The following is a 57,995-nucleotide window of genomic DNA, read 5'->3' as shown; positions in this document are numbered from 1 at the left end:
TTTTGTCTCAGGAGCATTCATATATTGCTTGTAGATGTTACTACAGTTCGAGTGAAGTTAACCTGTGGCAAATTAAATTAAATGGGTATGATTTGGAAAGGCAACCATGTCTTCTTAAAAGGTCTAACAACTGATAATTCATATCAGAGCAAAAAAACTATCCCTGAGGTCAAAAATCTGCTTGTAGAACTCAGAAACTGTTTTGTGTCAATTCACACATCTGAAGAAGAATTCAGAAAAAAATTCCATGATGTTTGAAACAACCAGTACTCTTCCTAGAGATGGCCTCCTGGTTTAACTGTCCAATTGATGGAGACGGCCCTTTTCTAGACTTGTGACCAAGAAGCTGAAGGTCACTCTAGCTGAGCTCCATGATCATATGTGGAGGTAGGAGATACCTACAGAAGGACAAACCTCACTGAAACACTTCACCGATCTGGGCTTTATGGCTGTGTGGCCAAATTCAATCCTCTCTTCAGTGAAGACACATTAAAACACACATATGAAATTTGCAAAAAAGCACCTAAAGGACACTTAGACTGTGAGAAAAAAGATTCTCTGGTCTGATGAACCTCGATTCTAAGCATCTTGTTTGAAGAATAATATTGAAATAGCCTTATTGAAAACCCAGTCCCAAGACTTGAAACTGTAAAGGTGCTTCAGCTAAATGATTAGTTAAATTAATACTTATGCAATGTAATTATTTCAGTTTTGTTTTATTTTTAATACATTTACAAAGTTGTGAAAATTATGTTTTTGCTTTGTCAATATGGTGAATGGAGCGTAGATTGATGTGGGGAAAAAAAGTAATTTAAAGCAGTTTAACATAAAGCAGCAACATAACAAAAAGGGGTATGAATACTTCCGCATGGCACTGTATATGAATAATCAAATAAATATTCCAATATCTTAGTAAGCGAATAGTTGGCACTTCCCAATTAAAACCAATCTGTGTGAGTGTGGTCACATGTGACATCACTCAGTACAGTCTGACACATGACAAATAATTCAAAGTCATATGGGAGGAGTTTGAGGAGTGGATGTAAAGTTTATTTTCTGTTTCAGATCTTTTAAACAACATAAATATATCTGTCTCTCGAGAGCATTGTTTCTCACACTGGACTGAATCATGGTGGAGACTCAAGAGCGCTTTCCTTTTGGTTTTTTATTGAAATACCTGTTTACTTTGGTGGGACTGTTATTGTTTCTGTTGGATATAGCGCTGGACATTAAGACTGTTGTGTCATTTTATAAGGATGGTGCCTATGTGTATATGGCAGTGCTGATTTTTCTGCTGCTGGGCTCTTCAGTGTTGTTACAGGTGTTCAGCTGGCTCTGGTACTCTGATTATCTGGATAATTTTGAGACTAAGGTGGAGACATTTGCAAAGAGCCATTCATTGATCAAACCATTTCACTTCCTGCAGCTCGGAGTCCATCTCAGGTCTGTGACAGATTTATTTTTCAATTTTGAGTTCACTTTAGGGTACTTTTAAAAAGAGTCCTTATTACTGAAATAAGATACTTCCTATAATAAGAAGTATCCAAACTGGCATCACTGTTGGCTGTTGTAAAGTTTTGTTTTATTAAGTGTTGGTAAAGTAAATGCAAGTATGTGTTCACAGGTATGCTGGGGTAATAGAGACGTCCACAATGGATTTTCTTCACCACATTAACAATTTCAGAAATAATGTGCGGCATAATAACAGAGAGGGTGTGGATGTGAAGCTGAAACATGATTTTCTGATGCTTCGTATATTTGAGGCGTTTTCTGAAAACACCCCACAGCTCACACTCATTTTGTCTAGAATCCTACAAAGAGGAGAGCTGGAGCTTTTTACAGGTCTGTCTCAAATCCAGAACACTTTCTTACTTTTAAGAATTTTTATTATCATGCATCTCTGAACCATTTAAGGGAGTAATTCATAGTATTCATTCATGTGACTGAACTTCAGTCTCCCATTTTGTGCACTTATGCACTTTTCTATGCCATTTTCAGTATAATTTGTTTGACTATCTATGTATGATTATTGAGATGTATTATGATTAGTGTGTTCACATTGAAAATTCCAAAAAGAAAAATGGTGATATTGTAACAAGTCGTCATGAGTGAGTCACTAGTTTATTCACTTAATCAATTTATTCCAAACATTGATTCATTCAGCAACACCACTACCGGTTTGTTCAGAACCTTAGCATCACCATGACTGTAAATATATATTTCACTCGCATATTTCCTGTGAAATTGTTAAATGCATGCACTGTTTTTTTTTTTTTTTCAGGTTTAAAACTCCTCACAGCAGCTTCTGCAATTGCCATTAATGTTGCCTTGTACCACCGGGGCATGCATGTCTATGGTTCTAAAGGACGCAAGATGAGCTTGATCTCCACTGGCATCTACTTCCTGTGGAACTTGTTGGTGATTATTCCCCGTGTGACTGCTCTGGCACTCTTCTGCAGTGTATTACCATGCTTCATCATTGCTCACTTCCTGTCCCTGTGGATGCTGCTGGTTTTAGTGGCCTGGAGCCAGAAAACAGATCACATGAAAAGTCCTGGTTGGGAATGGCTCTACAGAGCTACTGTTGGACTCATCTGGTACTTCAGTTGGCTTAACGTATCAAAAAAAGGAAACATCAAAGTAAAGATGGCTCTGTATTATAGTTTCATGGGTTTGGACACAGTGATGCTGCTGGGCTTCTGGTACAGGAAGGTGTTTGAGTACGAAGGCTGCTGGAGCTCTTTAAATCCTTATATGGTGATCCCGACACTACTAGGTTTGTATGTCATTGGAATACTAGTGAAAATTATATATTACACATGGTTTCATCCCAGAATGGTTGAACCCAGTCAAGGGCCGTTTAGACAAGCTGCAACATGTGATGCAGACTCGACAGACTCAATTAACTTGACCCTGGAAGATACAGCTGCAGCTCCTGCACAGCCTCTCACTGGAGTCCTCAAGAGGAGCAGGAACATGGTTGCTAATTTCTACTTCTAGTACTTCTAGTTCGTATTATAATGTATTTACTTCTAGTTTGTATTTATAATGTATTTAAATGAACAGAAAACCAAAGTGTGGAACCATAGAACTTACAGTAAAATAGTTATTTTATTAACTGACATGATGTTCATATATTTTTATGTATGCTAATGTATATTGTATTTTTGATTTGGAAGACTACTGCAGCAATACACAACACAGTAGTACTATTATCAGCAGTATTATTATCAGCAGTTAATAGTTAATAAGGTTATTATTATTAGTCATCTCAAACTGTTTTGTGATGACATTTTCATACTACTTTTGCACAGATTTCTAAAACATGGTATTGTCATGATACAATGTCCAGAACCAAGAGACCTCATTTTCACTGATTTCCTAATGCTTGTGTTGCTCTGTTTAAGTGACACTACTAGATTGTTTCATTTAGGCAGTACGACATATAAATGTTGATTAAAAAGATAGTTCACTCAAAAATGGAAACTGTGTCATTATTTACTCACCTAAAAGATGTTGGTAACCAGACATAAAGTTTCCGTTTTGGTTCCTTTTATTTTATGGGCAAATATACAATTGAAATCAAAAGGGGAACTGTTTAATTACTAGCTTTCTTCCTCTTTTATGTTTCACAGAAGAAAAATTCATACAGGTTTAGAATAGCATGAGGGTGATTAAATGAGGAAACAATTTAATAATGTTAGGGTGGACTTGAATGAACCTTTTAAATCTGATTGTTTTTAAATACTGTATTCTATTTGGTGTGCCGTTCCGAAATCCCATGACTTTTGGCCAAACCAGTTAGCAGTTATAAGCTGTGCTGAAACTACTCAGGTCATAATGTTTGTTATCAAACATATCAAGTTTGGTCAGAATCTGGATAAAGCTTTCCAGAGATAAAGCCTCATGTCCATTTCATGACAATGCTTTTTACGAATATAGTATGCTCTGAAGATGATCTGAGACAATTCTGGTGAAAATTAGACAAAGAGTCTGGAATGAGTGAGAAAAAATTAATACTTGAGACAAAATAAAAACATTATACAAAAAATACAAGTAATAATAATTCTGACCTGTAGAAATTCATTTATTTGTATGTATTTGTTTCTGATTATCCCAAGCAATCAGAGGGAAAAAAATTATATTGCTTTTAGAAATAATAGTTAAAAAGTTTGGCCTATTGTTAGCACAAGTAGGGTGGCCATACAGTATGTGCCATTTATACGGGACACATAAGTATTTTTATGTTGCCTTAAACATCCAAAGTAGTTTGACCAATAACATGCAGGTATTGAACATAATCGACCAATCATGGCATGTGAGAAGATGAGATCTACAGAGAACGGTCAAAGCAATGCAAATACATGCACGTGTTTGTTCTACTTGAATCGGCGCTGCACAGACTGATCATTGTATGACACCAAAAGTACAGTGAGAGCGAATCGAAAGCATAAGGAGCCGTCTGCTCTGTTCTCTATAGCTCTCACGAATGTCATACAACTATCGACCTGCAAAGTGCAAACAGCCAAAACCTGGATATTTAAGGCTATATCTAAATACTGGCAAGGGCGCTTCCCATAAAAATGGCCCGTCAAGTCAAGTCAAGTCTGCTTTATTGTCAATTCTTCCATGGATATACATACAAAGATATGTAAAAAAAACACGCCAAAAGAAAATTAATTTGTCACATTCTGAATTAAAGAGTTTGAATGAACTAGAAAAGAGATTAGATATTCTTATTCGCCCTGCTGATAAAGGGGGTTCGATTGTTGTAATGAGTACCGATAAGTATAACTTGAGTATCATGTCCCAACTTAATGACAAAGATTGTTATACTCCATTAAGTCAAAATCCCCTAAATCAGCATAAAGTGGAGATTGATCAATTATTGGAGAAGGCATTACCATAGGGGTTGGATTACTGAAAAAGAAAACAATTTTTTTAACTGTAAAACATCCTGTATGCCCCGTGTTTTATGGACTTCCCAAAATACATAAATCCCTTATTGAGCCACCACTCAGGCCCATTGTGTGTAGTATTGGCTGTCTAACTGAACCGTTGTCACAGTATCTCGACTTCTTTTTGAAAAAATATGTATGTGAATTACCATCTTTTTTAGGGGATACATCTGACATATTGAGACTTTTTGGATTCGTTTGAATGTGATCATGATTTCATGTTGGTAACTTGTGATGTGCAAAGCTTGTATACATGCATTCCTCACGAAGCAGGGACTGAGGCGTTACTACATGTAATTATCAATGAAGATTCGGGAGGAGCGCGTCAGATACTTAGCCTAATCATCACAGGTGGACCACAATCAAGTAATCAATCCCACAGTATAAATATCGCTGACTTACCTCTATTCATTGACGGTTTATCAGCATCCCTCCTCCACCCCATCTCCTCACTTCAAGTTCACTTTACAATATACGGGGAAGGGGGGGTACTCTAGGTTCGGGCAATTCCCGAGCTCGGAGCCCTTCCCCGGACAGCACGCCAAATACGCATACCATACCTCAGCTAATTATATGTAAGCGTGAACTAGTGAAACTTCTTTGAGAGACAGGACATGGATATAGTTCCTCCCAACGTATTCTTACTGACATTGTCGGAAGTAATTTTAACAATGAACTATTTCCAATATGCGGGCCATTATTATCTACAAAAGCGTGGGGTCAGTATGGGGAGTTGCTTTGCACCGTCGTATGCATGCCTAGTAATGGGTTTTTGGGAAGCTAAATTCATTGGTAATCCTGTTAACAACTTATTTCTTCCCAAAATCCCTTTGTGGAAGAGATACATCGATGATGTTTTCTTCATCTGGACAGGGACCTTGTCGGAATTGGAGATTTTCATGGCCTATATTAATTCTACCTCATCCTTTCTGAGATTCACTGTAAAACACTCTACAGATAATATTATCTTTTTAAATTTGACTATTCAGGAGGTTTAGGAACATCGATCTATCGTAAACCTAGCCATCATCCTAAACAACTTATAAAAAATATTCCTATTGGCCAATTTTTACGGCTTAGAAGAAACTGTAGTAATGATGCCGAGTTTGAGCGCGGAGCAGTAGAAATGGTAGAACGTTTTCGTAATAGGGGCTATAGTGAAAACGACATCTCCGCAGCTTATGAACGAGTTAGATCGACGCAACGATCACATCTCTTGATTAAAACCAAACACGTCTCTAGACAAAGACTTTGCTTCTCCACAGAGTTCTCTCATATTGGCGGAGAAATATAGCATGCGATTACGAAACATTGGCATATCTTGCAGAGCGATCCAGCTCTTAAAGATATATGTGCAGAATCGCCGCGCATTACTTTTAAGCGTCCGTGCTCACTGGGAGATAGGTTGGTTTACACGATCATGAGCCCTTCACTAAAATCTATGTCTGTGGATCTAAAATCTAAAATCTCCTGTGGGTTTTTATAGATGTGGACATTGTACCCATTGCTCTGACTCAAATGATACTAAGCAATTTTTTCATCCTCAGTCAGGTAAAAAATACAAGATTAACTTCTTTATCAATTGTAATACCACCCATGTGATTTATATGTTGAAATGTCCATGTGGTTTAATGTATGTAGGTCAGACGAAACGCCCCCTTAAGTTACGCATTGCAGAACATAAAGCAGCAATCCGGAACCGTAATATGGACTATGCAATTGCGAGACATTATGTACAAGCTAATCACGGCTCTAATGCATTTTTAAAATTTTGGGGGATTGAAAGAATTCTTCCCTCCCAACGAGGCGGCGATATAGTCAAGTACCTACTACAAAGAGAGGCGTTCTGGATTTTCGCTCTTAACAAAGTGGAACATAATGGTCTGAATGAGGAACTGGGCCTCTCATGCTTTTTGTAATTCACACTGGTGTACCCCTGAGTGCCTAATTATGATTAATTAATTGATGTTCCACACCCATCCAGGCTTGTGGCCAATGATTTAAATTTCAATGCTATAAAATCTGTATGTTGCCTTTCATTGTTTGACTCTGAAGAAGACGCATGAGCGTCGAAACGTTAGTCGGTTTTTATTAAATAATTATTAAAACGTTGTGTGCTCCGGTTCTGTTTCCTTGGTCCGAGCTAGACCTTGATTTTCCTCTCTTGCAAAAAAAAAAAAAGAAGCTTATTAAGTGTGATTAAAGTGAAAAAGTGCTCAAGAGCAGTTATTTTATTTAACTGACTGATGAGGTAGTAGAATGACGTCAGTTCCATGCTGACTGAGGTAGTGAGCAGACCAATGCTGCACAAAGTGACTGGTGCATGTCATCGTATATTAGTCGGGGGTGGGGGTTCATGGTTCAGTGGTGCCTGGGGCAGATAGGGGAGGGGGGGCAAGTTTGGGAGGGAGTTCAGCTTCCTGACAGCCTGGTGGATGAAGCTGTCCTTCAGTCTGCTGGTCCTGGCCTGGAGACTCTGCAGTCTCCTCCCTGATGACAGCAGGCTGAAGAAGCTGTGTGACGGGTGGGTGGGATCACCTGCAATGCAGAGGGCTTTGCGAGTGAGACGGGTTCGGTAAATGTGCTGGAGAGAGGGAGAGAGACACAGTGATGCAGCTCGACAGGATGCTCTCGATGGTGCCTCTGTAAAAGGTGTTTATGATGGGGGGTGGGGCTCTGGCTCTCCTCAGTTTGTGGAGGACGTAGAGAGACTGTTGTGATTTCTTGGCCAGTGCTGCTGTGTTTTCAGTCCAGGAGAGGTCCTCTGTGATGTGCACACCCAGGAACTTGGTGTTGTCACTGCACCACTCGGCCAGGCGGTTCACCTCACTTCTGTAGTTTGTCTCATCTTTGTTGCTAATGAGACCCACCATAATCGTGTCATCCACAAACTTAATGAAGAGGTAGGAGTTGTGTGACGGTGTGCAGTCGTGGGTCAACATAGTGAAGAGGAGGGGGCTCAGCACACATCCTTTGGGGGCCCCAGTGTTCAGTGTGTTGGTGCTGGAGGTGTTGCTGCTGACCCGTACTGCCTGAGGTCTTCCAGTCAGAAAGTCCAACAGCCAGTTGCACAGCGAAGTGTTGAGCCCCAGCTGGATCAGTTTGTAAATGAGCTGTTGAGGGATGATTGTGTTGAATGCTGAACTTTGTTTAATTCGGTATGCCACTTCAAATCTAAGAGGATTAATCGTATGATTTTTGGTCAAACTGTTTAGTTACAAACTAAAGCTAAAAAAAAAAAAAAAAAAAAAAAAAAAACGTACATTTTGACCAGTAGGTGGTGCTGTGCCAAAACTACTCAGGTCATGCTTGGTATAAAACGTACAACATTTGGTCACAATCCACTAAAACTTTGCGAAGATATAGTCTCATGGCCATTTTTGAATGAATTATATCAAATTCATTAACAAGCTTTATGAGAACAGTTTGGACATCAGAAATGACTTGTAGAAGTGTATGTATTAAAGTGCAATGAGCCTACTGGTGACACTAGAGGGTTTAAGATAGATACTATCTATAGAAACTCTGCAGGGCTGTGGCTCTTCAGGACCGATGTTCCCCACCCCTGCCATAGACTTTCAGAGTGGAGGAAGAAGAAAATGAACAGAGACAATATGTTCCTTTGCCTCTAATAACAATAATGCTCTGATTTTATCACAGTAACAGATCGTTTGATTTAAGACATTGTGCTATAGAAAGACTAATTAGAAGGATTGATTATGATTATTTACTCAACAAAAGTTTTTTTTTAAGAATATTGGTAACCAAACAGTTTCGGTTCCCATTACTGGAAGTCAGAATATTTTGCAGAAGGAAGAAATTCACTTAAATGGACCTTTAATATCTCAATGTGTTCAATTGTAACATCTCAAATAATCATGTGTAATAACAATGTGTTTTTTTTTCTTTTTTTTTTAGGTAGTAGTTCAGCACTTTTTTGTGTGTATGTGTGTGTGTGGGTTTAGTTTTACTTGATGCTGTATGTGCACAGTTTTGTAATATGTTTTGGATTTAATGCAAGTACTCCTGTTAAAAAAAATAAATAATAATAAGTTAAAATAAAACAGCCTAAGCTTGTTGAGTGTGGTTGAATCTGGAATTTCAGCTGGTTTAATGTGGCTGAAGGAGTCTGCTGTAACACACATTTATGATCACAATATTTGAATTTTACACAATTATCCTTAAAATAAAAGATCCATCTGCTCTGCTCTCTATAGCTCTCACGAATGCAATACAATCGACCTGCAAAGGAATACTAGTGAAAATTATATATTACAAATGGTGATAAAGAGAAAAGAGCTGCAACATAAGACATGGACTCAGACTCATCCCTGGAAGATACAGCTGCAGCTCCTGCGCAGCCTCTCACTGGAGTCCTCAAGAGGAGCAGGAACATGACTGCTAATTTCTTCTTCTAGCTCTTGGTTGAACTTTCAAAGTTCAAGTTTATTCATAAAAGTGTATTATTGTAGTAATATTTTTATTTTATTTTATACAGAGAATACCTGGTTTTGGTGGAAATAACTTTGACAAAAAGAGAAAAAAATATACAGTATTTTCTACTGTTATGTTCGTATATCTGATGGTGTTTTGATGATGTTACATTCACACAAATTTCACAGGTCGGTTTCGGTGGCTTTAAGAAAGCACAGACAAATGTATTCCAGTTGTTCTGTTTGTTCCAACTCTTTGCAAATACAATTTTGTCAAAAGGGATAAAAAGTCCACATTACAACTGAAATAAAAGGATTTGGGGTTTAAATGTGTCCTGTGTATGTTTTCATTCAAACAATTATGAGTCAGAGATTAAGCCAAGCAGGTAGACCAGCCTCAAAGTATTTAATGAACGTCACTTACACAAACCCATAAACAGTGTAGGTACAGATATTTGCTTCTTCAGCCAGTTTCAATAAGCCAGAAGTTCTCCAAATGATCTAAAAGCTCGAGCTCAGGGCGAGATAGAGCTTTTATTCTCTGGCTAAAAAAGCCGTTACATCCCTTGATTGTCTATGCATTAGTAACAAATCCCAATATCTCACAATGATAGTGTCATGTATCTTCAGTTAGTGTAGATAATAGACAGGATACAGTGACAAAAAAAAAATTTCCTGAAGAAAGCAGGGAAACATAGTAGGACGTTGAGGACATTTTTTTATTCAAGTTAAAGAACAGCAGCATTTGATTGGCTGAGCTATGGAGAATGACATTTCTGCAGAAAAGAAGCCAGAGCATATCAAAAGTAACAAAATAAAAGGAAAACTAAATAACAGCACAGGCCTATGAGTCAAAGGTAATACTTCACCAGAAAAAAAAAAAACAATACAGACATAATGTTTGTCATATTTCAGTAATTCCCTTTTAAGATAATACACTTACTGAATGTTGCTTATATTAAAAAGGCATAGCATAAATATATACAGAAAAAATGAAAAAAATAAATAAATAAACACACACACACACACACACACATAGACATACTGTACATCTATGCAAACAAATGAAGATTACACATTCTTGTCAAAGCTGCTTGAGTAAAAATGATATTTCTTCACTCAGTAATGTTCAGTCAAAATCTCACAGCGGTAAGGAATATTACACCCAAGCCAGCTCGTAAAACCACCTTCAACCAAAACTGAAAATCAATTATCACTGACCAGAAATGTATTGCACACTATTACACAGTTCTTCTCCCAAACATGTACAGAGGAATGAAAATGGTCACAGGCTGGGGTCTTGAAGCTTCTAATCCATGGGGAATTTGGGCTATATGCAACAGGTAATTTTACAAAATCCCACTCAGCCATGTGACTTTCCTCAGGGGACGAGAATTCAGTTAGTTCATGTGGCTCAAAATTGCATTATTGATATTTAACAGGGGACAGTATCAATCCAGGAGCCTATGTTCCCCTCAAAACATCACAGTGACTTGGATTTTTAATCATCAAATCACTAATAACGCAGTTAGACTTTAGAGGTAAACAAATGACAAGACAGTTAGTAAATCATTTAAATTTAAGCCTGTACTCATTATGACTATTATTTTTTTTATTGTATGGAACAGAGCAGTGTGGACATTGGAACAAAAGTAACAAATAATTTGAATTCTCATTTTTGGCCGATTTATTCTTTCAAAAAAAAAAAAAAAGAGGGACAAACTGTACAAAAACAAATGGTTTCCATTAGGCACTCTGTATTTCGTCACATTGCCTAATTTAAAGCTGAAACTTTGAAGTGTGTATGAAGAGTAAACAAAAGTAGATCCCAGAAACTGAGGAACATTTAGAAAAAAATCAATAGATATAGTAAAAATGAAGTGGGATCTATGCTAGACCTTACTGGTACCATCTGTACACAGATATCACACAGGCTAAAATTCTACAATTCATTTTAAGAACTAAAACATTTGCATAATTTCTTGGAGGCTTCTAAAGCATGTAACCTGCCTTCTCATAAAAATCTGACCTTTGGAATGAGTGCAAATCAAAATGACTCCAACTTACTTTTCGGCCCTCAAAAGAATGCAGAAAAATATTTTTTATCCTAGGTTTCTGCACAAGTTTAGACCTTTGGTCATGAGTTGTTCCTTTGGTAAATCCAGTTATGGTTAGATGGTAAAGTACATCCTTTTTCCAAGAGAAAGATGCAGTGAGACAGTTTTAACTCCAGTCTTAACTCCAGCTACATCTATAAGAAGTCCATTTCCAGATCTTGGTGAACGGAAATCGTAGCTCTGTGTAGCTTTGTTTTTCTGTAGAATCTTACTATCACTCTCTGTTGTTTAAAGTGATAAAATATAACTTAATTCCCACCATATTTATGATATTGTCTATCAATCTAATCTGATTAATTTGATCGTTCACTTTTATTTTAAATCCATAAGTGCAGTGCACCTGCATCGCGTTAGCACTCGTAGGCTTGTTATTAGCGTTTCCATTCGTGTATATTGCTGTTTTCTTTCTTTCTTCTCTTCTCTCTCTCGCTACTCTCTCTCCCCGGTTTTTCACAAGTTCATCGAACAACTGTGGTAAGAATCTTTCATCAAGCACGGTGAGTAATGGCTTCTCCTTCTACTGTTATTTGCACCATTAGCCACATGTACAGTTTATCTATCTCTATCGGTGATGAGGTATTCACATGTGATAAATGCAGGGAAATACTTAGGCTGACAGGTAGTTTGGATGCATCTAGCTCAGGGAGTCCTGTACATTGCTCGGTTCCTGTAACAGTGCCTCTGCAGCAGGGCAACTGGGTGACAGTGAGGCAGAATAGTCGCGGGTCAAAACACCACTCTTCTGTTCCAATAAAAACATTAAACAGGTTCTCCCCACTCAGTGATGAACTGAGAAACCTGATGAAGTGCTCTAGTTATTGGTGATTCTATTGTATGGAACGTGAATATAGAGACACCAGCCATCATAGTCAAATGTTTACCGGGAGCCAGAGTGCCTGACAGCTTGGCAAATTTAAAAGTGCTGGCTAATGCTAAACGCAAATACAGTAAGATTGTTATTCATCCTGATTGATTCATCAATTCTGATGATTTTCGACTTCGCCAGTCAGAGATCACTAAAAATAATATTAAAGAGGTGTGTGAACTTGCAAGCACAATGTCAGACACTGTAATATGCTCTGGTCCCCTCCCTGCTTACTGTGGTGATGAAATGCATAGCAGATTGTCATCACTCAATGGCTGGATGTCTAAGTGGTGCCCACAGAATAACATAGGTTTCATAGACAATTGGGCAAGCTTTTGGGGTAAACCTGATCTGCTGAAAAGTCATGGTCTTCATCCCTCCTGGGTTTGTGCCGTTTTTCTCTCTAGAAATATGGCACATAGTCTTTGCACCTGACTAACTGGCTAAACCGACCGTCTGCTAGCCGCCTCATGTCACATAAGTCAGTTAATTCTCAGCACACAGAGACTTTTTCCTCTAGATATCACACTATAGAGATTGTCTGTTCCCTGAACTCGAAAATACAAAAAAAGTCCAAACTAATTTAAGAGTAAAAATTTAATTGAAGTTCAACAAATAAAAAAACAGATGCAATACGGATAAACAAATGATAAAGCTTGGCTTATTTAATATCAGGTCCCTTTTTATGAAAGCACTTTTTATAAATAATATGACTGATCATAAACTAGATGTGCTCTGTTTGACGGAAACCTGGCTAAAACCTGATGATTACATTAATTTAAATGAGTCCACCCCCCAAGACTACTGTTATAATCATGAGCCACTTCAAAAAGGTAAAGGGGGAGGTGTTGCTTCTTTTTTAACAATGTTTTCAGGATTTCCCAGAGGGCAGGCTTCAAGTATAATTCGTTTGAAGTAATGGTGCTTCATATGACATTATGCAGAGAAACAAATGTTAATGATAAATCCCCTGTAACGTTTGTACTTGCTACTGTATACAGGCCACCAGGGCATCATACAGATTTTATTAAAGAGTTTGGTGATTTTACATCCGAGTTAGTGCTGGCTATACTCTAGATTTAATACTGTCACATGGAATTGATGTTGATGGTGTTGCAATTATGCAGCCAAGTGATGATATCTCAGATCATTATTTAGTTTGTGCAAACTTCATTCAAGATCTTCCTGAGCCTAGTAGTGCGAGAGCGAAGGCACCTGTAAACGCCTGCCTGATGGAAGGAGAGTGAAAAGTCCATGGTTAGGGTGAGATGCATCCTTGATGATGTTTCTTGCCCTACCCAGACAGCGCTTGTGATAAATGTTCTCTATGGAAGTTAACTGGGTGCCGGTGATCCGTTGAGCAGTTTTCACCAGCTACTGGAGTGCTTTCAGCGTTCAGATACGTAACAATTGCTGTACCATACTGAGATGCAGTTCGGGAGTATGCTCTCAATGGTACAGCGGTAGAATTCAGCAAGGATCCTGGGACTCAGGTGAACTTTATTAAGGCTCCGTAAGAAGTAAAGGTGCTGCTGTGCCTTTTTGAATGTTTAGGGACCAGGTGAGGTCATCAGAGATGTGGATGCCAAGGAACTTGAAACTCAACACATGCTCCACTACAGCTCCGTTGATGTAGATGGGTGTGTGTGCATGATTCCTAGTCCACAATGATCTCCTTTGTTTTCTGGGTGTTTAGTTCCAGGTTGTTGGCGGCACACCACATAGCCAGGTGCTGCACCTCATCCCTGTAGGCTGACTCATCATCATCCTTGATCAGACCAACCACGTGGTGTCATCTGCAAATTTGATTATGGTGCTGGAGCAATAAACAGGAACACAGTCATGGGTGAATAGAGAGTACAGGAGAGGGCTCAGCATGCAACCTTGTGGCACACCGGTATTCAGTGTGATGATGGAGGAGAAGAGGTTATCTAACTTAACAGACTGAGGTCTGTTAGTCAGAAAATCTAGTATCCAGTTGCAGAAGGGTGTGCTGTTTCCAAGATGGCTGAGCTTGGAGATCAGCTTGGAGGGGATAACTGTATTAAATGCAGAACTGAAATCTATGAACAGCAATCTCACTAGTGTGTTCTGACTGTCCAGGTGGGTGAGGGCAGAATGAAGTGCCATTGAGATGGCGTCTTCTGTAGACCTATTGTGGTGATAGGCAAATTGGAATGGGTCTAATGTAGCAGGTAGACAGGATTTTAAGTGGGATGCAACCAGTTTCTCAAAGCTCTTGGCAATGATGGTGTGAGTGCAACAGGACGGAAGTCATTAGGGACTAAGGCAGTGGAGTGCTTCGGTACAGGCATGATGGTGCAGGTTTTGAAGATAGTGGGGACAGTTGTTTGGGCCAGGGACAGATTTAAAATGTCCGTGAAGACCTTAGACAGCTGCTCTGCACAGGTTTTAAGCACACGACCAGGTATTCCATCAGGGCCAGCTGCTTTCCGTCCATTCACTTTACACAGAGGGAGTAAACATCTGATGTGGAGAGTGTGAGAGGCAGTTCACTGGGTGGATGCTCAGCCTTGAGTGAGATCTCCTTATTATTATGATCGAAACAAGCATAAAAGTGATTGAGTTTGTCTGGGAGGGAGGCAGAGCTGGAGGGGGGCACAGAGTTAGGTGGTTTGTAATCTGTGATAGATTGTATGCCTTGCCACATACGCCGGGGTCTGAAGAATTTAATTGTTTTTCAATCCTCGGTTTATGTTTGAGTTTGGCCTGGCAGATACCCTTCCTCAGATGGGCTCTGGCTGAGCTGTAATCCTCCGGTCTCCAGACCTGAATGCTGCATGTCTTGCTTTGAGCAGGAGGTGAACCTCTCTGTTCATCCAGGGCTTCTTATTGGGGAAAATGTTTATTTTTTTTTGTGTGTGGTCACTCTGCTAACACATCTGTTGATGTGCTCCAGGACAGAGTTGGTGTAAGAGTCAATGTTAATCTGAGAGTTTGTGGTGGCCTGGGTAGCAAACTCACAAGATTGGAGTCAGCACCTTCCAGCCAGATTTTAACAGTCCTTATTGTAGTTTTCATACATTTGATGACCGGGGTATACTTGGGGAGCAGGAACAAAGAGAGGTGGTCAGACTGACCCAGGTGGGAGAGGGGTGTGACTTTGTAAGCATCTTGTAGTGCAGGATACATTTTGATAAAATTTAGGGAGAACGGATCTTAAAGTGCAGTGACTGAAGTCCCCAGCAACAATAAAGGCTCCATCCGGGTGCAGGGTTTGTAATTTGCTAATAACAGCACAAAGTCCTTTCATAGCCATGTTAGCATTAGCGTCCGGAAGTACATAAACTGCAGCAGCAACAATACTAAACTCACGTGGTAGATAGAATGGTCTGCACTTGATAATCAGGAACTCCAGATCAGTAGAGCAGTAGGTATCAACAATGACAGAGTCTTTACACCATGATTTGTTTACAAAAATGCATACTCCACCACCTTTGTTTTTACCAGAGGATGCTGCTTCTCTGTCAGCCCTGAAGAAAGAGTGTCCATCCATATGCACCATGCTGTTTGGGACATTGTTGCAGAGCCATGTTTCAGTGGAAAACATAACATTACAGTCCATAAGCCATTTCTGTGTGAGGGTCCAGATCTTTAGTTCATCCATCTTGTTCTTCAGAGACCGTACATTGGCAAAGAATTTGCTGGGCAGGGCTGGTCAATGTGGGTTTAGCCTTAGCTTAGCACGCAGCCCTCCACACTTTCCTCTTCTTTGTTTATGGTCTCGATGCCGACGCCGAGCACTTCCGGTCGGTACGAGTGATCCTCTTGTCCGCTGTGATCTCAGTAGCTCTGGCAGGAGTTCATTGAAGTCAAAAGGATGATCTAAAACTATGTTGGAACACCGTTTGTTGAAGTCCAAAAGTGACTGTTTAGTATAGCTGTAGTTTACATAACTGAATCGCGCGAACACAAATGAAATAACCAGATAGATTAACACCATTTTCTGAAATCTGGTAAGACGCTGAGCGTCGCAATGGCCACGCCACCATCTTGGTTTTATGCTGATGATACTTAAGTCGAGTATTATACTCGAGTATACTTAACTCGAGTATAATACTTAAGGCCCGGCGAAACATAACAGTTTGAAAAACTGACAAAATGCATAGTTGATATAAAATACTGGGTGACGAGTAATTTCTTACCGCTAAATTCCGAAAAAAAAACCAGAGGTGTTAATTCTCTGCATGTAATAACCTAGAATGCTGTCTAAGACTTGATGGCTGCTCTGTCAATTCTTCGTCATCAGTTGTCAAACCTTGGTGTGCTATTTGATAGCAATCTTTCCTTAGAAAGTCACGTTTCTAGCATTTGTAAAACTGCATTTTTCCATCTCAAAAATATATCTAAATTATGGCCTATGCTCTCAATGTCAATTCAGAAATGTTAATCCATGCATTTATGACCTCAACGTTAGATTATTGTAATGATTTATTGGGTGGTTGTTCTGCATGGTTAGTAAACAAACTCCATGTAGTCCACAATGCACCAGGAAGTATGACCATATTAGCCCTGTTCTGTCAACACTGGACTGAATCCCTTTTAAACATCGTATATATTTGAAAATCTTGCTTATTACTTATAAAACCCTGAATGGTTTGGCACCTCCAGTATTTGAATGAGCTCTTGTTACATTATAATCCTCCACGTCCACTGCATTCTCAAAACTCAGGCAATTTGATAATACCTAGAATATCAAAATCAACTGCGGGCGGCAGATCCTTTTCCTATTTGGTGCCTAAACTCTGGAATAACTTACCTAACATTGTTCAGGAGGCAGATACACTTTTTCAGTTTAAATCTAGATTAAAGACCCATTTTTTTAACCTGGCTTTCACATAACACATGCTTCTAATATACAAATCCGTTAAATTATCTTAGGTGGCATTAATTGGGTGGACTGGCACTGGGAACACTTCCCATAACACCATTAGTCTGTTTCTCTCTTATTCCGAGGTTACCATAGCCGCCAGATTCAAGCTGAATCCAAATCAGAGGGTCACAGCAGTCACCCGGATCCAGAAAATTCTGGAAAAATAAGTACCATAGTTAAGTACCACACAAAAAAAGCAGCAAATCAGAATATTAGAATGACTTCTGAAGAGTTTTGTGACACTGAAGACTGGAGTAATGATGCTGAAAATTCAGCTTTACCATCACAGAAGTAAATTACATTAAAAAAAAAAAAAGTTATTTTAAATGGCAATAATATTTCACAACATTTTACAACATTTTACTCTATTTTTGATCAAATAAATGCAGCGTAAGAGACTTCTTACAAAAACCATTTGCAGTATACTAATTGGAGAATGGTCTGACAGGCAGTAATAAGAAAACAGCATCTAGAATATCAAAGGATAACCAGAATCAGAAACAATACCAGCCAGAGGTCGGGACAGGTGGCAGAGAATCAAAGGGGGTATAAACAATCCAAGATCATACACGGAAGGAACAAACACAAGGAAAATGCTCAAAATGTCAGACTGTGCTAAATAAGACTTTGCAATAACTGAGAGTCCAAACACAGTAGAGGTAATGGGGTACATGGTTTCCAGACACTCCTAACTGAGAACAGTCCAAAGTTCAGGTGGGAGGTGGAGCGGAGGCGGAACAGGGGGAGGGATGGAGGACCAAGTCCATGTGGATGGACTGGAGAGGGAGGCAGAGCCGGCATAGCAGAGTGCCAAGGTGGAGCAGGGCGGATAAGGCAGAAGCCCACCAGGGTGGAGCAGATGGAACTGGAGCCCACCAGGCAAGGGCAGGCAGAATTGGATCCCACCAGGGCAGAGCAGAGGACCACCACAATCATGCAGATGGGACTGAAGTCCACCAGGGCGGAGCAGATGACCACCACAGCTGAGCAGATGGGACAGAAGCCCACCAGGGCGGAGCAGAGGACCACCACAACCGAGCAGATGAGACAGAAGCCCACCAGGGCAGAGCAGAGGACCACCACAGCCGAGCAGATGAGACAGAAGCCCACCAGGGTGGAGCAGAGGACCAGCACATTGGAGTCGATGGCACAGGAGAGCAAGTCCTGTTAGGTAGGACTGTTACAGAGAACATAAACAGATTAATAGCGGCCTCCGTAGCCATGGTAAGGTGGGTAGAAAGTTCACAAACAGCCTCCATAGCCGTGACAGGGCAGGCAGAGAGTTCACAGATAGCCTCCATAGCCATGACAGGGAAAGAAGAGAGTTCATAGATGGCCTCCATTGCCATGACAGGACAGAACGAGAGGTTATGGACAGCCTTCATAGCTGTGACAGGGTGGGACGAAGTTTCAAAGATGGCTTCCATAGCCAAGAACAAGATAGAAGGAGAGTTTATGGATGGCCTTCATAGCCATGACATGACAGACAGGAAGTTCGTAGGCGGCCTCCGGGGCCATGACAGGACTGGCATTGAGTTGGTGGACGGCGTCCATGGCCGTGACAGAACAGGCCTTGAGTTGCTGATCGCAAGGCAATGCAGAGGGTGGTGAAAACTGCCCAACACATCACAGGGACACCACGTCCTGCTATTGAGGACATCCATAGAAAATGCTGTCTGCTTCAAGCATTCTTCAGGACTCCTCTCACCCTGACCACAGACTGTTTAACCTCCTGCCCTCCAGGAGGTGCTTCAGGAGCCTCCGAGCAAGGACCAGCAGATTCAGGAACAGCTTTTTCCCTGCAGCTGACTCCTTACTGAACTCTGCCCTCTGACACCCCTCACACTACACAAACAGACATCTCACCCATTCTCATCACTACATCTGATTTATTTATTTACAAACAAGCAAAAAACAGTAAACTTGTTATTACTTGCACTACTGTCTGTTCATCCAGAATACTGAATAATCCATTTGCACACTGAAATATTTTCTATGCACTTTACTGTCCATTGCACCAGTGTAAATGATTTTCATATGGTCATAGTTTCTGCTTATAGTGTACTAACATTTACATAATCCATCTGTATAGTATGTATATAGGACATCTATCTGTATGTCATGCTGATAGTGTTTAAAATATGTAAATTATGTCCAAAATACTGCCTTATTTGTATATTTATTGTACATTTGTAACATACTGTAGACCTGGTATATTCTGTACTTACTGCTTATTGCACTTCTGGTTAGATGGATAGAGGTGGATCTTTCATACTGGATGTCAGTCTGGGAGACAGAAGAACTGACCTCGATGATCTAGGTGCAGCTGACAAGAGGTGACCTGACTCTGGACAATCAGCTGAGGCATGACGAGACTCTGGAAGATCAGCTGAAGCTTGACCTGACTGTAGAACAGTTATGACTTGTCTTGCCTCATGAAGATCAACGGGTCGGTGACTTGACTCGTCAGTGGCTGCATGCAGTCGAAAGTTTTTGACGAATAGCGAATGTACATAGAAGTAAATGCAGTAACAAAAAAATAAACAAATCAAGCTTCAGTATCAGAGTAAACAGGAGATTACCCATAAGCGTGTAAAATAAATGCTCATTCCCTTATAACAGAGGTTATGCTTGGGTTTTAATCAATTTAGCACAATGGTCCGTTAAAAGAAAAAACAGCTTTCTTCAAAATATGTGTTCCACAGAGGAGAGAAATTCACACAGGTTTGGGAGTAAATGATGATATAAGTTTAATTTTTTTTTTTTTTTTTTTGGGGGGGGGGGTTATTATCACTATAACTAATTATCACTACAATGTTTTAGGTTTTGATTTGATTAGGATTGGTTTTCTAAATGGTTAATATTTCCAATTCTATTTAATTCCTTCAGCATGTCTTGAAATGAGTATGTTAGTAGTTGTCAAAGACTGAAACTCATTTTATATATGAATATGTCATATATTACATTTCCGTATAGAATAATATTTGAAAACTCAGTTCTAAGGGAGGTACTTAAGATTTTAAATGATACAACACACTTTCTGAATCTTGAATCTGAAATGTTGCCACCAATAAAGAGGTTTAGCTGTAGACTGTATAGTACTGTATTTAATAGAACTAAGAGACTTGACTTCAGTATAAAGTCTTCTTGTCAAATAAATGCTAGTTTGATGAGTATAAGACACATGCTGCATAAAATAGCCTAATAAAGTCCTTTCAAGTCACCAGTCTACACTTCGCATACCTGTCTTTTATCATCCATTTTCTTAGCAATGCAATTTGATTTATAAAATGATATAATTTACATATTCAGATAGCTCCACATAACTAAGCTCGTCTGTCCCGTGAAATTTTCAACTGATTTATGAATAAGTATGAGAAGTGGCCGCTCCACTTCACATTGTTGTCCATTGAATTTGTTGTGTCAGGTCACGATTGGTGTAGTAAGATATAGGTGACAAATGCAACCACAACGCCTCAGACTGAAAGATATGTACAAATAAACAGCAATTTTTCGACTTTTGAGCATTAGTTGGTGTTTTGTACACATTATAATTTTAATTATAATTCAAATGAATTGTGTCTTATTGACCACAATATCATTGCTAGGTTCTGAGGCCACTTTTGATTTTAAAATAGTTAATCATGTGACGTGAAATCCCAAGAAATGTTAATATAATGTTGTGGGTTTAACAAAAGATAAATTCCCTTTAACACAGATGGCGCTATACTGCAGTTAAAAAAATGTGTAAAAACATTCAGTAGGCTACTTTCAATCTACAAATCACGTCATAACTTAAAAATAACAAAATGAGCTTATGGTAGAATTAAATCCACCTCCTCCTTCTGACAGATAACACTTCTCTTGCCTACTGGTTTCTATAGAAAATGAAAACACTTAATTTATTAAATAATTACAGAAATCGGTCAATTAATTAAATAATTTATATAATTCATTGTGCGTTAAGTACTTGATTATACTTAAATTTTAAATCTTTTGTTTTGTAAGTTTTTCTGAGTTCTTGACAACGCTTTCATCAGCAGGTGTCGCATATACACATAAGCTTCTTTTTACGTGACATGGGAGGAGTTGGTGTTAACTTTACTTTCTGTTTCAGATCGTTCTGTTTCAGTCTCTCTCTCTCTCTCTCTCTCTACAGAAAAAAAAAACTTACATGATCATGGTGTAAGGTTTGCTCACACTGGACTGAATCATGGTGGAGTCTCAGGAGAGATTCACTTTATTTCATTTATTGGAATACCTGTTTACTTTGATGGGACTGTTATTGTTCCTGCTGGATATAGCGCTGGACATTTGGACTGTTGTGTCATTTTATAAGGATGGTGCTTATGTGTATATGGCAGTGCTGATCTTTCTGCTGCTGGGCTCTTCAGTGTTGTTACAGGTGTTCAGCTGGCTCTGGTACTCTGATTACCTGGAGAAGATTGAGACTAAGGTGGAGACATTTGCAGACAGGCATTCATTGATCAAACCTGTTCACTTCCTGCTGCTCGGAGTCTACCTCAGGTCTGTGACAGATTTACATCTCAATATACAGTACACTTTAGTGTATATTTTTAAGAAGAGCCCCTATTACAGGAATAAGATACTTCATCATTAACTCATCTTTATATATTTCCAAACCATTTAGACTTGTTAGTCAAAATGTTTGTTTACAAATCTAAATAAAACATGAACTTCAAATGTAGAGCAAAATCCAAATTGTGGCCTCATTGTTGGCTATTGTAAAGTGTTTCTTGAGTAAAAGCAAGTACCTTGTGTTCACAGGTATGCTGGGGTGATAGAGACTTCGACAAAGGATTTTCGTCATCACACTAATAGTTTCATTAGAGAGGGTATGGCTATTAACCTTTACCTTGAACTTCAGATGCTTTGTATATTTGAGACATTTTCTGAAAGCGCCCCACAACTTGTACTCGTCACATCTATAATCCTACAGAGAGGAGAGCTGGAGCTTATTACAGGTCTGTTTCAAATCTAAAACACTTTGTTTCTTTCAGATCATAATTCTTATATGTCTCAAAACCACTTAAAAGTGATAATTCAAAGTTAGTCATGTGACTGCTGCAGAGCCCTGGAGGACAAAGCAAAGATTTCCACTGAACTCAAAGCTTCAGACCAGTCAAGTTTCCATTTGTTTCAAGCCACAAATTCAGTAAACAGCGTTTTATTCTAAAATGCTTAACATGGCATAATAGGTGCGTCCCAATTAGTGTACTTATGCACTATTGTATACCATTTTTAGTTTAAATAGTGATTACATGTGATTAGTGTGTTAACAGTCCATACTTTTGACATGACAACACTTTATATTTTCAGTAGAGTCTGCTGCAGAGCAAGATTAAACCATTAAAGGGTTAGTTCACCCAAAACGAAAATTATGTCATTTGACAGATGACAGATTTTTCAGTAAAATTAAAATGTAAAATAAAATAAATTTTATACATCCTATTCAGTCATTATCTGCCAGCACCATTATTTAACATGCAAATAAGATTGATATATAAAATGGAGGAGAAACTGATAATCGTTGTTGCTGGGTTTCTTATCATTTATGATATGACGTTATTTTTTCATACAGAAAAAATTCAAAAGACCAGTTACAAAAGAGAGAGAGAGCCCCGGCCGCGCACTCACCTTCACCGTCTTGCTCTCTCTCTCCTTGTGCATATTAATCAAAATAATTTTTTTCCCAGACCCAATGTGACTAAAATGGTTATAAAAATGCTGTCATTATAAAGGTGTAAAATGACGTTAATGAAAATAATGAGGAACGTACTCGTAAACGAAATTAACAGTAAAGTTATTTTGCATTATTGAGACACTGTTTTCCAAATTAATGTTGTTCAGTGCTTTGACGCAATGTATTTTGTTTAAAGCACTATATAAATAAAGGTGATTGATTGATTGATAATGCAGTGGAGGAGATAACTTAGCCTTGCCAAAATCCTTCACAGTGACACTGAACTAACATTGTAAGCTAACAACACAATTTGCTGATCTTACTAGCTAACTAGGCTACACTTCCATTATAACGTTAATATTAAACATGTTAACTAGCAACAACATTAGAGAAAACAATTATATTGTTGGCAGATAACAGCACTTACCTCAAAACTAATCTCAGTGTCCAAAGCGTGAATTCATCCGCGGGAAAGCTGCCGCTATCTTGACTGTGATTGGCCAAATGACTCGCGTGCAGTAGGTTCTAGAAGTAGGCGTGAATAGGCGCGAATTCATCTGCGGGAAAAGCTGCAGCCAGGGGCTTTTCAAAGAAGACGCTGCTGTTATCTTGACTGTGATTGGCCAAATGACTCGCGTGCTGTATCGCCAAAGATGTTTGTGAAGAATACTGCAGTAGAGAAGACCACAGAAGACCCCCCTCCCCCGTTAAAAAAACTCTTCGGATCTACACGATTCACGTGGATGACATTTTCCCATTCAAAACGGCGATTTTCGGTGAAAAGCGACTAGTTTGCAGGTATGCATTAATAACTCACCCTCATGTCGTTCCAAACCCGTAAGACCTCCGTTTAGCTTTGGAACACAGTTTAACATATTTTAGATTTAGTATGAGACCTTTCTGTCCCTCCATTGAAAATGTGTGTACGATATACTGTCCATGTCCAGAAAGGTAAGAAAAACATCATCAAAGTAGTCCATGTGACATCAGAGGGTCAGTTAGAATTTGTTGAAGCATCAAAAATACATTTTGGTTCAAAAATAGCAAAAACTATGACTTTATTCAGCATAGTCTTCTCTTCCGGGTCTGTTGTGAGCGCGTTCACAGTACTGCAATGTAGTGATGTCTGGTTCGCGAACAAATCATTTGATTTAACTGGTTCTTCTTGAACCAGTTCACTGAATCGAACTGAATCATTTGAAACGGTTCACGTCTCCAATAAGCATTAATCCACAAATGACTTAAGCTGTTAACTTTTTTAGATATATATTTCAATGATTTCTTTTAATTTTGATGATTATAACTGACAACTAAGGAAAATCCCAAATTCAGTATCTCAGAAAATTAAAATATAACTTAAGACCAATACAAAGAAAGGATTTTTAGAAATCTTGGCCAACTAAAAAGTATAAAAATGAATTACTGCTCGACTGGCACTGCTCAGGTGTTATGAGAGCCCAGGTTGCTCTGATAGTGGCCTTCAGCTCTTCTGCATTGTTGGATCTAGCATATCGCATTCTTCTCTTCACAATACCCCATAGATTTTCTATGGGGTTAAGGTCAGGTAAATTTGCTGATTAACAATTAACAACAGGGATACCATGGTCCTTAAACCAGGTACTGAAAGCTTTGGCAATTTGTACAAGTGCAAAGTCCTGTTGGACAATAAAATCTGCATCTTCATAAAATTGGTCCGCAGCAGGAAGCATGAAGTGCTCTAAAACTTCCTGGTATACAGCTGTATTGACCTTGGACCCCAGAAAACACAGTGGACCAACACCAGCAGATGACATGACACGGCAAACCATCACTGACTGTGGAAACTTTACACTGGACCTCAAGCAACGTGGATTGTGTGCCTCTCCTCTCTTCCTCCAGACTCTGGGACCCTGATTTCCAAAGGAAATGCAAAATTTACTTTCATCAGCACATTACTTTGGACTACTCAGCAGCAGTCCAGTCCCTTTTGAAGCGAGACACTTCTGATGCTGTCTATTGTTCAAGAGTGGCTTGACACAAGGAATCCGACAGCTAAAACCCCTGTCTTGCATGTGTCTTCATGTATTGGTTCTTGAAGCTCTGACTCCAGCTGCAGTCCACTCTTTGTGAATCTCCCCCACATTTTTGAATGGGTTTTATTTCACAATCCTCTCCAGGGTGCAGTTATCCCTATTGCTTTTACACTTTTTTTCCCACCACATCTTTTCCTTCCCTTTGCCTCTCTATTAATGTGCTTGGACACAGAGCTCTGTGAACAGCTAGCCTCTTTTGCAATGACCTTTTGCGTCTTGCCCTCATTTAACATGGTGTCAATGGTCGTCTTTTGGACAACTGTCAAGTCAGCAGTTTGCCCCATGATTGTGTAGCCTACAGAACTAGACTGAGAGACCATTTAAAGTCTTTGCAGGTGTTTTGAGTTAATTAGCTGATTACAGTGTGGCACACGGTGTCTTCAATATTGAACCTTTTCACATTATTCAAATTTTCTGAGATGCTGAATTTGGGATTTTCCTTAGTTGTCAGTTATAATCATCAAAATTAAAAGAAATAAACATTTGGAATACATCAGTCTGTGTTTCAGTTTTTTTAATGGAATTAGTAAAATAAATACATTATTTGATGATATTCTAATTATATGACCAGCACCTGAATATGGTGAAAGAATTGCTATTTTGATTTAACAATAGTCCTCAAATTTAATTGTCAAAATAATTTTCCAAGAGTGCTGACTCTTTTTTCCACTCAATTAGAAAAAAATTACCTAGAAAGTATGTGATTTCGGTTGCAGATGTTTTGCTTCGTCTTGCTCAGTGTTTCAGCATCAGCATGGCTGTGACTATTTACACACAAGCATATATACGACGTGATATTAAATTTCATACAATGGTAATTTGTTTCAGGTTTAAAAATCCTCTCATCAGCTGCTGCAATTGCCAGTAGTGTTGCTATGTACCACCGCAGCATGCGTATTGGTCTTCCTGAAAAACGCAAGATGAGTTGGATCTCCACTGGCATCTACTTCCTGTGGAACTTGTTGGTGATTATTCCCCGTGTGACTGCTCTGGCACTCTTCTGCAGTGTATTACCATGCTTCATCATAGCTCACTTCCTGTCCCTGTGGATGCTGCTGGTTTTAGTGGCCTGGAGCCAGAAAACAGATCACATGAAAAGTCCTGGTTGGGAATGGCTCTACAGAGCTACTGTTGGACTCATCTGGTACTTCAGTTGGCTTAACGTATCAAAAAAAGGAAACATCAAAGTAAAGAGGGCTCTCTATTATAGTTTCATGGGTTTGGACACAGTGATGCTGCTGGGCTTCTGGTGCTGGAAGGTGTTCGAGTACGAAGGCTGCTGGAGCTCTTTAAATCCTTATATGGTGATCCCGACACTACTAGGTTTGTATGTCATTGGAATACTAGTGAAAATTATGTATTACACATGGTTTCATCCCAATGGTGATAAAGAGAAAAGAGCTGCAACATACGACATGGACTCAGACTCATCCCTGGAAGATACAGCTGCAGCTCCTGCGCAGCCTCTCACTGGAGTCCTCAAGAGGAGCAGGAACATGACTGCTAATTTCTTCTTCTAGCTCTTGGTTGAACTTTTAAAGTTCAAGTTTTATTTATAAAAATGTATTATAGTAGTAATATATATTTTTTTTTAATCTTATACAGAGAATACCTAGTTTTGGTGGAAATAACTTTGACAAATACATATATATATATAACATTTTCTACTGTTATGTTCGTATATCTGATGGTGTTTTGATGATGTTACATTCACACAAATTTCACAGGTCGGTTTCGGTGGCTTTAAGAAAGCACAGACAAATGTATTCCAGTTGTTCTGTTTGTTCAAACTCTTTGCTAATAAAATTGTGTCAAAAGGGATGAAAAGTCTACATTACAACTGAAATCAAAAGATTTGGGGTTTAAATGTGTCCTGTGTATGTTTTCATTCAAACAATTATGAGTCATAGATTAAGCCAAGCAGGTAGACCAGCCTCAAAGTATTTAATTAACGTCACTTACACAAACCCATAAACAGTGTAGGTACAGATATTTGCTTCTTCAGCCAGTTTCAATAAGCCAGAAGTTCTCCAAATGATCTAAAAGCTCGAGCTCAGGGCGAGATAGAGCTTTTATTCTCTGGCTAAAAAAGCCGTTACATCCCTTGATTGTCTATGCATTAGTAACACATCCCAATATCTCACAATGATAGTGTCATTAGTGTAGATAATAGACAGGATACACGGATTAAATAAAATAAAAAATCCTGAAAAAATGCAAAGAAACAAAGTAGGACATGGGGGGGAAAAAGCACCAGAAGAGCAGTTTTTTATGATTCAAGTTAAAGAACAACAGCATCTGATTGGCTGAGCTATGGAGAACATGATTTCTGCAGAAAATAAGTCAGAGCACATCAAAAGTACAGACATAATGTTTGTCATATTTCAATAATTCCCTTTTAAGATAATACACTTACTGAATGTTGATTATAGTAAAAAGGCACAATAAATATATACAGAAAAAAATAAAAATACACACACACAAACACACACATCTATGCAAACAACTGAAGATTACACATTCTTAATTGTCGAAGCTGCTTGAGTAAAAATGCTATTTCTTCAGGCTCAGTAATGTTCAGTCAAAATCTCACAGCGGTAAGGAATATTACACCCAAGCCAGCTCGTAAAACCACCTTCAACTAAAACTGAAAATCAATTATCACTGACCAGAAATGTATTGCACACTATCACACAGTTCTTCTCCCAAACATGTACAGAGGAATGAAAATGGTCACAGGCTGTGGCCTTGAAGCTTCTAATCCATGGGGAATTTGGGCTATATGCAAGAGGTAATTTTACAAAATCCCACTCAACCATGTGACTTTCCTCAGGGGACGAGAATTCAGTAAGTTCACGTGGCTCAAAATTGCATTATAGATATTTAACGGGACAGTATCAATCCAGGAGCCTATGTTCCCCTTAAAACATCACCTTGAAATGGATTTTTAAAGAAATGGCTCAACCAAAAATAGTTTTGTTGTTTCAAACCCATAAAACTCAACTTTCTTAACACAAAAATGCTGCACTTTTCCATACATTAAAACTAGAGACAGGTTTCTGAGATCCATTTTTCTGAAATAATCAAATCACTAATAACGCAGTTAGACTTTAGAGCTAAACAAAGGGTTAGACTGTTTGTAAATCATTCAAATTTAAGCCTGTACTCATTATGACTTGTATCAGATTACACACTAGATGTATTTGACTTGAGGACATTGGAACATTGGAACAAAAGTAACAAATAATTTGAATTCTCATTTTTGGCCGATTTATTCTTTCAAAGAAAAAGAGGGACAAATTGTACAAAAACAAATGGTTTCCATTAGGCACTCTGTATTTCGTCACATTGCCTAATTTAAAGCTGAAACTATGAAGTGTGTATGAAGAGTAAACAAAAGTAGATCCCAGGAACCGAAGAACATTTTGAAAAAATCAATAGTCACAGTAAAAGTGGGATCTATGCTAGACCTTATTGGTACCATCTGTACCCAGATGTTAAACAGGCCACATCTGCAATTCATTTTAAGAACTGAAACAATTGCATCATTTCTTGGAGGCTTCTAAAGCATGTAACCTGCCTTCTCATAAGAATCTGACCTTTGGAATGAGTGCAAATCAAAATGACTCCAACTTACTTTTCGGCCCTTTAAAAGAATGCAGAAAAAGACTTTGTTTTATCCTAGGTTGCTGTACCAGTGCAGACCTTTGGTCATGACTTGTTCCTTTGGTGAATCCAGTTATGTTGAAGATGGTAAAGTACATGCTTTTTCCAAGAGAAAGATGCAGTGAGACAGTTTTTTCCTCTTGTACGGTTGTGTGTCGTCCCAGTGCAAGATTCAACCTAAGCGGAGGATAGCTGCCAGTGAGGGAATGGAGGGCTTGTGAGGTCGTGTCACATAACATCTTGAGTTCTTGTCTGTGACCGCTAACATCCCAGAGTCTACACCAGCTGCTCCATGGTGGATGGGATTGCTGATGGGTGCAGCTGGGGAGATCCATGTCTTACCTCCAGCTCCATCTATAAGAAGTCCAGTTCCAGAGCTTGGTGAAGGGAAGTCAGGTCTCCGTGAGAAGAGATTCGCCAAAATGGCATGCTGTGCTAAATTGTAATGGCACACACAGATTAGATCAAACATACTCGGTTCAATAAAGAGAAGTTTTAACAAGAATCTAAAGTTAAAATACAATAAAGCACATAGAGTTTGTACCTGCTTTGCTGCAAACTCTTCATCACGACCGTCCCCTATAACAACATAGGTCACTTTCTTCCCAAAACGAGAGGTGATACGCTCAAAGCAGCTCTCTTTTCCTGTTAACATGTTACACATAACAGGTACATTTATCCTGGTGCTCAGTGTCAGGGTGATACCAATGAATTTAAAACAAGAGTTCACCCAAAAACATACATATTGTCATCATTTATTAACCTTCAAGACAATCAAAAACTTACATTTTATACTGTGGAACACAAGGTGAACATTCTGATAAAAGAATCCTCTGAAGCCATATGATATCTTATGGCTTTTAGTAGAGTTTAAACAATTAGTCGACATTAAAAAAAATTTTATTTTCAAAAAATATTTTTGTTGCTTTAGAGTTGTTTGATCTCATATGACCTAATGTAAGAGCATGCATTAACCTGGTTTGACCAGTGTGGCACTGTAGAGCTAACGGTAATTCAGTATCTCCTGCATGCACTCCAATAGAATAAGACACACTTATGAGAAGTGCAAACAAAGTTGAGCCAGTAGATCATAGGAAAGTTTTACAAGACTACAAACAAAACATTTTTTTTCACTCTTCAATTAGGGGTAAAAAGAAGTTTGAACAGTTCACTGTTAGCAAATATCCTGATGCTGGTGAATGACATTTAGAAGAAAATGCAAATATGTGCTCTACTCTGTTTACTTTCAATAACAAATAAACAAAATGAAAATGACAGTGTGGGAAAGCTGCAGTTAAGAAAGCATGTGATCGGCACTACAGTAAACTCACGTAAAGTGTATTTAAATAACAATTTATACAAAAGCAAGTAGCGTTATAGTATTAACCTTTAAAGACCTAGACCATTTTTGGGGCGCATGACACACCTGGACTTTTCCAGACCTATTCTAGCAGTCAGCATCAAGTGCCATATATTATAATAACAGGAGAACTTAAATTTTAAGTCTAACTAATTTAAAGTCCCAACTGTCCTTTAGTTTTCAATAAGAATGACTGATAGTCAAATAGTAGTTCAAAAGACCAAAACCTGTTATTGGGCGAGTATGGGACAGTTTGAACGAATCTTTGTTTTATGTCACTTTTTAAAGCAATCAGATAGGATGAGCTATCCTAAAAGCTATTAAACATTAAATAATTTTATTTTTAGCTGAACGTGACCGTCTTGGTCTTAGAGGGTTTAACTTGACACAAGTGTCAGTGTTTCATTCGGTTACAATTACAACTCAATTTTCTCATGAACTGTAAAATGTGAATAATCGAGAATACCCAATACCGAATACTGTAATACTGTAATGTTTTCTTTTGGTTCATGTCAAATTAATTTTGATAAATAAGTCGCACCTGACTATAAGTCCCAGGACCAGCCAAACTATGAAAAAAAGTGTGACTTATAGTCCGGAAAATACGGTAATTGAATAATTTGTCAACAAAAATTGACTAAATATTGTCGTCAACTAATCTTTAAAACGAGACGCAACTTAAATGCTGGTCATGTGACGATGACTATAACTAAATGTATAATGCAATATTGTTGCAGAATAAAAACTAGACTTAATGTGGTTTACAAAATAAAAACTAAGCTAAAACGTCCCTTCATTTTCGTTTACCAAAATGAGACGAAACAAAATCTTATAATGATATTATGTCTCGTTTAGCAGTATTTCTGTTTCTTGTGTCTCACTTCAGAGGCTGCATCAGGACGCACTGCGCAGATGCAGACAACGTCTCTTCCTCAAGCCCTACTCACGGCATTATTTAGAAGACGACAAACAAATAACGTTAAGTCTGACACAGTGAAAGGGACCGATGTGTGTAATTTTAACATGTTTGGTTGGTAAAATATTTGTTGTTAATTCAAATCAGTGCGTCTTCCATGTCTGGAATGGATATATTTGAGTCTATAAGGAGACAATAACATAACAAGATAACCTTGTTTGCAATGGGTTTGGTTAAAAGAACATTTTTGGTTTCATCTATATTACTAGGTACTTATACTATATTGACTGGGTTAAATAGAACTGCATTACTAAATAGAATAAATGTCATTAGTTTTTGTTGTCTAAAACTAGTCGAAAATAGTCATGGATAATTCTGAATAAAATAAGACTAACAATGCTCAGACTTTTAGCCGGCTGAAACTTGACTAGATAAAAAGAGTATGAACGTGACTTAAACTAATAAAAACTAAAATGACAGCTTCATACAAGGACTAGACTAAAACAAAAATTAAAACAGGCCGCCAAAAACAACACTAGTGTGAACATGCTTCAGAAATTCTCCTTTTGTGTTCTGCACAACACCTGGCTTTGGAATGACATGAGGGTGAGCGAATGTTTGAAATTTAAAATTATTACCTATTTTAGTGGCGCTGTAGATGTTCTCGATAGGAAAGACGTCACCCAGGCCATAGAGAAGCACTTTAGCTAAAGCGGGAACCAGCTGAGTGGTGGTGACCAGAACATTCATACATCTGCCCCTGTGAACAAACACCAAAACTATTAGTCCTTTGTTAGCGTGCACACTACATCAAAGCTGAAGAAGAAACCTGTTTGGCGTGTTGCTCCAGCACATCACACACACTGTTCAACGCCTAAAGGGGGATCTGATTTCCTCGAAATCACGCATGTTCATGGAACAGAGTCAGATCTTACCTCGACTGAATGAGCAAGAGAGATTTGAGGGCAGTGCTCAGCCAGGCATCTGTAACAGTCTCGATCTCAGAGCGTAGCCTGAGCAAAAGGTCTCTCTTCATTGGGCTCAGCAGACCTGCAAGGACAGCAGATGACGTTGGCATTAAATGGTGTATATTTGGCTTGTTAATAAGCAGTGATTTAAAGACACTGCTGGACCTGGTCTGTATAGCTAGTTTATCCATGCAACACAACTAGCAGCAATGTTCAGTTCAGCAATGACAACATTCCAGATGTTTCCAACCCTGTGGGTTTTGACTTTTTCTATATTTTTTTTTCTTGTTTGTTTGTTTTAAAGACCAGAGGAACATGTTCACCTAATGTTGTTGTGGGAACATGATACAATTTCTTCTTTAAAACTTCCTTAGTATTAATTGATTATTATCACCATCTCTTCATTATCTCTTCTTGTCATCTGGAGCAGCAGTTAAAACTTTCTATTGTGGACATCAGAACAAGCCAGTTTCCTCCTTTATTGGATAAAAGCGTCTGCTAAATAACTAAATGTAAATAGAGTTTATACATATTTTCTACTGCAGACACCTAGTGTAAATCCACATTTGTGCATAATTATTGTATGTTTTAAATTCAAAAGGCCATTGTAGGAAACTTGTCCAATAAATCTATATTTTTTTACTTTTAAATTTAGAACAGTTTTTAAAACTTTTTAGAATCATCATCATTGTCACTGAAGCCCTGCTCCTGAAGTATGTGCTTGAATGCTTCTCATACAGAAGTCATGTACGTACCTGTTGACTTGTGCACAAGCTATAATTTGCTGGAACAATAAACCACCTCTTCTACATACCTACTGTCAGTTCAATCAGACAGCACACACGAGGCCATCATGGAGGTACTGTGATTATAAATCAACCAAATATAAGGGAAAAGCATGCTAGAAGGCAAGACAGGGAACTACTACTTGACTAAGTAATAATGGTAGAGTAACAGCGCCCCTCTGAGGGCAACTGCAGCATGGTTTGGAGCAGAGATGGGAGACATTCTCACCTCCCACATTCCCTTTGAATCCATTGTAGATCTCTTTGAGGCGGCGATATCTGAAGGCCAGCTTACGCATCCACTCCACTCCTCCCTGTACCGCTGCGGTGGACCCTGGACCACCGCCCGCACTGGGCCCGCTGAAGCCATCGCTGGAGAAGCTGTAGTTGCTAAACCAGAATCATCAAAATTAAATGTACAGACTACAGCATTACTTACAGCTTTTACACACAAAATTTGTCATAAACGTTAACAGCTATATGTGTGTTTTGAGACGTTACTGAAAATGTATTTGCTAGTGCAAGTTGTAAGAAAGTTTGACTTGGTTTCATTACCTCAAGTCCTGCCCATTGTCATCTGAGGCGACATCATCAACATGAACCTGATCACATTCCTGTGTTGACAGAAGGTGTGAATGTTATTTACATGAACATGATGCAAACTGAACCTAGTGTTACACTCTGCTTACCTCCAGATCGTTGAAGAAGAGATGAGTGTCTGCGAGCTCAAAGATCAGCTCCTCCATCTGAAGACCCAGATTGAGAACGGTCGCTGGATCCTGAAAAAACAAAAGCATCGCAGGAAACAGCAAGAATATGAGAATGCGGGGGGGGGGGATTAAACAGGCATTACTTTTGCCAGTGTGTAAAAGCAATTTGCTGTACCTTGCCAAACTTCTGTGCAAATGAGCCGGTGAGAAGAGAATGGAAAATGATGATGGTTTCATCCAGATCCCATAAGAAGATGCGCTGAGAAAGGAAAGAGTTCCTCACGTTTGTTACAACTGGCCCAATTCATTATACTCATCTGATGATTCATTACTCTACCCTCCATTTTAACATTCAGCAAAATAAAACAAAAATTGTAAAGCTGGCTCCCTGTTTCATTGAGCAAGCTCAATTTAATGATTTTTTTTCTTTGTGTCTGCACGTGCATGCTTTTTTGGACTTCAGAGTGTTCCTAAAACGATCCAGTCTGCTTCTTTACCTCAAGGTCATTGTCTGTGGATTGGGAACCATCAGATTTCTTAGCTTTGCCTTTAGTTTTGCCAGGAGGGTTTTTGGGGTTGGTCTCATCTTGGTCCCGTGCTCCTGTGGGGAGGGCCATCCCAGCAGGCAGAGCAACACCTGTTGGGATCGTCACATCTGGAGATGCATCTGATGAAATGAGCAAAAACATGAACTGCAGTGAGAACGAGAAGAATGAGGAGCATCCAAAATAACAACAACATAATCTATTCCAGGACACTGCAACAGTTTACCACCCACTTACTATTAAACTATTACTAATGAAACAAGTAATACACAAACTAATATATTAATTATATGAATTACATAAATTAATCCCAATGCATTTTAATATAGTAATATTTACTATTTTAAGTCTAATTTATGATAGCAGTACAATATATATACACTAGCATTCTAAAGTTTGGGGTCAGTAAGATTTTCATATGTTTTTGAAAAAGTCTTATGTCAGACTCTTAGGCGCACCAGAAAACACGTCAGCAGCGTCATGAACGCACTCAGAATAGACCCGGTGTCCTGACATTTTATCCCACCCGTCATGTGCACATCAATATCGCATCCTTTTTCTCATGCTAAACAACCATATTTAAAGGGGGGGGGGTGAAATGCTATTTCATGCATACTGAGTTTTTTACACTGTTAAAGAGTTGGATTCCCATGCTAAACATGGACAAAGTTTCAAAAATTAAGTTGTACGTTTGTCACAAGTTTCGGAAAGTTTTTTTCGAGTATGGCTCTGTGTGACGTTAGATGGAGCGGAATTTCCTTATATGGGTGCTAAGGCACTTCTGCTGGAAGAGCATCCTCATCATGAGGATGAGTTAATGACATAATTTTCATTTTTGGGTGAACTAACCCCTTAATATGATTTTTTTAAATTCAAATTTTAGATGTGAAAACATATAATTTTAAACCATTTACAGCAGTTGGAAAAATAGTAGTACTAATATTTACAAATTTCTAAGTAAGTGAGAAGGTTTATTATGAAGTTAGAGAGGGTTAATTCTAACACACCTGTTGTGTCGGGCAGGTTTGCTGAGGCACTGCCTTCAGTTTTAACAGCTGGATATTCAGGTGCCACTACACCTGCTCCATCTCTATCACCGCTGGGCAACCCAGCGGACAGATAATTGGGAGGAGGAGCGTAGTACTGCGAGAACTGACTCGGACCAAGAGAGCTGTAGCTTGAAAACTCCTGGAGTGAAACAAATTAAGATTAAGTTTAAATGGTTTGTTCATCAAAGCAGTCCTTACTATCTGCCATAAACGAGCCTGTTACAATGTAAGGGTCAAGATATAGTTAAAATGTAAGAATGTTTTCTTTTTCATGTTCCTGAATCATCTTTGCATAAGAAAATAGTATTTCACATCATATATCACAATCAATAACATTATGAATTTGTTGCATTTTTGCTCATATCAAAGTCTGTATAATTCAATAGCAGAGAATAACATCCTCATATTAGTAATGTCATCCTTTCAACGTCCTCTTTTGCCTGCAGGTGGACTCACCTGATGTGTGTTGGTAGATGTGGTCACAGCTGTTGCTGGTGGGATGTTACTGTACACACTGGATGTAGTGAAACACGAACCTGATTGAGGATGAAGAACATTTATACAGAATGTCCAACAACCAAAAAGTACAATCATGGTATCACTGAATGAAATGCTGTATGAGTGTTAATGGAAGTGGTTTCGGCAGGTCTTTCTCCTCAGCGGTCCCGTATTGCTAAGGCTGTGAGGTGCAGAGAGCGTGTGGAGAAGCACAGAGAGATAGCGGTAGCAGGCTTGCCTTGGCTGGGGTAGGAGTAGTGGATCTGGTTGGGTTGGGTTGAGGTATAGGCTGAGCTGAAGCTGAGAAACCCCATCTGACCAACAGAGGGTGACTCGGGCAGCTGCGACTCTGTCTTTAAGCCCGGCCACATGGCGCCTGAGGCCGTGCATGGAGAGATGGAGCGGGAGAGGGCAAAGGGTGGAGGAGAGAGGGGATGCAGAGATGAAAGAGGTGATTAGAGGGAGGTTAAGAACTGGATGTAACACTGAGACATGAACTGATCTGACTGCCAGCGTTCAGACTGAATGCAGGGTGAGGGTTAAGTGGAATGAGTTTGGGTGAAGTGTTCAGATGAATTAAAGCACAGACGGCAAATGGGTGAAGCACAGACCAAATGGTGGCAGTCCGTACGTCTGACCGGACTGAGGAAAGCCGCTGTATACGGTCGACTGGCCCAGGGAGGGGAAAGCCACTTGACTGGCATATGCAGTGACAGCATTGCTGAAGAATAACGGAGGAGAGTTACTAGCTGAACATTTAATAACACAGCTGAACTTACAGACTGCTAGAAACTATAGTCTGGGTAAGATCTTTGATATTTAGGATGATTTTAAAGTTAACATTAATTTAAAACTGCTACTTTTTAATAAGCATTTCAGGTCTTATGAATTTATCAGAGTATGTTATTTGAAATGAAAAAATGTTTGGCCTCATAGCTTCATTGATAATTTAAAAAATATAATTTTACTAATTAAATCACTTTTTTCGGAAATTAAATCACATTAATCACGATTAATCCCACATACCATTAGTTGGTGAAGTTTTTAAATATACTTTATTTATTGCAATCATTTCACACTTAATTTTCTAATTAATGTACAAACAACAAAAGAGAGCATATATTTAATATTTGTATAATTGCATCTTTTTTTTATAACTGAAGGCCTGTATCACTGAGGCCAATAATAGACTACTGATGTCTCTTTAAAACAGTTTTTCCCCTTAATATTTAACCACTGACATAAAAATATTAATATATATGATAAAACTAGAAATAATTATATACAATAACATTCAAACCCAAACCACATCATGTATTAGAATGCAAATAGACAATAAGACCAGGAATGTGTATTAAGCAAGCAAACAGGGTCACTGATCCCATACTGATGTCCCATGATTGACTGTATTTTAAAAGACACTACCCCATTTAAAAACAACCTTTCATACGTACTTGCTTCCTTGGTAGATCTGTGAGGTATATTCAGTGGCTGTGGTTGTGGTGAGGTCTTTGCACGTCACTGCTTTTACAAAAGTAAGATGTTTTGTTACAAATTTATTATGCTTTAAATATATCTGAGCATGACAGCAATAGTCCTTACCATTATGATCATATGCATTTTCTGAGACACAGCCTTGGGATCTTGATATCGTCTCTTGATTTGATCGGCCTGGACCTCCAGGAACTGCCAGAGACATTGAGGGGTTACATTATGTTTATACATCTCAAAAACATGTAGGGACAGTCTTTTAAAGGATATCCAATAACTATTTAAAATAAGTGTTTCAATCAGAGGAACTATCAATTCGACAAGAGACTGTTAATTGAGCATGTTTGTAGTAGAAATATATTATATTTATATATATTTTTTATAGAGCATGTATTTAGTTTAATTATATTATGATATCATATTTTGGACAAAATTTGAAAGCTACTTACTGGTGTGCAAGTGAGCGACAGATGACGGTGGATATGAATTGATGTCTGTCCGAGCTGTTGATTCATTCCGGTTAGGAGAGTCATTAGCAGCCACACTTCTGCAAAATAACAACTTTAATAACCCTTTCCTGTGTTTCACTTAAAGTATAACACACCAACAATCATCAGTGATCACAATGGCCAACACTTGAATCAGATTCTGATTTACTTTTTCTTGATTCAATTCAGATCTCAATTCAGTACTGATTCTGGTGTTACATGTACATTTGTCTCTCAACTAACAGTGGATTATATATCTAAATTGCTCATAAGGTAGATTTCATATCAAAAATAACAATAGGATGGGAGGCACATTAACAAAAATGGTGCATTTTAGTTAAATAAAAAAAGGTAATGACAAAGAAACACTAGAAGACTGATCTTAGGATTTTAGAATTGATATTGGTTTGTTGAAATGAAGAATTATTAAAATCTGGAAACCAATATTTTCAACCCAGCTCTTAAAATAAGACTTTAAGATGACGTTTGAAAATTCTCCACTTCAAAATCTATTTAATCTTCAGCATGAATGGCTGAAAGACACAGTGATAGCAGCCCTTCTAATGCCATTTTTTATGTCTTGACATTCTACTAAAGTATAACAAAGTGTGATTGAAGATTAGCAAAAGGAAATCATACTTAACTCTGACAAGACACTCTTTGTTCTTTCTCTTTCCCCTCAATTTTTTCCACCTTGCTCAAGGGCAAAACGGCAATAAAGCAAGATCACAATCTTATATACAAGTGCTTGCTCTCTTTTACTTACAATGGCATCTTCACCCTTTATCCTAGCAACCCAAATCTGAACTAGTAAGCTATGTCCTACACGCAAGCTATATTTGAAACTATAAAATGCACATAGATGGACCTACCGTGAATTACTCTCCTGATTCACTTCTGGATCATGCCGAGCTTTCTTTATCTATTCAATCAAAACAACAAAAAGAACAAGAGTTAGGTCTCTCAAAATGTTGAATGATTTAAATATATAAAAAAGAAGAAGTCCATTCTTTTTGACAGCAACACATGAGCATTTCTTCTTTCCTGACTGGTCAGTAAGTCAACTGTACTCACAGGTAGCTCGGGCACCTCTTTCGAGTCGTCCATGGCTGTGGGTAAATCTGCACCGTCAGTCTCTGCTGCTTCTGCTTTGGCCAAGGCCCTGCATGAAAGACAAAAGTCAGCACGGTGAGACATCTTTATATATGCTCCTCCAGCCCCTAACTCTCCACTTCGCTGGGGCATCATCTTTGTCCCGTGTGTGCATGTGCGTTCTAGGAGCTGAGCATTATGGGAAAGTCAAGGGAAAACTGGGTCTTGCGGGTTCTAATCTCACAGGTGAGCTCAGCTCGGCAGGTGAGGCACGTGAGGCTCCCCCACAAAAGCACCAGATGTTTCCCCCGAACCCTCCCACTTCCAGCGCACATGCCTGGATTATATGGCCGCGTCTCCTTACATGTACACTAACCTACATTTGGTGAAAACAAGGAAGCTTCTATTCTTTCCTGATTATATCAAAGGCATTAGGTGTTTCTGCCCAAGCTGTCACATTCAAAGAGTGGGCAAGGATAAGATCTAACCTAATTTTGTCCCCCCCGCGCCTTCTTTAAACTGCATTTATATAATTGGAATATGAAGCAGGAAAGAGAGAAAGTGGGTCAGACGCTCGCTTACACTTGAGACAATTTTGCAGACGCTTCATTCACGTAAACGTGAGATTACAATGTTTAGTAAATCACGTGTAGCCCTGAGTGATGCTTATGCAACGTCCAACTTGAAGTCTTAGGAACGTGATCAGGGTATGAAAAACAATTTTAATTTGGATTGAAAATGTGATAAAAACAAGTAACCAAAGATCACAACATCTTATTTCGGTCAACCTACACAGACCATCTTTAAAAGGACAGTTCACTCAAAGATGTCAATTCTGTCATAATTTATTTACCTTCTTGTCGCTTCAAATCTTTTCATGACTAAATATTCTTCTTTCGTTATTTCACTTTTACAAAAGTGTTTTATTTTGTCCTCTAATTCTGTTTTTTTTTTATTCATTTTTTTTCCATTTTAATTTTTCATAAGCCTGCGAAGTGAACTTGTCTATCCATCTTGCTAAATGATGCAAAGGAATGTAAACAAGCGAACAATGACCAATTAGAGGACAGCTTTACTCACATTTGACTTAATAAATAAATAAATACAGTTTGGTACGCTTTGCAATGTTGACTTGGGAAAGCAACTGAACCAAGAAGAAAGTGCACCATTGTAACAAATGAATCCCTGATTTGGAACAAAGCAAACAATCTACAGGTCTGAAAGCCCCCTTTGTCTTAGAACTGCCATTGTATACTAGGAATATTTTAAGTTGCTTTAAATAAAAGCGTCTGCAAAATGCATACATCTAAATACATATTTCCAATGAATGAAAAAGTATTTCAGATGAAACAGATAAAAACACTGAATTTCTAAATATTTCAAATCAATTTTAGCTATATCTGCACTTTAGTGACCCTACGACAACTATTTTTTTTTTAAGTGAAACTTTCATATATTGATAAGATTCATTAGATGTAAAGTAAAACATTTCAAAAGTTTTGTTTGTCTTCATTTTGATGAGTAGAGTTTACGGCTCAAGAAGTTCCCCACAGTATAAATTCCAAGAGCCACTTGTTTTTTGAAACCACAAAAATGGGGACGACTGCTGACTTGATGGTGATGGTACAGAAGACAATCATCGACACCCTCCATAAAGAGGGTAAGCCACAGAAGGTCATTACTGAAATGGGTGGCTGTTCACAGAGTGTTGTATCAAAGCATATTAAATGCAAAGTTGACTGAAAGGAAGAAACTGGGTAGGAAAAGGGGCACAAGCAACAGGGATCGTAAGCTTGAGAATACGGTCAAGCAAAGTAGGTTCAAACACTTGGGAGAGCTTCACAAGTACTGGACTGTAGGCTTGCCGCGACAGACAGTGTGGACGATGTTACCAGTTTTAAGCCGCAACACCGGTTACATCACTCCCCACCGTCGTTTTGATTTTTTTTTAAGTATTCGTTAATTATTAATTATTTATTTCAATTAAGTAAAAATAATAATTATAAATAATTTAATTTAAAAGAAAGCATACACCATAATAAAAAACTGAACGCAGCGCCAAGACAGTCACATCACAGATCAGCAGAACTGTGTCATCTCTTCTCCCTGTGTTCGTCTCATTAAAGAGGAATCATTGGCCACATCAGATGAGGATGGACAACTGACAAGTCAACTTGAAAACCGGCATCATATCTATTTTAGACAAGAAATATGAAGCTCTGCCAGAAGCAAGCCGGCAGCTTATGCGCAAGACAATATTCCTGGACCCGCGCTACCGGGATTAATTTATAAGCTATTTATAACACACACGCATTTATAAGCCATTTAAAAGCAATAAAGCAAGGAAAGGAGGATAGGAGGACACCCCCACCCCATGGTGATACCGGTATTACAGGTGTTGTCACAAGTCGATTAACCGGTGGGAAATTTTCCTCACCGCCGCAACCCTAGTGGAATAAAACTCTGAAACAGAAACAGCATCAGAAGCATCTCACCTGGGCTAAGAAGAAAAAGAACTGGATTGTTGGTCAGTGCTCTAAAGTCCTCTTTTCAGATAAAAGTACATTTTGCATTTCATTTAGAAATCAAGGTCTGGAGTCTGGAGGAAAAATGGAGAGGCCCGGAATACAAGCTGCTTGAAGTCCAGGGTGAAGTTTCCAAACTCAGTGAGGATTTGGGGTGCCGTGACTTCTGCTGGTGTTGGTCCTTTGTGTTTGATCAAGTCCAAAATCAATGCAGCCATCTTCCAGGAGATTTTAATAAATTGGAGATGCTTATGATTAATACAATTTAATTTAACCATTAAAAAGAGAAAAATAAAAAATTAATTAATGGAAAACATGGAATTTGGAAAAAAATTAAACTGATTTCTTGGGCCCTACTGACCTGAACTTCATATGGAATCTAAGGAATATTTTGAAGAGAAATATGAGAAACAGTCGATCCAACAATCCTAATGAGCTGAAGGCTCAACACTACCTCAGCAGTTCACAGGCTGATCGCTTCCAGGCCACCACTCAATGATGTTGGAATTTGTGCTAAAGGAGCCCCAAACAAGTGCATAAATGTGCATAAATGAACATACTTCAAAGTGGTCATGTGATGCAATTAAAATGTTTCCTTTTTCTATGGAGTGTTACAAACTCTTGGTGCATGAAGACCTGTAAAGTTACAAAGACTAAAGCCTCAAATCCAAAGTTAAAACTCTGCCACACCCCCTTAAACACCTCGTTTAAACACGCCCCCACATCTCTATGTCACTATGCAGAAATATTTGCTAATGCCGCCCCAAATGTACAAGCAAAGAAAGAAGATTGACGGAAGGAGGGACTTTGTAGAAGAGGACGCATATGAGAGAGGCGGGGCATAGAGGAACTTTTTTTAACATTAAAGCATGTCAACATATTCTAAAATAATGAGCTTTAAAAAAAAAAGTGTCATATGACCGCTTTAAAAACTTGAACTTTTCTGTTTTGCAAATCTATATTTTATGAAAAATATTCTAATATTTTACAATAATGGATTTTTTGGCTCTCATGAGCTGTAGTGAATCATCCAAATTAAAACAAAAATAAAAACTTTTGAAATGTTTTACATGTAATGACTATAGAATATATGAAAGTTTCACTGTTTGAAATAAGTTACAAAAACCTTCTTTATGATATTCTTATTTTTTTAGATGCACCTTTGTATATACAGTCATGGCCAAAAATATATGCACCCTTGGTAAATATGATCAAAGGAGACAGTGAAAATTAATCTGCATTGTTAATGCTTTTGATCTTTTATTTAAAAAATTCAATACTTGAAACCTCCATTGTGGCATGTGTCTAAACAAGATGTCTAAGACCTCCAGCAAAAATATATGCCCACAACATCAAAAATATACAGCAGTATATCTAGTACATCATGGGGTACTTTTTATCCCTGTGTTCACTAGTGGTCGACCGATATTGGACCGATACATATTTTTTATTAATATTTTAGAAAATTTAAATCATTTGACAATGGATTTAAAAATAAATGTGTAAAATAAACATACTTATACTTTACATGACCAAGTATTTTTCACAAATAAATAAATGTTTAATAAAAGCATCACTAAAAAGGAAGTAAACACTGTAACCAACAGGGCACTCGGTCACTGGGAAGTTTGTGTGCATCGGTAATCATATTTTTCAAACAGCCAGGGTAACACTCATTTTACATACAGCACAAAAGAGAAAATGACATGATAACCAGGATACATTTTTTCAATATTCTTTGAATAGAAAGTTCAAAAGAACAAGTGGATGGTGGATGTCTTTGCACGAAAGTGTACAGCCAGTACAGAATTAACCCATCAAAGTGTACAGAATTAACCCATCAAACAAAACACAATAGTAGGAGGCTCTAATAATGTAAATGTAAAACACCGAACCACGGTGACACAAGGACAGGTAACCAATGAAGTTGAAGATCTCACATTGCTTTCAGACTCTACTAATCTAGTATTTCGCTACATAAAGAACGTTTTGCTCCTATGACACCGAAAAGTACATCCTAGGCAGGAGGCTCGACAGGGTTTGAGACACAGCCAGCGTTTCTCTTCAAAACTGTGGCTAGTTCACCGAAGATGTCCAAGACACCACACTCGTTAAGTGTCTTCTTCTTTGGAAACATGCATTTCACTGCTGACGTACATACTATAAGTGAAAACAACTTAAGCCGTTTTCCAGTGGTAGCTTTGTTAATGTACTCGTTTAGCACAGTTTGACCAGTTAGCCAACGTGTGTTAATTAGCTCGCGGCTCACTGACCTTACCATTACACACTAAACCGTTCATTAAAGCGCTCAAATGCACAGTGTACGGCACACAAATAGGAAAGAAACTCTTACCATGTCACCAAGTGCAACTTCCGAGGAAACTTTATATTTCCTTTAACTGAAATTCCCTCGGTGGGGTGCTGTGTGTTGTTAGGGACAACTATTTGGCAGGAAGTCGCTACAATTCGCAACGCGCATGCGCAGCCTGCGATCATCACTATATGGTTTCATACAATGATATAAACTGACTTTAGTAGCCCCTATTTAGCAACCGTTTGTGTTCAGTAAGATTTTTTTTTTCCTTAAAAAAAGCACTACTTGTAAACATGAATGCAATTTGTTTTCCCTATTTATAACTATTACAATGTCTATATCTTAAAAAAAAGAAAAAGCATAAATAATCATAATAATCGTATTTTAGTAATAGCCCTATTGTTTCCTCCTGAATATTGAAATTAGTGGATAAAGGACTAAGGTGGTTAATTAATTGTTGGGCCCAAAACCGCCACTTCAGATTTTGAATCATTAAACTGAAGGGTATTAAGAGCCATCCAACTCTTTAATGTAATCCAAACAGCAGAAACTTTAGTATGAGTTATTTTTACACTGTAAAGGTTGATACAGCTGTCATCTGCACAGCAATAATGTGCAACATTGACAAATTAATCCCAATGGAAGCATATATATAAAGAAAACAAAACGGCCAAAAATAGAACCCTGGGGAACCCCAAAGGAGATGGAGCAGAGAAGATAAATCCTGATTAAAATTGGTCAAAATGTACAATTTAGAAAGCTCATTATAAACAAACTTCTACACTATTTTAGCTTTAGGAATTAAAACCAGAGCTTACTTAAAATATAACAAACTATAATACGATCTATTAAACTCCTGTTCATTGTTGATAGAGACATTCAAAACCTGAATTAAAAGACAAGAAGGAATAATATCTAGCCAACAGTAATCAACATAATAAAATGTTTTCTGAAGGATTATGACACTAAAAACTGGAGTAATGATGCGGAAAATTCAGCTTTCATCACAAACTAAATAAAATTGTAATATATATACAATTATTTAAAACTGTGATTTGAAGTAATACTAATTCACAATATGATTTTTGCTGTATTTTTGATCAAATAAATAAAACCTTGGTGAGGATAATACTTCTTTCAAAAAAGACTCAAACTTGGGTCTTAATGAGCAGCACTACCCTCTTCAACATCTCCAGCTAGATAGATGTTTCATGTATATACTGTTCAAAAGATTCCTCTCATCCATCCATTTTCAAATTATTTGTTCTATGAAGGGCTGCGAAGATGCTGGTGTAGATCCCAGTGTGAACAATAAGCAAAATCAATGCATTGCAAATTAAACATCAAATCTAAGGTGAGGAATAAGTACACTAAGACATACGGTGTCATTTTTACGTTTATTTTGCATTCATATACATCATTCTCAATATTTCATTGTTCTAAGAATTTAATACTCTGATCATTCGAGGTAAAATTTGCAACATGTAAATAAATATACATGGAAAAATATAAAACAATATATGAATAACTTCCAAAAATGGAAGAAAATAAACTTTATGCATATTGCCATGTTTGCAGTTATCTAAAGAACAATGTATAGCGCATTATTGGTCCAATGATATGCAGTATATTACAATTAAAACCGGGATGCGTTTCATGAGGGCATCCAAACCCCTCTCCTTCATTAAGCCGATACCACTCAGTCGTCCCATGACAAATTGTTCATGTCTCTATCAAGTCACCATTTCTATTGCACAGCATTCCATGTCCCTGTCCAACCCAGAGCGATACAGACAGGAATGATAGACACACATGGAAATGTATCACAATGTACATAAATTAGCTGTACAGGCACAATTTGAACAACAACAAAAATCCCACATAACTTCTGTACATGATGCAAAGGTTTCAATACAATCTAATCCACATGCTGTGTTTGCAAAGGACAGCAATCACATCAGATACACAGACATATACAACATCCATCCATCTCACTAAACGTAACAGAATGCGATGAGCGACTACTAAAATTGTCTTTCCAGGAAACACAGTGTCTGGCATTTGTGTAAAAGTGCTGGCATTGGAGAAAAAAAGGGTAAGAAAGTACTTGTAAGACAAAATATTGACTTTAGGAGGAACACAGGATGCATTCTAGTCATTCAGACAAATAACGTAATCACAGCTAAAAGCCTTGTTTAGCTAATTTTCCTTCTAATATAAACCTAAACGTAGCTTAGGAAGTTTTAAGTAGGACTGAAGAGTTAAGCTAAACCACACTAATATAATGCAGTATAACAAATAATGCAGTTATTAAATTAACAATTGTCAATAGGAAGAAGATGGATGTATTCAGTAAAAAAAAATTATATATTTGATTCGGACAGCCTGTGGATCCTCTTGTACTGGTGGGGGTTGTATTTTGTACTTTTCTTGATCCTTTACCTCCACTGTGCAATGATGCATGAAAAATGCAATTTAAAAAAACATCATCCATAGACATTTTGATCAAATGTAAAAGATCACAAAAGGCGTTTCGCCTAGTAGCTGGTGCCACGGTCTCTGGCAAGCAATAGTCTGTTGTACAAATGCCTGTTTTTTTCCACAGATCATCAGTTAAACTCTTAGGCACTTCTAAGCTCTCTATCTGTATGAGCTTGTGTCCTCTCTGCATCCATTGGCATACATTGCATCTTTTCTGGAAGTTGTTATTACTGTAGTTTGTGTCCTACAATGTCCCACATTCCTTCTGGTAATGCACGAGTGTCCCTTGTGCTGAGAGGTCGTGCATGCAAATACACCAGAATAGCTAAGTGTCCCACACTGTGGTCTTTCTTCTGGATGCGTCTAGTGATGCTGGAATGGATGTTCTGGAGGGTCATGGAAGCCTTTACTGGAAGGCATGGTCAGCCGGGGGACCGTAAGAAAAGCCTGGGAACGCACCGGCAGCCTCCCGTACGCTGCTGGTCACGTGCAGGTGATCGGTGTTGCACAGGGAGGTCGACACGGGTAAGTGTGTGAACTCTGGGTCAAAGTGCCGGAGGTCAGTGGGACCAGTCTGTAGATTCAATAAAGAGAGAGTTTATTAAATACCTATTCAGAAATATCTACCTCAATGTTACCACCTTGTATTGAGAATGATTTACAGTAAACTAAGATATGCTTTCATGCAACTTCTGTTGAAATTTGCATGCCACGTATTTAACTTTTATAATACTACACGTTTGTAATGAAGTTGCAATTTAATTTAAGTATATTAACTTTAAATGTAGTGTAATACACTACATTATTATCAAGTACTTTATGTATAAAGTATGTTAGTCAACACATCAAAATACATTTTAAATATTTTAACAATGAACATTAAATTACTTATAATTTAACGTTTGCAGGTAAAGAGTTAACTTACCACTGTAGGAATGAAAGGAGGCATGATCTTTTTGGCCATGAGGTCGTCCCAGTTGATGGGTGAGAAAAAGCTATGGAACTTTATTTCCGGCTACAAAACAAGTAAAAGCTTGTATAAGAATCTGCAGAATAGGAATATCAGCAAAACAAAATGCATGCACGTGGCACTGGTGTGTAGTGTCCACTTACAAAATCATCTTTGGAGCCCAGTCTCTTGGTACGGTCCTTGTGCAGCAGACCCTCCAGCAGCTCTCGGCCAGCGTTGGACACGTTGGGCTTCAGGACTAGAGGCTTGTGAAGGATGTTGCTGTACATCTCGGCTGTGTTGCGACTGTAGAATGGAGGCTAGGAAAACAGACAGAGAAATAAATTCATAATAAATAAATATATCCTTTGCTGCAGTTGATCAAGTCATTTTTCAGGCAAAGGACTTGATAGGTCTTCCTCACCAGTCCATACAGCATCTCAAACAGCACTGATCCCAGGCACCACCAGTCCACTGTACGATCATATGCCTGTTTCTGAAGCACCTCGGGAGCCAAGTACTGTTGAAAAGAAATATATATATATATATATATATATATCAAAACACTGTTTTGTGTTATCTTGTGTTAGTGTAGTAAAAAAACAAAAACAAAAAAAAATTACAATTTATATAAAAAATGTAAAGAATATACTTAAATGTGAACTTAATGTAATGTTTTTATTAAATAAAAAAACGATACACTTGTTTTTTTACAAGGGTTAATCTATTCATGAACGACTGACCTCAGGAGTTCCACAGAACGTTGTGGTTGTGGCGTTGGGTTCCAGTCCTTCTTTGCATAGACCAAAATCTGTCAACACAATGTGGCCCTGAGAGTCCAGGAGGATGTTCTCTGGCTTTAAGTCTCTGTGAAAATTGACATAAAATGGTAAGACCCCATTATAATGAACAGAATGGAGAACTATGGCTCCGCTAGGGGCACTTCAGCCAATCGCACACCTGTAAACTATGTGCAGTGCATGGAGGTAACCGAGTGCACTAGCGATTTCAGCAGCGTAAAACCTCGCCCTGGGCTCCAGAAACACCCGCTCACGCTGGAGGTGGTAGAACAGCTGCAGGAGAAAAAACACATCGAAATTCAGTCCGCTATTTTGAGCCGAGGTGCGGCTTCTTTTGAGTTATATATGAATGCATTATTTACGAACCTCGCCTCCATTGACGTAGTCTAGCACAAAATACAGTTTGTCTGTGGTTTGGAAAGAGTAGTGCAGCCCCACCAGGAACGGATGCTTGATATTTTTCATTAATACATTCCTTTCTGCCATGATATGCTTTTGCTGAAAAAACATATTAAGTGTTATTTGTTAATATACAGCAAAGTGCTTTCACACCTATATGTGAACACTGCATTGGGGCTTACCTCTTTCTTTTTCAGAATGATTTTCTTCTGCAGTACTTTCACAGCATAGTATTGCTCATTTTCCTTGTGCCTTGCGAGCAGAACCTGTGAAATAGGATGCCGTTAGCATTCTCACTTAAAGATATGACATAAATGTTGAACGTATAGAAGAGCTGTCTGTGCCCACCTTTCCAAAGCTCCCCTTGCCAATGATCTTTAAGTAATCAAAATCTGAAGGTTTGATCCTGTTAAGGAAATGAAACAACATTAGTAATGCACACAACAAGCAGCCTGGCTGACAGGAATCCAATTAACCAAACAAACAACGGAGGAACTACGTACTGAGTCTCCTCAGCCAAAGAGCTCCTGGGGTTGGTCAAACACAGGTGACCCTCCTCCAGCTCCTCGTTCTGGTTCTCATCGATTTTTAAGAACGAACCAACCTCGGCACTGAGGAAACAAGATTAAAAAAATGATATGGATTTGATTTCAGAGAGCTAACTTTGTTCAAGACCCACAGTTTGAATAAAACAATGGAAATCTATAGGAGCATGATTATGCAATGACTGCCCAATGTATTTCCAAAAAGTGGATTTGTTTCAAAATCTCTTTAAAATTAGTTAAAATGTTTTTTAATGCATTTAATTTTTTTTTATTTAACTTTCCTTTAAATTAATACTGTTCATTAATTAATTCATTCATTCATTCATTGATCATCCTGTAATGCGTTTGCAGGCCGATAGATGGCAGTGTTGGTGAAGTTTATGAGGGGCTGTTTCAGGTTTTTGGAAATTCAACATTTCTTTTTGACCTGACAAGACTGCTGTAACTTGTTCGAGATTATGAGAATGGATACATCTACTAATAAAAATTTTGATCAAATCATATCTGATTGAAACCTTTCTCTCAGCCAATAAGTATGACTTTTAGACTATTGAGATCTTAAATCTCAACCTTTTACACAACCTCCTTGAATGAATATTATGGAGCATATGGAGGGTAGAGATGACGCGGTGAGAAATTTTCCGCTGGTCCGACCTGAATGACTCTAAAACCAAATGGGCCGCACTTAATTGAATTAGGCGCTTATCCTCGTCTAGGGGACATAGGGATTTTCTCAAAGGTGCTTACTGTGGCCAAGCGGCGGCCTCAACAGATGTTTTTCGTGGAACACTATTCTGGTGCTTGGCTTTATCTCGCCGGTACAGATTAACCTACACAATTAGCAGAACGCACAGCTAAACTCAGATGATGGGATTACATCCTCCAGTTCAGTCCCTCAATGAAGGCCTAGATAAATACACTGCAGGTCACCGGGTTGCCTTTATGAATGAAGCATGGAATTTTCCTGAACCATTTTCTTACTGATTTTGAAACAGAAATCATATTTTCTCTTATTTGTTGATCATGCCCTTTTCGTTTCACACATCTATTTGTAATAGTAAAAGCATCATGCATTTTTTTTTTTTTTTTTTTTCCATGTTCAAATTATTAAATATTGGGATACTTACTGTTGACAGATGGGAGGGTTGGAAACAAGCTTCTGGATGAAGTCGTTTAAGCCCATCTTCCTTTCTTTAATAAAAGCTGAAGAAGAAGAAGAAACAAAACAAGCATTTAGGTCAGAAGGAAATCCACAGCTGACGTCACTAACACCCTGCATTTGAACTGAATGAACTGTCAACCATATGTGATGGGAAACCCTTCGAAATCGTAAAGGTTATCGATGAAATAATCATCTGCAGTCGAGTCAGCCAGAAAAGTTTTTTTTTCTTTAGGTGCCGTGATTCAGAGGTTGCGTGTGAAATGGTCTAATGTCAAGAAGTGTTACACAACAGACCGCACTGTTCACTGTATACAGATCTGCTGTTTATCAAGAACGATCATTTCTATCAATCTCATGGAACCACATCATTTAATAAAACACTATAAAAATATTTAAACCCGAAAAATTCATGAAATCATGAAATCATTTTGCATGGATATACAAAATGCCATTCGTGTAATAATAATAATAATAATAATTAATGAAGATAAATACTACTACTACTAATAATAATTGTAACGTTACACCCATAAAACGCATGTATATCCATCCTTTCATTTGTTTTTGCTTTTCCTTTTCACATATATGACATATTGCATCCTTTTTCTCAAAAAAAAAAAAAAAAAACATATGCAAACGAAATCCATTAGACACCAGTTTAACTGGTGAGACGTACCGGTAAGAACGGACACGATGCCCCTCATCCTGCAGTATGTCAAGTCACATCCAGCCTGAGTAACTGCCATCACTATTATTATAAGTTTAGATCCACAGGAGGAATGTACTCCTTCGGTTAAGTCTGTGTTTTATTGCGAAGCGCTGATCTCCCGGCAACAAACGGTTTGACGGAGCGCACTGCTGGTGCTCTGATGCTGCCAGCGCTACTGTCTTCCCCCGCCAGCGCTGGACTGCTAGTTTTATACGGAGCACGTGCTTGTGACGTCACTCGAGTAACCGAGAAGACTTGCCAGATGTGACGTCACGGGGTCCCGCGAGTCTCCGTTCCGCCGGTAGAGGGCGATGCGAGGAACGGAAGCGCTTCCATTCATGTGAGCCAGAATAAAAACTCTCTATCAATGGAAAATTACTACACAGCTGGCTCGTAATCTCAGCATAGTGTTACAGATTAACCTCTAATCCTTATCAGTAATGATGAGGAACAACGTGAAGCTGGGAAAAATTAGAAATGAAAAGCTTGCAGTGAAAACAGGACCGGAGAGGATCATATGAGATTAAGGTCTCTGTTAATGGAAGACATTCCTGTGCTGAACAGATGTGCTAAAATATTCACCCAATTACTTAGTGTCAGGCATTTCCAATAATGACGCACATTATTAATCTGTTAAAGCCTGTGTTTCACCAGATTCTCGTCTCTGAACAAGCCACTCGAGTCAAGGGTGTGGAAGCTGCGGCATCACGGCTTAAAGCGATACGCTCTAAACCACATCATTTATTTTTCAGCCTTTCCTCCAAACGTGGTCCACTGACCTTGTAAGTTATATAAGTGTGCCATAATATGATGTCATCCTGTGCTTTAGTACAGATTTTGCCCGGTAAGACACCAACTGTAAAAAAGGGGCCCAACTAAGAATTTTCAATCTGGTGTCCACACCGTATTTTAATTATAAAACTTCTGAATGAAATTTTATTCATATCGTCATCAAATGCTAGAGAGTAAAAATACATATAGGCCGGACTTATAAGCATCCAGTGATGGAGAAGCTCTGGTGTTTAAAGATTAACTGTTCCACAGCTTTGGGGCAACCAATAAGAACTCTTTATCACATTTTGGTTTGCAATGAGAACGGGAGACAGATAAAAGTAACTGATCACAAGGTCTTGATGACCCAGAGGCCATATAAGCCCTATAGTAAGATCACAAATATAATCCAGAGGCAGAATTATGCAATTACTCTATGCAAATAGAAGGATCTTAAACTGCATTTAAATGCTTGTCAAATTGGAGGAGAGGATCAAAATGGATTCCAATATATTTAGCATGACTGTTTAGGTTATTTCTTAAGAAACCTAACTGAGTTTTAATTGAGTTGTTAGTAGCAGCACATGCTATTAGTATATAATAGGTCCTCTTAATGAAGTAATGTACTCTTGCACCCTTTAGAAGGTACAAAGGTGTACTTTTAAGGGTACTGCCCCCAAGATTTTGTGTCTTAAAGGTACAATTTTTGAAAATTATTTCTGAAATTTAATTATAAATTAGTAAAATAAAATAAAAACCGTGAAGACAAAAATTAAATGGTATTTATACTGAATTGTTCCTTTAGTGTTATTTCAGATCACAGAGATAGTAAATTTTTTACAATAAAAAAAAAAAAAAAGTTTAATTAGTTTTGTTGGATGTTTTTGCATTTTAATTAGTTTTTGTTTAAATATCTATATTTTAATATTTCTGATTTCAGTTTTAGTTTTAGTACATTTCTCATTTAAATGAAAATGAGAAATGTTGCCTTGGCAACTAGCAGAAATAAAAAATGTTTTTTAATGTTTAATTAACTTTGGTTTTGGTTCTAGTTTTGGTTACCTAAAATAGCCCCAGGTGGTGTGATTTGAATCTTCACTTCCATTAGCCTACGCTTCTTCTGGAATGCAGAACCTGTTCTATCTGTAAATCCAGTCTACATGTGCGTAATGCCCTTGTCATCCTTTAATTTTACACAAAGAGCTCGAGTACTTTCTGAGAGGTTTAAAACGTCCTTGCCAGTGAAGCAATATATGCTGGGTTACTGGAGCCTTGCCAGAGTCTATTTACACAATCAGGTGGCGTGGTATCAAACAGCTTAAGAGTTATTTGTATTAACCAAACATCCTATCTTTCCGACAATAGTTAAGAGGAACCATGGAGGGAAATTCAGGTTTCAAATAACAAAATCAATGGGGAAGATCTTCAGTGGAATACCACCTGCTTCAGAAGAAAACTGGGTAGTGCTTATCTAATTCCACAGCACAGTCAACACAGTTCAGCTCATAACTCAGAACATGATGACTATTAGACTGAAAAAAGAGAGAGTAAAATGTATATTATATTATTCATTACTTTTTTTTTTTTCTCAGAACCAATGCATTTGATGTATATAATAAACCGAGAAATGTTAAAATTTTGTTTTGTGGCTTCATTTATTTATTATTATTATTTATCATACTTTATTATTGTTAATTTAAAATGCATAGTGTTACAGTGACATTATACAATGCATTATAAGATGCATTATAACACTTAATGAATGCATTAAAACTACTTTTATAATGCATTATACAAAAAGGCTTCAAGTGAAGTGTTACCAGAAGAATGTACTAACAGTGATATTTCCATTTTACTTTAAAAAACCTTTTAATTTATTTGTTTTTTTATTCTGAGACAAGCACAGATAAGCACCGGTAATCAATTTTTTTTTTTACCAGTCCTTACCCTAGATCAGATGACTAGTGACTTGTTCAGCTTTATAACCTTCTCTCTATTCGTCTTATCTCCTTCTACCCCCATTAAACTGCCCCTGTTTCCTCATGACATGTTACAGTAACAGTATCTCATGTGCCAAGCGGACAGGTGGCAAAGTCTTTCCGCTGCTCAGCGAAGTTCCTCTCAATGAGTCATTCTGTCATATTTGTCACAGTTCCAATTATTACTATTTATTTTCCTGTTACTATACTTGCCCCGTTACCATGGAGACACAGGTCTCTGCTGCGTGACTGAGAGTGCAAGAGAATGTGCTTTTGCATAACACGCCGAGTGTCATTCGGACAGAAACCGTCTGCCACACTCTGGTGGGCAGGAAGTGAATCATCCCAAGAGAAGGGGGAGTTTATTCTCGACTTCTGCACCTCCTCTCACTGCTCAGGGCTCATTGGACCCATAAGGCACTTTACCTCCTGGCCGGCTCGCCATCATTTATTAAGTGCCAACCTCATGCCCACACACTCATGTAAATCAGATCGAATTCTCTGTGACCCAGGGTCTTTATGTTTGATATCTCAATTCTGTGATTTCTTGACTGATTTATTCATGACTTCCTCCCACTACTTCCGTTTCTCTCTCCCTCTCTTCTCATCTTTCATATGCTTCAGCTATGTATTGTTGTCTGTAGTGTGTTTGCATTGTATTGAGCTCAATAGGAGCTGTCTAATGGGGATTGACGTCTCTGTAAGTGGGTGTTCCTCAGCTCTCAACTCGAACTCTAACCACTTACGCTCATTACTATTCAGTTAAGTGAATGTTGATTATAGGGAAGACATGATTTAGAAAACAAGCAATGTGAATATAAAAGCAGAGGAGAAAACCTGCATTAGGATGCTGCATAATTAAATAAGCCTATACCAATAGCTGCAAAAATAAATTGAAATAATTTGATGAGGTCCAATTTGATAACATTAGTTCTTGAATCATGTATCATGAACTAATGCTAAACAACAAATTTTACACATTTGAAATTTGAATGTTCAATTTTCAAAGTAGAAAGACTGAAATAGTATTTTAAAACAGTCTAATAATTGTTTTACTTTTTATCTTTATAATTTATTAACAGTGTAGTAGACTAAAACATTATATTGTTAATTAATGTTTATCCTTTAACTGGTATGAATGTGATTTAATATAATATGAATTATACAGTTTAAGATATTATAAATGTATCAGTGTCAGTTCTGTTGTGTCTGTGTCTTGTGACCTAGTTTTCTCCTCATGTGTCTTAATTTGATTTGTTTCACCTGCCCTTAACCAATTATGTCATTACCTTCTGTGTACTCTTGTCTCTGTCAGTCGTCTGATCTTGTCAGTTTGTGCTATATTGTGTATCTGTGGATTTTGCCCTGTTTCTTATTATTTATTAAACATATTAAACTCTTTGACCTCGTTTTGTGCCTTTAGGATTTTATACACACAGTAGTGTGACAATTAGTACTGTAAATGTGTATAGATCTTGGTTGATTTGATATCAGTTATAGATTAAATGTGTTTTTAAATGCATTTAAATAAATTAAAACTAAATTAATGATTCAATATCATTCTAAAATCATTAAATTGTAATTAAATGTAAATTAATTTCATTTACCATTAACCTAAATTAATGAATGTAAGAATATTATTCACCTTTATTTCATGAAACTAATTAAATCGAACCTTATTGTAAAGTGTGAGTGAGGAAATACATTGAAAATGGCGTAAAATAGTTTCAGTTATTATAAAATAATACCCCTAAATAAAATAATATATAAATAAATAATTTGTATTCTATATAAAGCCTGATCTGCTTTGCTAAATATGGATGGTGAAAGTCCAACAGAAAGTCTGCTAAAATGTGTGTTTGTGTTCAGTTTAGGGTTTTCACACTACAGTATTCCCCTAAATGATCCCTCGTGGGTGTGTGGTGTGGTTGAGACAACCTTTTTTTCTCTCTTTCTGACAAGCACCCATAACCCATTTTACTTTCTGTTGTGCTACAGGCAACTGCTTCCAAATGAAACAGCATATTTCTCAAGGAAAAGTAAGATGGCATTTGATTTATCTGGAAGTAATCAAACACTCTTTTTTTCTGTGGGATAATGTCCACCATTGAATCATGCACAATTAAAAAATATGTTTATATTTATATGAAAGGCTTAAGTAGCAGGATGAATGTAAAAGTGAAAGAGAGTCCTGCTCGGGAAACAGATGAAACAAACCGAGTCAGAGAGATCAAAGTCTAGATGACTGGATCAGGCTAAAGTGGATTATGTCTGTTGTGATGGATGAATGAATGGATGGACTGCACCTGATCTACTGAAGACAATAAGTGTCATGTTCATGATTTTCTCTGTAATGTCTCTTTTCTTGTTGCAAAATGAAGGACTTCAAGTATTTACAATAAGTGAGGAAAAAGAGGAGACAATATGCAGAAAATAATTCAAATGTTGTTCCTATTATTAAGAGATTTAGTGTGAGAGTGCTAGTGCAAATGACTTGTCTTGTGATGAACAGTTTTAATCAGTGCATGTGAATCCACAGAAAAGACTTGTTTGCATGCATAATTTCAGAAGATTCTCCTCTGGAATGCTGTTTCTTTTGTAGAAAGGTGAGCCAGGAGCCCTAATATCAAACCCTGCCCTCTGTAAAATATTCAGTTTCCCTCGGAAATACGTCACAAAAGTCAGTGACAGCTAATGATCACACATTTCTTTTTTACACATAAATGTTTTTTGAGTGTCTTCCTCAGTGGTTTCACCTTTAAACCTGGATCAAACAATTAACATCATACAGCATCATAATGCATTATATCTGCTCATTATTCTTATTATAACTGCCAAAAACACAATATTTTGTCCAAAAATGTTCACTCAAAAGAGTAACTTTAACTAAGAATATATATTTTTTGTATCTTACAATATGAATAGAAGTAACTAAATGATCTCTTTTCTTTCAAATACTGAGGTGTTCGCTGAAGATATTCAACCCTGTTACACAACTGATTATAAATGTTGTTCTTACATACAATATATATTTTAAATAAAATAAAACCAACTATTGAGCGACAGCTTAAAGTTATTTAGGGCAATTTTTACTTCACCCTGTTACCTATATATATATATATATAATATAATATATAACATTATTTATATTGTAATATCAATGTTTCATGATTATTATTATTATCTTTTTTTAAAGCTTTAAACTTTACTTAGACATGTCCCACATTCTGTTAACAGGGTTGAAAAGCCTCAACGTCATTAATTTGTTACAGCAAGTAATTTTTATGACCATTACCCACTTTTTTTCTTCCCCTTGTAAATAAATGGTCCATTTACTAAAACAGATTGATGATGTGTTGAAATATTCAAATGTTTGATGTCACAAAGAGGACATTTAGAACGAGACGTTTCTCCTGCTCAGTTTCAGCTCAGTCACTATTGGAAATTTACTTAGTGTCTTTATATACGTGAAGCTCTTTTAACCAAAGAACCAAGCTTGATGAATCTCACAAAGTGGCAGATCTAAGAGTTATATTTCACACAGTTAAACAGAGTTAAACAGAACTGAGCAGTACTCTGTACACGTAAAGCTTGATGGTAACACTTTACAATCAGGCCCCATTACGTAACATTAATGTATTAACTAACAATGAGCAATAGATTTGGTTCAGTGTTTCTGTAATCTCTGTATCTTAATGTTAATGTAAGTTAATAAAATACAACTGTTAATTGTTAGTTCATATAAGGTTATGTCAATTAAATTATATTATTAACAGATATCCTACAGAAGTATTAGTAGCTGTTGAAAGTAACATGAACTAAGATTAATACATGCTTTAAAGTTATTTTTCATTGTTAGTTGGTATTAACTAATCTAATGTTAACAAATCGAAACCTTATGCCAAAGTGTTACCAGTTAAATTGACAATCTTTGTTACATCTAGGATGATACAGGTTAGTTTTTAATAGAAAAAGTTCCTACCTATGAATGATTTCTTCCCAGTCTTCATGTTCATTTAACAGCGTATTTCTCACAGTGGATCCTTCTTCTCAATTGTGCTATGACAGGAATCCTTTCAAAAGCTGATTTTAGCACCGTATCCTCAGCAGTTCATCAATTTGCGTGTGAACATGTATGTGTGTGGGAGTGTGTAGGTGTGTGTGTGTGTAAATGAGCCTATCTCTGTCCTGGTGCAGTATTGTTAGAGGCAGTCTCATCACCTCAGATTCAAAGATCAGTAAATGACTGGCCTCATCAGTCCCTCGCCTCTCTTTTTGCTCTTTCCTTGTCTACCTCATAGCTCAATGATAGCTGAAACCAAATACTAGTGACGCATCTACTTGCCCTCCCAGCTCCCTTGTTCCTGAGTCTTACAAACAAAACAAAGCGACAGGTGTCGGATAGCAGCTGGTCTCATGAGTGTCCTGGTCCCGCCCCATAGGGAAACCAGTTTCCAGGTTACAGCAGTCACTAGGGCAATACCTGCACTTCACTCGTTTAATTGTGCCATGAGCTTCTAAAGTCCCTTACTATGCCCTGGAAACATCTTACATAAATAAAATGAATAAAAAACAATGACTTGGCAAGTTTTTCTACATACCTGCTTTCAGGAATCGGGTATTCAGACAAATATGCAGCTGCACCCGGCCAAATGCGCAAATGGGCCATAAGAGAAGCTAGAGAGTTACCAACCTGAAATACCAGAAAATTAAGTGGAGGTTATTTGTGAATTCAATGTTTATCGTATGA

At 37.9% G+C, this 57,995-nt stretch overlaps 4 protein-coding genes across 5 annotated transcripts; 2 read left to right on the top strand and 2 right to left on the bottom strand.

Moving 5' to 3' along the window:
- The first annotated feature begins 935 nt into the window (after positions 1–935).
- LOC113119232 (XK-related protein 8-like) lies at positions 936–3,254 on the top strand. Its single transcript, XM_026288534.1, has 3 exons — positions 936–1,443; positions 1,625–1,842; positions 2,282–3,254. Exons 1-3 carry the CDS (start codon positions 1,130–1,132, stop codon positions 2,998–3,000), a joined length of 1,251 nt encoding a protein of 416 aa, XP_026144319.1. The 5' UTR covers positions 936–1,129; the 3' UTR covers positions 3,001–3,254.
- An 18,134-nt stretch (positions 3,255–21,388) lies between these two features.
- Positions 21,389–26,885, top strand: LOC113119233 (XK-related protein 8-like). The gene is made up of 3 exons (XM_026288535.1): positions 21,389–21,794; positions 22,056–22,252; positions 25,872–26,885. The coding sequence occupies exons 1-3, from the start codon at positions 21,481–21,483 to the stop codon at positions 26,561–26,563; spliced, it is 1,203 nt and encodes a 400-aa protein (XP_026144320.1). The 5' UTR covers positions 21,389–21,480; the 3' UTR covers positions 26,564–26,885.
- Positions 26,886–26,968: 83 nt separating this feature from the next.
- Positions 26,969–43,621, bottom strand: eya3 (EYA transcriptional coactivator and phosphatase 3). The gene is made up of 19 exons (XM_026288533.1): positions 43,490–43,621; positions 38,594–38,681; positions 38,392–38,441; positions 37,481–37,578; positions 37,143–37,226; positions 36,995–37,064; positions 36,152–36,261; positions 35,779–35,916; positions 35,499–35,578; positions 35,001–35,181; positions 33,946–34,115; positions 33,624–33,707; positions 33,428–33,517; positions 33,294–33,352; positions 32,968–33,128; positions 31,921–32,035; positions 31,624–31,745; positions 29,254–29,354; positions 26,969–29,144 (listed from the first exon to the last, which is right to left on the bottom strand). The coding sequence occupies exons 2-19, from the start codon at positions 38,624–38,626 to the stop codon at positions 29,064–29,066; spliced, it is 1,827 nt and encodes a 608-aa protein (XP_026144318.1). The 5' UTR covers positions 38,627–38,681; positions 43,490–43,621; the 3' UTR covers positions 26,969–29,063.
- Positions 43,622–44,830: 1,209 nt separating this feature from the next.
- On the bottom strand, positions 44,831–57,613 carry LOC113119230 (serine/threonine-protein kinase Sgk1). Of its 2 annotated transcripts, none has more exons than XM_026288531.1 (12): positions 57,228–57,613; positions 49,752–49,827; positions 48,583–48,690; positions 48,428–48,485; positions 48,262–48,345; positions 48,047–48,178; positions 47,841–47,953; positions 47,624–47,747; positions 47,305–47,400; positions 47,045–47,200; positions 46,857–46,946; positions 44,831–46,505 (listed from the first exon to the last, which is right to left on the bottom strand). In XM_026288531.1, the coding sequence occupies exons 1-12, from the start codon at positions 57,259–57,261 to the stop codon at positions 46,338–46,340; spliced, it is 1,239 nt and encodes a 412-aa protein (XP_026144316.1). In that variant the 5' UTR covers positions 57,262–57,613; the 3' UTR covers positions 44,831–46,337. The 2 variants fall into 2 exon arrangements, with proteins under 2 accessions (XP_026144316.1, XP_026144315.1); XM_026288530.1 differs by lacking the exon at positions 57,228–57,613 and adding an exon at positions 50,463–50,699.
- Between the last annotated feature and the right edge of the window lie 382 nt (positions 57,614–57,995).

Source organism: Carassius auratus, chromosome 19 (assembly GCF_003368295.1).
Source record: "Carassius auratus strain Wakin chromosome 19, ASM336829v1, whole genome shotgun sequence".
Lineage (NCBI taxonomy): Eukaryota > Metazoa > Chordata > Actinopteri > Cypriniformes > Cyprinidae > Carassius > Carassius auratus.
Note: the sequence above shows the minus strand (reverse complement) of the source record. Positions and strands in the feature narration are given on the sequence as shown.

Coding starts and splice junctions, on each gene's coding strand:
- LOC113119230 (XM_026288530.1), bottom strand. CDS start 50,532: ATGGCAGTTACTCAGGCTGGATGTGACTTGACATACTGCAGGATGAGG. Junction 46,947..47,044: donor TGGGCTCCAAAGATGATTTT/GTAAGTGGACAC, acceptor CTTGTTTTGTAG/CCGGAAATAAAGTTCCATAG. Junction 46,506..46,856: donor CTCCTTTCATTCCTACAGTG/GTAAGTTAACTC, acceptor TTGAATCTACAG/ACTGGTCCCACTGACCTCCG.
- LOC113119233 (XM_026288535.1), top strand. CDS start 21,481: ATGGTGGAGTCTCAGGAGAGATTCACTTTATTTCATTTATTGGAATAC. Junction 21,795..22,055: donor CTGCTCGGAGTCTACCTCAG/GTCTGTGACAGA, acceptor TTGTGTTCACAG/GTATGCTGGGGTGATAGAGA. Junction 22,253..25,871: donor AGAGCTGGAGCTTATTACAG/GTCTGTTTCAAA, acceptor AATTTGTTTCAG/GTTTAAAAATCCTCTCATCA.
- eya3 (XM_026288533.1), bottom strand. CDS start 38,626: ATGGACGACTCGAAAGAGGTGCCCGAGCTACCT. Junction 35,579..35,778: donor CTACTCCTACCCCAGCCAAG/GCAAGCCTGCTA, acceptor ATCCTCAATCAG/GTTCGTGTTTCACTACATCC. Junction 33,708..33,945: donor CCACAGACAATGACCTTGAG/GTAAAGAAGCAG, acceptor TTCCTTTCTCAG/CGCATCTTCTTATGGGATCT.
- LOC113119232 (XM_026288534.1), top strand. CDS start 1,130: ATGGTGGAGACTCAAGAGCGCTTTCCTTTTGGTTTTTTATTGAAATAC. Junction 1,444..1,624: donor CAGCTCGGAGTCCATCTCAG/GTCTGTGACAGA, acceptor ATGTGTTCACAG/GTATGCTGGGGTAATAGAGA. Junction 1,843..2,281: donor AGAGCTGGAGCTTTTTACAG/GTCTGTCTCAAA, acceptor TTTTTTTTTCAG/GTTTAAAACTCCTCACAGCA.